This window comes from Carya illinoinensis, chromosome 8 (assembly GCF_018687715.1).
Source record: "Carya illinoinensis cultivar Pawnee chromosome 8, C.illinoinensisPawnee_v1, whole genome shotgun sequence".
Classification (NCBI taxonomy): domain Eukaryota; kingdom Viridiplantae; phylum Streptophyta; class Magnoliopsida; order Fagales; family Juglandaceae; genus Carya; species Carya illinoinensis.
Window position 1 is genome coordinate 15,471,563 of NC_056759.1, and position 72,089 is coordinate 15,543,651.

General features: G+C 34.7%; 3 protein-coding genes and 2 long non-coding RNA genes across 5 annotated transcripts; 2 read left to right on the top strand and 3 right to left on the bottom strand.

Moving 5' to 3' along the window:
* Nucleotides 1–9,642: 9,642 nt before the first annotated feature.
* Nucleotides 9,643–10,317, top strand: LOC122274452. Its single transcript, XM_043083487.1, has one exon. It carries the CDS (start codon nucleotides 9,643–9,645, stop codon nucleotides 10,315–10,317), a length of 675 nt encoding a protein of 224 aa, XP_042939421.1.
* A 12,523-nt stretch (nucleotides 10,318–22,840) lies between these two features.
* On the bottom strand, nucleotides 22,841–23,324 carry LOC122318573. Its single transcript, XR_006244871.1, has 3 exons — nucleotides 23,254–23,324; nucleotides 23,014–23,067; nucleotides 22,841–22,889 (listed from the first exon to the last, which is right to left on the bottom strand). It is a non-coding gene; the product is annotated as an uncharacterized LOC122318573 (long non-coding RNA).
* A 540-nt stretch (nucleotides 23,325–23,864) lies between these two features.
* Nucleotides 23,865–24,350, bottom strand: LOC122274453. The gene has a single exon (XM_043083488.1). It carries the CDS (start codon nucleotides 24,348–24,350, stop codon nucleotides 23,865–23,867), a length of 486 nt encoding a protein of 161 aa, XP_042939422.1.
* A 6,964-nt stretch (nucleotides 24,351–31,314) lies between these two features.
* Nucleotides 31,315–40,922, bottom strand: LOC122319185. The gene is made up of 5 exons (XM_043137136.1): nucleotides 40,414–40,922; nucleotides 34,015–34,056; nucleotides 33,094–33,126; nucleotides 32,266–32,316; nucleotides 31,315–31,687 (listed from the first exon to the last, which is right to left on the bottom strand). Exons 1-5 carry the CDS (start codon nucleotides 40,891–40,893, stop codon nucleotides 31,577–31,579), a joined length of 717 nt encoding a protein of 238 aa, XP_042993070.1. The 5' UTR covers nucleotides 40,894–40,922; the 3' UTR covers nucleotides 31,315–31,576.
* A 20,344-nt stretch (nucleotides 40,923–61,266) lies between these two features.
* LOC122274164 lies at nucleotides 61,267–61,982 on the top strand. The gene is made up of 2 exons (XR_006228238.1): nucleotides 61,267–61,551; nucleotides 61,719–61,982. It is a non-coding gene; the product is annotated as an uncharacterized LOC122274164 (long non-coding RNA).
* Nucleotides 61,983–72,089: the final 10,107 nt, after the last annotated feature.

A 72,089-nucleotide genomic window follows, 5' to 3' on the forward strand; every position in this document is an offset into this window, starting at 1 on the left:
AAAATAATTATTTAATTAAAACAAACGAAAATATAAGATATCACACTTCTCATAAACAGGGTGGATGCTCATTTGAATGAGATAAAGTTGATCGTTAGGAGTTTGGGCATGGACTAAATTAATGGTTTTTTTACTTTAAATTTTGTTTTGTGGCATGTTATTTATTTACTTTAATATAGTTTTTTGTATCTACTTACTGGTTTTACACAATGCCATCATTTAAAAATGTTTACACTATCTGTTTTTATATTTAATGAAACTAAAATGCTGTAAGTTCTAATAGGCACTGAGAGGTTTGATCAACATGTTTTCATTCGAACAACATTGTCTACATTCGAACAAAATTTTTTCAGTTCCAACATCCAATACTGCATGCCAAAACTATATACAATTTCCTTGCCAAATGTCCATTTGAACTACAATTATATGTTCGAATAGAAATTTATGTTCATTCGAATGATGAACCATCAATTCAAACAATAACTCTATTTGTGGATGATATATTTTCATCTCAAATCCTTCCATTCGGATGCCAAGTGTCTTGTTAGATCAATAATCAGATTGCAGGGACTTTCTAAGACGAACGAATGATTTCGTCTCTAAAAGTGACCTTTTGGAACCAAAATTTTTTTCATCCCAAAAGATGAGATTTGTTGTAGTGATGGTTAACCAACTTTTTAAGAGTCTTTCAATGGCCAAAGTATGTCCATGGAAAGTAGTACTAGACATGTATTTCTTAATTTGTAGACAATAGCAACCTAGGAAAAGATTAGTTTATTTATTTGAATTTTATATTTGGATAATTAGTATTTTGGTCCAATCATTTATGTTTTATGCCGTAACCCATATGGCAATTCAGGGCATGGAAAACCAAAACGTCGATTAGAATCATGTAGCTCCTATTTAGAACCATAATTAAGGAAATTATAAGCTATAATTAAGCTGTTCTTGAACTACTCCAACAAAGTTGTTTAGAAAATTCGAGATGTTCATATTTATTAATTGCATACTGGCAAGATGTTGTTTATTTATAGACAATGAAGGCAGAATGTGATTCAGTATCTAACTAGACTAATGCGTACTATGATACGATAGGGTACATAGTCAATTAATACACACATGCATGCACACATTAATGCTACAAATGATCAGTACTCATGAACGCGGAATAACATTTGACTTATTAACTTCTAATTTTAAAGCAATTGCCATATCTGTTTTACATGATAACCATCACAAGAGACTGCAATCGGAGCTGTCAGCAGTTGATGAGATGTGGCCTGATACTTTTGATGTGACATTTACTGTGTTTGGGTGTTGAGGTATCCTCAACACTTCTCAACTCTTCTCACTACTATTTATTACTTTATTATTATTTTTTACCTACTTTTTACTCCTAGTTTTGCAAGTCCCCTGAAGATTCGATCGCGTTTCTGAAATTAGAACGATTACAAATGTACGTAATGAGTGTCATGTTCTATAGAATATATACACAAAGAAACAGTAAATGGAGATCTTTAATTAGTTCCTGATCATTCTCTCCTAATTTGTTTTGTTCGTTGTTTTCTTTAATTTAATTTATCTTACATGCCCGAAAAGAAAATGTCCACAAAGAAACATGAGTAAATGGTGATCTATAAATTGGTTTCATGTAGAAGAACTGACTAAATAGTCATCATCACAGTTTGAATGTATTTATATATATATATATATATATCATCGACTCGACTAATTAATTACCCCAATAGTAAGAACATTTTCTTTATTCTTTTTGGTACTAAGTGTAGATTAATTGAACTAAAGTCTATCAATTTTCGACACAAACCATGCATCTTCTATTTAATTAGATTTCCCATGAGAATTTCATTAATAATTTGTAATGAGAAATATTCTCTCAACCCAAAGAAACCACAAATATTATATCAAAGAAAATAGAGTTTAACCAACTTTTTGAAAATACCATATCTAACAATGAATTCTAATATATATATAAGATTTGACTTTCATACCACAAGGAAGAAGTGAATGCGCGCAAGAATTACCCGGTTACGAGGCAGCATGTTTGCAGCATTTCGATTTTCAGTTTTTTCCTGAATCAAGAAGTTGCTTTTATAAGTAACAAGTCACGTACATGATATAATTGATAATTGTTATCATCCTTTTAACAATGGTAATAAGATTCAAATTGGCTGGTATGAAATATTGTGTAACCAAAGTATTGCTTTGATCCACACATATATATATCGGCCGGGATGAACGCGCAATGATTCTCTCCATTTGATCAAGAAAAATAGATAATGTCCATTGCAAGTAATTAAATTAAATAATATCTATTTAATGTAAAAATATAAGGTGTTTTGATCATCTGATCACTTGACAATAACTTGTGAAATAATAAATAAAAACAGTACTACTTAGTCATCATGTTTTCATTAAATAGACATTAATACTATATATCCATTCAAAGTGAAAAAAGAAAAAATGACAATTCTATTTTATTTGGGACCATGGTCGCCCCTACAAAACTAACATAGGGAAAAACTGAAAGAAAAGTCAAAAGATCATCAAAGTTGCTCGAACTGAAAATTGTTATTTTATTGTATGTTTTGAAATGAAGAATTGATAAAATTGCCTAAAACTCGGCTTCTTCGATTCATCATTGCATCGTTTTACTATGTTAATTTTATAATTAATTTCATTATATATATATATATATATATTTCTTATGGCTTCTAATAATTAAGGATAATCACGTTCAAATAGGCCTAAGTGTAAGGAAAACATGATGATCATGTAGTAGTACCTGAGACGTGAAAAAAGAAAGAAGTAAATTAAAGACAATTAAATGTTAATTATTATACTTAATTATCGGAGTTTTACCTGGTTAGATGCATTTGCAGCTCCTTCATTTTCCTACATCAAAAAATAAATATTGCTGGTCAGCAAGAATTTACGTACGCATGCATGGTTTATGCATACGTGTATATATAAGCTAAAAACTTTACGCAGTTGTAGATATATGCAAGTTTTTATGCCCCACTGCATGTTTTGAAAAAGCACAAATTAATGAGTCATGTCAAGTTTATATGTGTGTTGTCCATTAGGGTAATTCGAGCCAAGTCGAGAGAGTACGTGTATGCGAAAGACAGATGAATATGATGGAAAGATCAGATCGAGAGGGATATGACTGAATATTATATTAGGATTAGGAAAGAATCTTGGAGTATTCTCACACTTATCCTACAAAATAGGCATGCATGAGATGTTGTAAGGTTATATTGGAGGAATTGGGGGTCTCGAACATCCCAAGCCGTGATTATCCACCTTCTGCAATTTATGTTTTCCCAAGTCTTTGTATTGTTCCTGAGTCTCAATTCTAGTCTCTATTTTTACTGTTCTTTCAAGTGGGATCCATAACATCCTTCTCCACTATTATTATTATTTTATAAATTGGTTCGTAACAATTGCGTGGGAGACAGACTAGGCATTGTAATGAACATATAATTACGAGTGCAAAAATAAAACTAAAGGTCTTGTTCCATTGATCAAGGGAAAATATCCCCGTTCAGTCCCCCCATTAAGGATGACTAATGCTAGGTAGTAGGTACAAGTCTAAACTAGACAAACTTCATATTGCAAGGGACACCTTTTTTTTATAATTAATCTCGGAAGAGATCGATCGTCGATATAATATATTTAGTCAAATGTACTAGCATATATTATAAAGTAAAAGAACATCATTATATCATCGAGGAACACGATTGCCACACATATTTTAGAAGAAGTAAAAGATAATTATTAGTTGATGAGAGAATTACTTGCTCATATTCATGTACATCTTCATTGATTTCATCGCTTTCCTGCATCGATCATAAAATTGTTGCCATTAGCAAAGAATTAAAGGAAAAAAAAAAAGTTGTTATATACAGGCCGCATGGGACCAGAATATTTGCATCGAAGGATGAGCCAAATTAAGCATAAACATATATATACTAAATAATAATATTAAAATAATATATTAAAAATCAACTTATATGTATATATATAGTGTTAACAGAGTATATAAAACAAAACAAAACAAAATTATCTCATAATATTTAATGGAACTCCAATTTAATGTAATTCTAGATTTTTAAATCACATGTGAATGTTTGCTTAAATATTCAACAATTTTTCTTTTGATGTAGAACATAAAAAAATCAGTCAAAACTTATATCTTTGAAACGAATTATTAATAGAAAGAATTAAAAGTTCTTAAGGAAGATTATTGAATTCAAAAAGTCAAACATGTTTTGTTCTCTACAATAAACCTTTAACGATTTCCATCCATCAAGGAGTGAAAAAGAAAAAGAAAACAGAATAAAGACTACAATTTCAATTACCAAAAGAGGAATAATTCAATATTATTTCATTCCTATTTATTATTATTATCTAGATATTTCCTTAATTATTTGTCTTAGTTGTGAATTAGACAAAAAATAGACTTGGATCGATGTTTTGGACCCAATTAAACATAATTTTGATGGGGACCAAGCTTTATTTTTAAGCATATAGCGATATGTATATGTTCGTATGATATGTATGTGTTAAACAAGGAATATACAATTTATATTTTATATACATACACACACAAGCTTGAAATTTATACATTAATCCATCAAATATAAGTATGACTTCGGCCTCGTTTCGATATTGTTCACACATCATCTCATCTTATTTCTTTTTCAGACATCACTCAAATATATATTTACACACTTTTCTATTTTGATTTTTTAACATTTTCATCTGATTATTACTTAATCAGAGTAATAATTTCATGTTAAGATATTTAACATAAAATATATATTTAAAAAATTTCATGTTAAGAGTAGATTATAACGTTTCATAATTGCAGTTTGCGATCATAGAACTATTATATCTTGGTATATAATCGTACGTGGGATGACATTACAAGTAGAAGTATCTGTTTCATAATTCTTTTGCCACTTCAATCATTCTTTGAGATCAGCAATAAAACGAACTCGTTGTCAAATCTATTTTTGGATTTCCTCCAACTCTGACTTCCAACTCAGTCATTCAACCTCTAATTATTAGTCAATTTATATTATAAATAGATTAATAGTCTAATATATGGGGCTGTATTTTGAAACGCATCTAGGTGGATATCTGTCAGCTAAAACCAATCAAAACTCGGATGGATATCCCGATTTGAGCCAAGGATTTAAATCCAGATATTCAGACTATATTCGAACCCTACATACACTACAAAAAAAATGGACTTTTGCGATCAATTTATTGCAACGAAAAGATATTCACAACTTGCCTTTAGACACAATGACAGAAGAAGTAGGAGAAGAGCTAGGGGCCTCCATCGGGCATGTCATCAGAGTAGAGGTCGAGGCGGATGGTCATGCGTGGGGAAGATGTCTACGGGTTAGAGTTGCAGTAAACCTCCACAGACCTCTTTTAAGGGGAAAATGGTTGATTTTTAACGACCAAAATATTTGGATCTCCTTTAAGTATGAGAGGTTGCAGAGCTTCTGCTTCTAGTGTGGTACATTATTTCATAAGGGGAAGAACTACATAAGGCAGCGCTATGAACAACAAGGTATTGAACCAGAACACCAACAGTTTGGTGCATGGCTCAGAGCTCAACCTATGCACAATAGTATCTCCAATGGGCGCAGGTACGACGATACTAAGGGCGGTAACCAACATCAACAGTAGCAGGGAGTCTATGAGCACGATGTAGAGGAGAAGTCCAGGCCAGAAAGCCATGCTATCAAACAGGAAATTTTGGCGCCAAAACAAGATATGACTAAACAGGAAAGTTAGGAAAAAGTCCACGGAGTTAGTAGAAAGCAGGAAGATATGGGCGTGAAACTGACCAATGGGAAAGTAGCTGGACATACGGATGAACCTCACATCACGAGACAGCTAGATAGTCAAATTTTCAGGGATCAGAAACCAGAACACATACACGAGGTAACCTCTCTAAAAACTGAATCTGAGATGCAAAATTCTTCCTTCCTATCTAGCATGGAATTGGACCTTATCTCAACTGAAGAGCCTAATGATGGTCAGACTGTAGTAGAAAACAATTTAAATGAAAATAACAAGGAACTAACTACCATTGGAGGAACAGTAGAAGGTATCTTGAATGACAAAAGAACAAAAAAGGAGTTAGTTAAGGGAATTGAGAAAACACAAGGAAAGAAGTGGAAAAGGCTTGCTAGAGGGGGTCTAAACCAAGATGAAGGAGGAGGGGTGGTGGCTTTGGAAGATGTAACAAATTTTCCTCTCAAGTGTCGAACCAAAAGTAGTCTAAAAAGAAAAACTATAGTGAGTAATGTTAATCCAAGACGCCAAAAGAGGAAGAATGCTTCCATGGAGAACAACAACACAATAGCAGAGGCTGGTTTCCAGCCCTGCCAAAGACAATGAGCCTCTTAGTGTGGAACTACCGAGGGCTTGGGAACCCTCGGTCAGTTAGGATCCTTAGCAAACTTGTTAAGGAAAAGGGCCCACTCCTAGTTTTCCTGGTGGAAACTAAGTGTAGTAAACAAGGGATGGAGGTAGTCAGGAGATCTCTGAAGATGGATGGATGTTTTGATGTTGAAAGTGTTGGAATGAGTGGGGGTATTGCTTTGCTATGGAAGGAAGAATCGGAGGTCCAAGTGGTTAGCTATACCAGGTGGCATGTTAGTGCAGTGGTTAAGGAAGAGCTCTATGACAGAACATGGCATTTCACTGGGTTTTATGGCCATCCTGAGACAGCCAAAAGAACGAGTAGTTGGCAGCTACTTGAGATGTTAAAACCTCAATCATCTGTGGCTTGGTTATGTGCAGGAGATTTCAACGAAGTGTTGCATCAAAAAGAAAGGCAAGGAGCATCCAGCAGACCGTACAACCAAATTGAAGCATTTAGACAAGCTGTTGAGAGATGTGGGCTCTATGATGTGCATCACCTAGGACAACACTTTACCTGGTCAAACAACAGAAGGGGTAAGGAGTTTACCAAGGAAAGAATAAATAGGGCTATGGCTAACAAGGAGTGGAAAGAACTCTTTAGAGGTGCAACATGTACTGCACTAGCAGCAGTAAAATTAGACCACTCCCCCCTCTAGATAAACAAACAGTCCCCAAACCAAAGTAGGAAAATGTGGAGTCCAGGATTTAGGTATGAAGCTGCGTGGGATCTACATGAAGACTGTCATAATATAGTGGGAAATGGATGGAAGAGTACTAGACCAACTGGTCTTTCAGGCTGCACAATGAGGCACAGATTGGAAACATGCCAAAAGGCCCTACAGCAATGGAGGAAAAGAACAAAGCAGGATAACCATAAGCACAATGCAGAGACTCTACAAAGAATAAGCCACCTTCAAAACAATGGTACTGGCTCCCATATAATAGAAATGCAACAGCTCCAGAAGAGAGTAGAATCATCCCTGGCTGCAGAAGATGTGAAGTGGTGTTAGAGGGCAAAACAACACTAGCTAAGACTTGGTGATAGGAACACACACTAGTTCCATCAGCAGGCCTCTCAGAGAAGAAGAACCAACATAGTTAGAAGCATTAAGGACCAAAAAGGGAGAGTAATTGCTGACCAGGCAGGAATAGGTGGAGTGTTCACAGGTTATTTCTCTACATTATTTTCCACCTCTTGTCCCACTGGTTTTGATGAATGCTTGCATGCCATGGAGTCAAAATTAACAGGAGATATGAAGTCTTGGCTCTCTAAGCCATTCACTTGAGAGGAAGTCAGAGGTGCTGTGTTTCAGATGAATCCATTAGGGTCACCTAGACCTGATGGCTTCCCAGCTCATTTCTATCAAAAACATTGGGAAGTGGTGGGAGAGGAAGTATACTCTTATGCACTCGAAGTCCTAAACTATAGTAGGTCCCTCCAAGATGTTAATGACACTTACATATCCCTAATTCCCAAAGTGAAAAACCCCAAGAGAGTAGCTGAGTTTAGACCAATAAGTCTTTGTAATGTGCTGTATAAAATTGTGTCTAAAACCCTTGCTAATAGAATGAAAGGTATTCTCCACAACCTTATCTCACTAAACCAAAGTGCCTTTGTCCAGGGTAGGCTCATCTCAGACAATATATTAGTAGCTTATGAAGTTTTACACTCTATGAACTCTAGAATGAAAGGAAAAAGAGGATGTATGGCACTAAAAATTGACATGAGTAAGGCATATGACAGGATAGAGTGAAGTTTTGTTGAAGCTATAATGGTTAAGATGGAATTCCCACTGAGATGGATTAGGCTCATTCAGTCCTGCCTTAACTCAGTATCCTATTCTATTTTAGTTAATGGAGAGCCACAAAGGAAATTCATGCCATCAAGGGGACTTAGACAAGGAGATCCAATGTCTCCCTACTTTTTCATCATGTGTGCAGAAGCCCTCTCCTCACTATTGAAAAGAGCTAAACAAGCTGGACAGATCACTCCTGCACCTGTTGGAAGAGGCCCCATCACAGTTAATCATCTGTTTTTTTACAGATGATAGCATTCTCTTCTGTCAAGCAACAACCAAGGAACTATCATGTGTCCTCAAAGTCCATGAAGTCTATGGAAAGGCATTGGGTCAAGTCCTGAACAAAGATAAGTCTTCAATCCTTTTCAGCAAGAACACACAAACAGTATGTAGGACTCAGATTTTGTAGCAAGCTGGTGTTAAAGCAACAACCAACTTCAAGAAGTACTTGGGGACGTCTAGCTGTAGTAAGGAGGCAGAAAGTGGCAACCTTTCACACACTCATTGACAGAACCTGGGCTAGAATGGTCAACTGGAAGAATAAGTTTTTGTCAAATGCAGGGAAAGAAGCCCTCTTAAAATCAGTGTTACAAGCCATTCCATCTTATGCAATGGGGATTTTCCTGCTACCAACCTCGATTACAAACAGGCTTAACCAACTTATAAGAAAATTCTGGTGGGGATACAATGAGGATACCTCAAAGATACAATGGGTTAGGTGGAATCAACTCAGCTACAGCAAAGAGGCAGGTGGTCTTGGGTTCAGAGATTTCAAAAGCGTCAACCTTGCTTTACTTGCTAAACAAGGATGGAGGATTTTACAGAATCCATCCTCTTTAGCTGCTATGGTCCTAAAACAAAAATACTTTTCAAAAACTAGATTCCTAGATGCAACACTGGGGGCAAGACCTTCCTTTGCGTGGAGAGGAGTGTGTGCAGGTCTGGAAATTCTAAGAGAAGGACTAGTGTGGAGAGTGGGCAGTGGGCACAATATTAACATTTGGAAGGACTGGTGGCTAACCTCTTTTCCATCAAAAAGAGTAGTCTCTACTCGACCAGTGGGCTGTGAGTGTGAAAAGGTAAGTGATCTTATAGACAGTGATCTAAAAACCTAGAAGTACTCTCTCATTCAGGAGCTGTTAACTGCACAGGAGTATGAAGCTGTAAAAATAATTCCCATCAGTGTTGGGGGTAGGGAAGATAGGATGGTTTGGCACTTCACCACCAATGGCCAGTATTCAGTAAAAAGTGGGTACCATATTCATAGACAAATGGAGGCTGATTTTCAGGGGGAGTCATCTAGGAAACTCAAGTCAAGCATGTGTGGAAGAGTATATGGAAGCTAAAGAGCTCTCCAAGTGTCAAACAGTTCATGTGGAGAGCATGTAGTGAGGCCCTACCAACACTAGCAAACTTGAAGAGAAGGAAGGTTGTAGAGGACAGCAATTGCCTTATCTGTACTCAAGCCATTGAAACCTCAAGTCATGCCTTGTGGAGCTGTGTTGCTGCTCAAGATGTGTGGAAACAAAGCTGCAAAAAGGCCCAAAAAATGTCCTGCCATAGTGACCTCTTTTTTGATATCTGGTCCTTTCTAGTAGAGAATTTGGATGCTGCTGAACTAGAAGAGACTGTGGTTGTGCTGAAAAGGATTTGGACCAGGAGAAATGAGCTGTATCATGGGAAAGGATTCACCCATCCTACTAGTCTGTATCAACAGGCCATAGAAGAAGTATCCATTTTCAGAGAATCCCTTGTAACAGACCAAGAAACAAAGAAACAGGCTGGATCAGCAGGGCATAAGTGGTCCAAACCAATGCAGAACTCCTACAAGCTCAATTGGGATGCAGCTGTTAGAGCAAAGGAGGGAAGAGTTGGGATAGGTGTGATAGTCAGGGACTTCCAAGGACAGGTAGTTGGCACTGTAAGAGCTCAGAGACCTTTACGAGGGACTCCTTTCAATGCTGAGGCTTATGGACTATTGATTACAGCTGAGTTTAGCAAAGACCTGGGATTGCAACAGGTCTGTTTGGAGGGTGATGCTAAGTGAGTGGTGGATGTGTTGTAGAGCAAAGCACTGGATTGGAGCTTGGGGGGTGCCTGATTAAAGATGCGAAAAGTGTCAACTGGACAGCCTCCCATGTCCATAGAGAGGCAAACATGGCAGCACACCAACTTGCAAAAGTGGCTACAGAGATGGTAGAAGATGTCTATGAAGTTGAGAGCTGCCCGAGCTGTGTTTTCCATATTGTACATAGAGAGGTGATGTAGACGAGTAATTCTATGTCACTTTGGACCATAGAGAGTTGTATCCCTTTATTTCATGTTTAATGAGATCAGTATTTCAACAAAAAAAAAAAAAGGAAGGTGCCTTGGGATTGCGCAATTTGGATGTTATGCAAAGAGCCTTGCATATGCGGTTTGCATGGAATTCAATTCAAGGTAAGTCTCTATGGGCTAAATTCTTTAAGGCAAAATATGTGGGTTCGTCTCCTTGGTCTCTCATTGACATGACTAAAGGAATGAGGTTTTGGAAAATGATTGTTAAAAGTCTCCCTGGTGTCCTTAATAATTCTAAGTGGCATGTTAGAGATCTGACAATTCTTTTTGGTATGATAAATGGGGGGATATGGGTCCTTTAATTGATGATTTTCAACTAGTGGGAAGCCCGTTGCTTAAAGTTAAGGATTGCAAGATGTCTAATAGTTGGGATGGGGAGCTGTTGATAGATTTAGTGGGCCAGGAAAATGTGGATGACATTATTGAGGCTTTGGCTGGTTGTAAGGGGGTCTGATGTGTTGATCTAGACAAAGCACGAGAGTGGCAGTTTTACTACTAAATTAGGTTGGGACTGTACTCGCATACTAGGTTCTAGTATGAAATGGCACTCTTGGATGTGGCATAAGTTGCTTCCTCTAAAATCTTCTATGACGCACCTAACTCCCAAGTACGAAAACATAGGAATCGAAGTGTCAGAATGATGACAACATGGGTGGTCTTTTATCTAAATTACAATGGAAAAGATGGGGTTCAACAAAAGATGATTGATCTGATCATCAAATGTGTATCGACATTGTCATACTTATTGTGAATTAATCGAATACAACAACCAACTTTCATACCATCTAGAGGTATTAGACAGGGTGATCCTCTATCACCCTGTCTATTCATTATATGCTCAGAGACACTATCTCAAATGCTCAATAAAGCTAAAAGAACAAAGCTGCTAAATAGCCTCCCAATAAGCAAAAGAAAAATACATATCAGTCATCTGTTCGGCAGATGACTGCTTAATTTTTTATCAAGCTTCAAATCTGGAATGAAGGAGGATGGTGAAGCTTATAGGTTAATATGAGGTAGCAACTGGTTAGAAATTATACAAAGATAAGTCTGCTATATTTTTTAGTAAAAACACCAACTCATCAATGAGGGACATCATCACTAGCATAGTAGGGGTCCAAACAACAAATTCTTATGAGAAATACCTTGGGCTTCCATCATTGATTGGCAGATCAAGGAATAAAGAGTTCAAAGCAATTCTTGACAAAATTAATGCAAAAATGGGGAACTGGAAACAAAACTTCTATCGCAAGTAGGGAGAGAGGTCATGTTGAAAACTATTATTCAAGTCATTCCCTTTTATGCTATGGGAGTTTTGCTGAAACAAGTGAACAAGATGATGAGAGGATATTGGTGGGGTCAAGCAAACCAAAAGAGGAAAATGAATTGGTTAAGTTGGGGTCAAATGGGGAAATCCAAAGATAAAGGAGGGCTTGGTTTCAGAGAGTTTGAGAATTTTAATTTTGCTTTGTTAGCAAAGCAAGGTTGGGGATTCTTACATATCCAAACTCTCTTGCTTCTTGAGTTTTACAGCTCAAATATTTCCCTAGATCTGATTTTTTATCTGCTAAAATGGGAAGCAATCCTTCATTCCTATGGAGGAGTATACTAGCTGCTAGAGATTTACTTAAAGAGGGAATTAGTTGGAGAATAGGCTATGGGAAATCAGTAAGAATTTGGTATGACTCATGGCTACATCAACCTTCATCTTACAAACCCCAAAGTGGTAGAAACATATAGGGGACTGAGGCCATAGTGGAGCTACTCATTCAGCCATAAACTAGAGAATGGAACACTTCTTTAATTCAAGCAATGTTCAACAAAGAAGAAGAAGAGCTTATCAGACAAATTCAAATCAGTCCAAGTAATTAGCAAGATAAACTAATACAGAGGAGTAATGTATATGGGAACTTCATAGTAAGGAGTGCATACCATTTACTAGGGGCGATGCATGACAAAATTTCTTCAACAATGAATACAAAGAAGGCTGGACTAAAATATGGAAACTCGACATACCTCCAGCAACAAAGAATTTTCTTTGGAGAGCATACAGAAATATTTTGCCCACCAAACTCAATTTGCACAAAAGGAAGATCCTGGATGACCTCCACTGCCCTATGTGTCTCAAGGAGCTAGAAACCATTAAACATATCCTCTGGGAAAGTGTATTAGCCAATGACATCTTGAGCTAGTGTTCCAGGAAAATTTAGAAGAGTATGTGCTGTTATAAGAATGTAAAGGAGCTGGTGCAAGATATGTTCAACAAACTCGACATAGAAGAAATGAAAGAACTATCATTAACACTATAGAATCTATGGAGGAGAAGGAAAGAGTTTGTGTTCAAGAATATTGTCATAGATACTAAAACAGTTCTACATAGTATAAATCAAATGAGGTTGGATATAAATTTTGTACAATCGAAACAAGGGGAGAACAATGCAGTAGACAATAGAAGGTTAGTGACTTGGGAAACTCTTCCTTAAGGCTTTTGCAAAATCTACTAGGATGTAGCAGTTGATAAAAGACAATGTATAATAGGAATATGTGTTGTTGTGAGAAATGAAGAAGGCAACTTTTTGGCAACCATGAGGAATAAACAAGCATCATACCTGACCCTCTATTAGCAAAGGCAATTGCAGCCTATACAGTAGTCAACTTTGGCCATGAATTGGGTATGAGAAAGATGATACTAGAAGGAGACTAAAAAATAGTTGTTGATGATCTCAAGTTGAACACAAAGAAAGGGAGTTATTTTGGGATGCTTATTTTCGATACACAAGAGAAAATGGGCAACTTTCAAGCATGCACAATGTGTCATGTTCACCGAAAGGGTAATTCTGTAGCTCATGGTCTAGCAAAAGTTGCATTATATGTATCTGACTGTATTGTGGAATTGGAGGAAAATCCATTATTGTCTCAATCCATTTAACTTGATATGGTATCAATGAAGGAAGAGGATTATAAAAATAAAATAAAATAGTACTACAATATGTATACAAGGGGAATATTTAAAAAATTAAATATAATTCACATTTGAGCTAAGGTCCTGGCACTAGCAAGTGGCATCTTTGAGTTTGCCACATGGGTGACCCATGGCTGTCATGAATATTTAAAAAAAAAAAAAACTACAAATCCTAAATGAGGCTAATTCTTTATTTTAATGTTGAACTAAATTGAAATGAGTTGAGTTTTTTATGAATAGTAGTGAATTGAGATGGTATTGTGAGTTTTATGGGGCCCACTTAAGATGAGTTTAGATGTGTTTGGATGTTAAAATGAGTTTAGATGTGTTTATAGAAAGTTGAAAAAGGTTGTGGGTCTTGCGTGTAAAGAGGTGTTGAGTTGAAAAAAGTTGTGGATCGCACGTGTAAAGAGATTTTGAGTTAAGATGAGTTTAGTAATTTAAGAATTAGGTATTTGGATGTTAAACTCAAATTAAAATTATACTGGATTGAGTCCAAGTTCCAAACGGGACCATATCTAAAAATATTTCTAGAAGGAGTCTGTCTAAGTACAGTCCCCAAATGGGGACTTCCCACGCACTCTTGGACATTTTTGTCATTTGACTACAAATTTCTTTAAATTACAATAATGTCCCTACATCCATATTGCATCAAGAAAGCAAAATGTTTTCTAAAATGGAACAAAAAATTTCTAGGAATCCGTCTACCTCAATCTCATGCCCCAATTCAACCACATATTCATAGAAAATTCTCATGCCCCATTACTTTCTTTCAGAAACAAATAGCACATAATGAACTATATGCTAAATTAAGCAAAAATAAATAAACAAAAGTCAAAAGTAGTGGAATGGGAAGAAGTAGAATTTGTGGATGATAAAATAGCTCAAGAGGTAGGCAGGAAGGGAATTTCTCAGGAGGAAGGGGTCTCGAAGGGTGAAAGGGAGAAAGGGGAAATGATTGTCTCAGTGTTTCTTGTCTATAAGTAAAATGACTCGTTTCACTACATCTTTAGGTCATGTACAGCTACGCAGGAAGTCCCCAAAATGGGAAATGCAAATGGTTATTCTTCCAGCTTGGGTCAATTCATGTCGACCTAAATTGACCAATCAATAATCAAGTCATATTGGATTCTAATTTTTCTAAATGAAGGAGAGAGAGCATTTGGGTATTGTTATTTTCTTTTGCAGGTATAGAAATAGTTGAGGCTATTGTCTCTTTTGTAGTGAAAAGTTTTGGTGATCTACTCATTGAAAAAGAAAGATATTAATTGGCTAGAGCGAGCAACCAAGTCTGGCAATTGCAAACTGAAATCGAAAGAATCCAATGTTTACAGAAAGATGCAGATGTGAAACTAAATGAAAACAAGAGTGAGCATGCATAAACAACTTGGTTGAAAGCATCAGAGATATTGCTTATGATGTCAAAGATGTCACTGAGATATATGCCTTCAAAGATTCATCCATGAGGGGTTTCATAGGTAGGCATAGAGAATTTACTTACGAGTTGCATCTTAGGTAGGTCAAACAAGTCGCATGTGTTGTCCGGTCAACCTGATCCAATCCCTATGAATTAATAAATGGATTTCTGTGTTGTCTAAGGTTAACCCATTTAATAAACTATCGGATTCATGTCAAATGTGTCTAACCTATTTATTATTTCAAATTTCAATTGAGCCAAAATTGATACCAACCAATATAACACGACCCATTTGACATCCTTAATTAGATTATTCTCCTACTAGGAAGGCAAAATTACTTAATATTTATTTCACATATGAATTTAATCATTTGTCATGAGAAGCCTTTTCGTCCCAATTATTTTATCTAAGAAAATAGAGTTTTCTCAACATTTTCAAAATCACATATCTAAATATGAATTCTAATGTAAGATATTTGACTTTGATACCACATGGAAGAAGTGAATACGAGAATTACTCGATAACGATATATGTTTGTTACTTTTCAATTTGTAGTTTTTTTCGACGTCAAGAAATTGCTTTTACAAGTAACAACGTCTCACATGCAATTGAGAATTGTTTTCATCCTTTTAACAATGGTAATAATATTCAAATTGATTGGTATATATGAAATATATAGATTATGCGTGTCCAACAAAAGTACTGGCCGAGTCTGATTCAAATCCTCGCGCTCTCTCTCTCCTCGAATATTATCCTAATAACGCTCCCCCCACTTTTAGAGAAAGAGAGTCTACCTTCTCTCCGAAACTTCCTAAAACTTGACTGAACTCTGAGGGGGGAGGAGCTTTGGCTCCTTCTTCCTTCTTGCCTCCCTCATCTCTCCTCTCTCTTATCTCCTGTTTTTCTTCCTTTTTTCAAGTTTTGTGTTTCAAGCCAACGTATCGTGAAAGGTTGATCTGTTGCACACTGGTGTCCAGTGAACACCATGCACCCCACCGTAGGAATCTTAAGGCTAAGATCTTCTAGATAGGCAAAGAATTTTGCCAAAAAGAGCAGCGTGTGAGCCACAAGCGCGGTTTGAAGTTGGCGCGTGAGATGCACACGCCTCCGCCAGGGGTGATCTTGTTGGACCCTCTAAAAAAGTGGCCCCTAGCCAAGCCTTGACACACTCACTGACATGCCTAGTCGGCACCATTGATGAGCCACCAACATGCCATGACAAGCCCACGCAGCAGCCAGCCAACGCCCATGACTCATGCCATGGGCCATTTTCAACACAAGCCAGCACCAATCAAGTCGTGGCCCCCCATGGGCCCCGCGGCCAAAATAATAATATTATTTTATGTTATTTCCTTATTTTAGTATTACTAGGAGTTATTTCCTTATTCTAGTATTTATATAATTCCTTATTTCCTTGTTTTAGTAGTACTAGGAATTATTTCCTTATGCTAGTGTTACTAGGATTTATTTCCTTATTCAAGTACCATTAGGAGTCTCCCCTTGTAAGACTATATAAAGGCCACCCTAGTCTCATCATTATCTTTTGACAAATTCCCTTTGTGGCTAGCTTATTTGTTCTTGAGATCTCCTTCGATGCTTGGCACTTGGACTATTTGGGTGCAACCCGTGTGAATCCCAAATAGAGATTCAACACATTGACGTTTGTGGACGGGTGTTGTTTCATCTATCAATCTATGAGCAAGTTTGTTTCTCTTTTCCATTATTGAGTTTCATTCTTGTTATTATTGTTATTTGCATTACTCTTTTTACACTTAACATTATATATCACGCCCCATATCATCCCAACACACTAGATCTACTTTGCCAAGTAGATCTAGCCTTGTTGGACTATCCCCTTCGTATTTCCTTCACTTCCATATCATCTCATCACCATATTATCATCCATAATCCTAGATCTAAACCCCTTTTATCATAAAGCCCTAGATCTACACTAGATCTAGTCCCTCCATATTTACTACCATAAACCCTAGCCTCCATAAGAATTTCCTATATTTTAGAAAACCTAAAACACTAGCCTCACTTCCATATTTACCATAATACCACCCAAGGGGCGCCTACCATAGCCACATCATACCATTCGGCCATCATCATTCCATAATCATATCATCATCATCCCATACACCATACCATCCCACCAAGATCCAATTAACAAACCACAACACCAATCATCCATATTTACCAAATCCCATCACTCAAGTCTAGATTCAAGTAACAGGGCACGCAAGAAGGATAGGCTCATCGGTCATAGTTGGATGAAGTGGATCTAGAGAATCATAGTGTTTAGGGACTAGACCGAGGTCCCTAACAGATCTGTTGTAGTCACGCGCGTCTTTTCTGGTTCTAGGGCCAACAGATTCTTCAGTCCTGACTATCTGCCATACGTCCAAGGTGGCGTGTGTTCCTCACACGTCACCTCTACTGCTTTGTTTGGTATTTTGTTTTTCTTCGAAGGTGGAAGATGTGGATCTACAGCTTTTCAAGTTGTAAATCGTTACTTTCCCATATATTTTTAATTTCTGTAATGTTTTTTATTTTAGAAAAATAAAAATAAATAAAACACATTGCCTCTTGGACATATGTCCATAGATTGTGTCATCTGCTCCGTCTTAGATGGAGTGTGAGGTATGTTAACTTTGTCTTAGACAGAGTTATGTTGTCTCTTAATTAGACTTTGGATCTGTAGAGATATGTAGCATAGACTAGACTATGTCAGTACAATTGTGTATTGGGAAGCCATTAATGTTATAGTTGACTTGTAATGCATGTTTTGGGTCAGATTTATAATGTCCATTATTAATGAATGCAAGATGCTTTTATCCAAAAAAAAAAAAAACCATAATTACACGGGGACATAAGATAGAAGATCAAGTAGAAGATAAAATTTTTAAATTATATTTATTTCTATCTTGTTCATGTTTTGGATGGTTTTCCTACATCAATAATTTGGTCTTGGTAGCGATCGAGAAGTCTAACACAGTGCTAAAAAGCCTTTGGTCGGCTAGCATCAGCTTTATCCAACTGTTCGACTTATAGGAATCTTATATATAATACCCAAATTTCAATTTTGCCCATAATGAAATAATGAAATTACATAGATTTTTAATAGGTCTCTACACATAAATGCTATTTTGCCCATTATGATCGGACCAAAATCATACGCTTCTAGAAATGTGTCAATGACTTGGTTAGGTCACCTCATTGATCACATTTCAAACATTACTTAAACCTTATATTTGGCAATTATACAATGTATAATTTATGATTTATTAAGTCCATTAATTTAAAATATTTCCAACACAAAGGTTTTCTCCCCAATGTATACGGTTGTTCTCCTCCCAAAGTTTTGTGTTATCAATAAAATTGGGGTGTCATTTCTCTTTCATAGGAAATTGCTCATCCTTTATGCTTTATCAATAAAAGTTGGCTTCACATTCAGTTATATTAATATGTTGCTAATTTGGCTAGCTCATCCCATTTTAATGGTTAGCCAACTTTTTAAGACTCTTTAGACGGTAGATCAAGTATATATATATATATGTCCATAGAAAGCAGTAGTACTAGACATGCATCCCTAATTAATTTGTAGACAACATGAGCCAGCTAGGAAAAGAGTTTATTTATTTGTATTTTATATTTGGATAATTAGAATTCTGGTCCAATCTTTTATGTTTTATGCCTTAACCCATATGGTAATTTAGGGCATGGAAAACCAAAACGTCGATTAGAATCATGCAACTCCACCCTGTTTAAAACTATAAGGAAATTAGCCATAATCAATCTGTTCTTGAACTACTCCATTATTTATAAAATTCAAGATGCTGTTTATTTATAGACAATCATGAAGGCATAATATGATACAATATCTAACTAGACTAATGCGTACTCTGATACAATAAGATATATAGTCAATTTATTCGCATGATTGCACACATTAATGTTACAAATGATCAGTACTGAACACAGAATAACATTTCACTCATAATCAACTTCTAATTTTAAAGCAATTGCCAGATCTGTTTTACGTGATAGCCATCACATGACCTTGCAATCGGTACTGTCAGCAGCCGATGAGATTTTGCCTGTTACTTTTGTTGTGATGTTTGCTCCTAGTTTTGCAAATGCCTTGCCGATTCGCTCGCGTTTCTGAAATTTGAACGATTACAAATTATATAATGAGTCATGTGTAATTCTATAGAGCATATACACAAAGAAACAGTAAATGGAGATTGTTGGTTCATCATTCTAATTTATCTTGCATGCATGCCAAAGAAACAGTTCGATGAAGATCTATAAATTGGTTTCATGTAGAAGTACTGACTAAATAGTCATCACAATGCTTTAAATAATCATCGACTTGACTTACCGCATTAGTAATGGTTTCCCATGCATAGAAAACATCACCTTTATTCTTTTTGGTATGAAGTGTAGATTAATTAGATTTAGGGCTGTCAGTTTTTGACACAAACGAGACATGTAAAAACAGAATTAGGGTGAGAGTATTCCAGTTTGGGTTAATTCATGTCGACCCAAATTGACCAAATCAAGAATCAGGTCGTACCGGAATCTAGTTTCTCTAAATAAAGGGGAGAGAGTATTCGAGCTTATGGGTCAATCCATTTTCTTTTGGAGGGGTGAAAATTTTTGGTGATCTATTCATTAAAGAAGCAAGGTACTTGGCTGAAGCAAGCAACCAAGTCCGGCAGTTGCCAACTGAGCTGAAACGAATCCAATGTTTACAGAAAGATGCAGATGCGAAACTTAATTAATGAAAACGAGACCATGCATGCATAAACAACTAGCCGAGTTGAAAGCATAAGAGGTATTGCTTATGATGTCGAAGATGTCATTGAGACCATATGACTTTCAAAGATTCATCCATCAGTAGGTGGGAATAGAGAATTTACTCGAGAGGTTTGCTTAGATCTTAGTCAGGTCAAACAAGTCGTGTGTGGTGTCCAGTAGACCTGATCCAACTCGTATAAATAAATGGATTTATGTATTGTGCCAAGTTGACCTATATAATAAACTATTGGGTTCCGGTCAAACTTGTCTAACTTGTAATTTATTATTTATTTCAAATTTCGACACGCGCGAACCAACACGACATGACTTGTTTGGCATCTTTAATTAGATAAAGCAAAATTACTTAATATTTATTTTACATATATATAAATAGAGTTTTGCTACATACAAGTAAAATCGTGTACTAATCTGCGTACCAATACTGATTCTTTCATACTTAAAAGTTAAATTAGCACTGTTTTCAATACAATCTACTTTTTGACCAATCACAATAAATTGGTGCACATATTAGTACACAAGTATGCTTGCAACTATACTTTTTCATATAAATATATATGAATTTATTCATTGGTCATGAAAAGTCTATTCGCCCCAATTATTAATTTATCCAAGAAATTAGAGTGTTATCAACTTTTCTAAAATCACATATATATCTAACAATGAATTCTAATATATATATATATAAGATTTGACTTTGAGATCACTTGGAAGATCGAAGTGAAGGCGAGAATTACCCGGTAACGATGTATGTTTGCAGCTTTTAGATTTCCAGCTTTTTCCTGCACATATAATTGAGAATTGTTTTCATCCTTTAATTTTAGCAATGGTAATAAGATCCAAATTGACTGGCATCTTTGAAATCCGGGTGAATCCGGGCGGATAACCGCCCGGTTTTTAGAACCCGGATCCGGATCCGGATCCGGATCCGGTTGAACACCCCTAGTATGAATCATGTGGGTGCAACAAAAGTAATGGAAAATAAGATATATAGAAGAAGTAGAAGAGAGTACTATTAAATTAGAGCAATGCTAATTGTATTTAAGAAAAACTTGTAAAAAATCTACTTGTTCACGTGTCAGTTATTGATATGTTAAAAACTATAAAATTTGAAGTGGAAGATTTTAAATTTTAAAAGAAATCTCATAAAATGAGTCTTGTACGTTTTTTTAATTAATTTGTAACTAAAACCGTAAGTACATATATTACTACTCATTAAATTATAGGATTTTAAGTCTTCAATCCATATATATATATATATGTATGTATGTACGTGTGTGTGTGTGTGTATATATATATATGTTTCTGGGTGTATATAAGTATCGGAATGGACGATAATGATTCTTCCCATTTCAAGTAAAATGGATAAATATCCATCTCAAGTAAACTGAATAATATCCATTTAATATAAATATATATAAGGTATTTTTGATAATTTCACTTGACAATATTTTGTGAAAGAACAAAAAATACTTAAAATTTTGCATTAAAATAGCTATCCATTCAAAGTGAGTGAATGAGGATTCTTTTTATTTGCATCTTCTTAATTCATTAATGCATCGTTTTACTACGTTAATTTTTGTTTTATCATTAATTAGAAGTCACACGTAGGCTAATAAGTAATTTCATCATCTATACTTCATGTTGCTTATAATAGGGATGACATACCCGTACGTTATCTAGTGTGAGGAAAACATGTACCTGAGACGTGGAAATTAGGTTAGATGCATTTGCGAGTACTTCTAATTCATTTAATTCTTCTTTTTCCTACATCAAAAAATAGTATTTGCTGGTCAGCAAGAAGTACTACTCACGCATGCATGGTTGATACACAAATTTATACACACATACGTACGTACCCATATACATCCATATATACATGACGTGTGCATATGCTAAAACTTTACGCAATTGTTGATGTATGCAATTTTCTATATATGCATCATAATTGCATGTTTGGAAGAATAGAATATATAACTCAAGTAAGGAAAAATCTGAGCCAAGTCGAGTGTAAGCAAATGAAAGATGGATATGTTTGAATGAGAAAGTGATATGATTGAATATATTAGGATTAATTAGGAAAGAATTTTAGTGTAGAAGACAATATATATATATATACTAGTAGTTGGGCAACGTCCAAGGGACGTTCGTCCAGTGTATAGAAATATTATTTTTATTAAGGAAAAAATTTTAAATAATAATGTAATATTTTTAGAAAAAAAATATATAAATTCTAACATCAAATAGTAAGATAGACTTAAATCAGTTTTAAAGCATTTAGAATTTATAAAAAAATAAAAAAATAAAAAAATCTTGAAACAAACATGTGCAGCATAGGAGATAAACTGTTAACAGTAAAGGAACGTGCATAGCACGTTTTCTTAATTTAATAAAACGATTATTTTTAAAAAGTAACAAAATTTTTATAAAGAAATAAAATATTAAGGTTTTTATAAGATATTATTATTTGATTTTAATGTTTCATAATGAATTTAAATTGATAAATAAATAATATTTTATTAGGATAATTGTATTCGTAAATGTAGTTGGTAAATAGATTTAAACTTAATTATTCTACATTTCTCTTTGTTTATATAAGGAATGAATAAAAATTTTAAATCACATAAATAAATTGATATATAAATTATAATTTATATAAAAGATCATATATATATATAATAGAATATAGAATATATATTTATATAATTTACATAGATATATATATAATAGAATATATATATATATAGATATCTAATATACCTCATAAATAAATGATCATCAATGCATAGGTTACAGGATCATGCATGCTGCATGAATTTTAATAATTATGAATTTATTCATAAGTGATTGGAGAGAGAGAGATTAAAAAATTAAGAACTTTTAAGAAGAGAGAGCCACTTTAATTTATTCATGTAACTAACGGCGTTAATTTTAACGGTAAAACAACAAAAACCGTTAAACCAATAAAATTCCGTTAGATAGCCACTTTATATATATAAAGATATATATAGATATAAAAAAGAGAGAGATTACCTGGTGATTAAAGACTTCTAAATTTGCTTCGGTTGCAATATTGATTTCCTAAATCAAAAAACATATCGCTTTTATCATGCTAACAAGAGTACTGATCATATATAAGACTCAAATTTACTGGTATAAAATAAACAATAACGATACCGTTTAAGAAAATTAAAGACAATTATACCTGATGATCCGATAATTTAGAGACATATTGACTTTCATTTTCATCCTTTTTGACCTGCACCAACAATCAATTGCTTTATAAAAAAGTCATGCAAGATTGCCCACTACAAGAAAAACAGATTTTTGCTTCCAAAATTGCAAAAATCCGGTTTCTCTTGTAGTGACCATTCATATTATATAGATCTAAGAAGAATTAGTACAAGACACATATTATAATTAAGTCGATTAATGAGAGAATTACTTGGCCAGATTCATCAACATCTTGTTTCATTTTATTCTCGTACTTTTCCTGCATGAGAAAGTTGTTGCAGCTATTAGAAGGGGAATTCAACAAAATTAGTGTTATACATTATATACAGGCATGGAACCAGAATTACGTGATCTGAGGAGGATCCAATTAATTCAGCATAAAAATAAAAATATAATAAATATTAATTAATATTAAAATAATATATTAAAAATCAACTTATATTTTGCTAACAAAGGATATAAAAAGACAAAAAAAAAAAAAAAAGAAGGGATCTCATAATTATAGTTTATGGTTATAGTTTATATACATACATATATACATATACTACTGCATACATACACAAGCTAGATTGAAATTTACACAACGAAATATACGTTTTTATGTGTCACGCATGCTTTAGAAAAAGTTTAAATCAGTCGCGTCAAGCTTATGTGAATGAAGGAGGCTCTATATGATGGAATAAGAGAGGGATGTGATTAAATATATTAGGCGTAGGACAAAGTTTTCGAGTATCCTCACATTAATCCATCAAATATAAGCATGACTTAATGTGACCAAGCAGGAACAATTAATTTAAACAACTATGAAGTCAACAAAAATGTTTATACCTGAAATGGGTCTACTTCCGTTTCCGATGAACGTTTGATGTTCCGACGGAGTAAAGCGTAGTTGTCCAAGAAGACTGCATCTTTATGGTGTTGAAAGTTTTTCTTCCGGTAACAGATGGAGCAGAGGTCATAGCTATTACTGGTGGAATCAAAGCATTTGACGCAAGTGAAATACAGTCCAGTAAGAAACTTTTCGCAGCCATGACAATACAGTAGCCTCTTGCTTTGATGCAGATAGAACAAGGTGATAAACTCGTCGAAATCCAGGCTGCCATCACCATTTACGTCTAGCTCCTTGAGCAAAGAGCAAGCAACACTTTTGGGAAAACTGTCTGGCAGGAAGATATCCAAGAAATCAGTTAGGCTTATTGTCTTATTTTTTTCCAAATTCATCTTTTGGAAAGCATCCCGGGCTTCCTCCTGTTGCTGCTTTGTCGAGTTTGCGTAATAAGCTTTAGCAACCTCACGGATCTCCTCCATTTTCCCCTCAGAACAATTTTGCAATGTTATTGCATGGCCGGACAACTCCAGTATTTATGCAAAGGTTAGAGGAGGCACGGTTTCACTGCCACTTGCACAGAAATTGGCGTGACATGAAATACTAAATTCGAATATTCACGAGTCCCACTTGAATTTAGAAATAAGTACAGAACTTGTCCTCATATATCCAAAAAATAAATATAACAAGTCTCCAAGTTGGTTTTACATTACAACTACTCTTTTCCAGTATTATAATTGTAGGTCCTGCAAGCAGCACATCATCATCCTGCACAGATCGAGAAACATAGCCAAGTGGTTTTAAAAAAACTTATCTGTAATTGTGAGTCAATTCCAACTGTAACTAGAATCCAAAAAGCTTTGGTTTTGCTTCCAAGTTGTAATTTTCTATTGCAAATTTACACACTTCACGATTTGTTTTTAATGATCAGTTCTATAGATTGTTGCATTCCTTGAATCTTAGTACGTATATACGTAGATGGTCTGAATTTTTTCAGGGAATCCAGTCTCATGTATGTAAAGCATTGAATGGTTCCATTCCATGCAGGTTCATTGCACTTTGACTTGGTAATAAATTTTTTTTATTTTTTTATTTTTTTATTTTTTAAAGAAGAAACACTTTGTAATAAACTTACTACGTGGTGGCCAAGGGAAAGTTGCCACGAGAAGTGCAGTACGTACTCTTCATTGTACTCTTTTCGTCCGCTTTATACAGAGGACGACTTAACAACTTAATTGGACTTACAAAAAAAAAAAAAAAAATGAGATCGCTCTTTGTTATTCATATTTTTCAATTTTTTATTCATATTTTTTAATCATTTTAAAACAATTTTCAAAAATATAAAAAAATAGCAACCCACTAATAATCACTTCCTTCATCATTAAATAAAAAAAAATTAAAAATAAATATTAAAATGCATGAGTTTTCAAAATGAGGTGTTAAAGTGAGTGGGCAAAATAACATTTTTCTTATATGAATGATGCATTGAAATTAATTTTGTGAAGTCAAGTAAGGGAGAAGGCCAAGAAGGAATAGCACTCTAAATACGTACCCTAATACGTAACCTAGAAGGGAGAGTGCGTGGTCCTGAGCGTGGAATCAGAAGGAATGGTGGCATTGCCTCTAATCGGATGACAAGAAATTAGAAATATTAATGGACAACGACTCAATAGAACGCGGACAATATTCTGGTAAACGAGGAGGTCACTGTATTATAATACAGGGCCAAAGATATAAAAAGAAAAATTACGAGTTCCACTTGAGTTTATAAATTATAAGTACGAGTTCCACATGGCTAGGTTAATGTATTTTATCTTTTTTTATTACAACTGCACTCTTTATTATCTATATCTTTTCGATTCTTTCAACCACTTCTTAAGACTTTTCAACTTCGTACATAATTTAAAACGTGCGTCTTCTCAAAAGACATCTGTTCATCATGATCCACTTGTCGTAAAAAACTAGGTTTACCCGACAATAAAGTTATAAAAAGACTTGGAAAGGTTTTCTAAGCTGGAGCAATTCAACCAATTTGGACAAAGAACTTGCGAATTATATTGAATGGGAGAGCGGATTAAGTGGGTCATAATTAGTAATTTCTCTGCCAGCAAGTGGCATGGAGCTAGCTTGGCATTTGGTTCACGCCATTGACGGAATACAGGGCACTATCGAGGTGCGGGCGTCGCTAGTGACCCAGCTAAATAAACAAGTCTCACGTAAGCTCTTTGTAAAATATTTTCCCCATTGTTTTATGGTGAGAACTTATTTAATGGTAACTTTATGAAATGCGATAATTGGAAATGCAAATGGAGAATGTTGAATTTGAAGAGAGAAGAGGATTTTAGAAAAAATAATTGAATGTATGTATACTAATACAAACTCATAAAAATGTTGGGTTGGGGAAGGTCGTTGGAGGGTGGTGGAGCTGTTGGGCTGGGCTGGGCAGTGAGATTCGGTGGTGGCATATAGCGAGGCTGGGGGAGAGGGATGCATGGAGAGAAAATGAGGGGTGGTCGCGCGGGCTGGGGGAGAAAGAAAGAAGGTGAAAAAGAAAAAGAAGAAGGAAAAAAAAATGAGAAAGGAAAAAGGAAGGGAAAATAGATCCAAACCTTTCATCTTGGGATCTTAAAATTGATCAAACAAAAAGAATTTAAAACAAAAATTTAAATTAAAACACTACAACAAAAATAGGTTTTAGTGACAGATGAAACTGTCACAAGAAATGGAAAAAACATCACGAAATATATTTGGTGACGGTTTCTGACCGTCACCACCATTGTCACGTAATGTGCGTCACGAATTACATTTGGTGACAGTTTACTGTACAAGCGTCACAAAAAATATTTTTAGTAACGGTTGGAAGTCTTCCGTTTGATGTCACGTTCGAACGTGGGATTTTTTGTGACAGTTGAAATCTGTCACAAAATGTAACGTTCGAACGTCCAACAAAACATTCGAACGTTAACCCGACTGATTGACATTCGAATGAGAAAATTTGACGTTCGTTGGTTATAGTTCGAACGTATCATATTTACGTTGGAACGTCAAACAAAACGTTCGAACGTAAATCATTTAAACATTCGAACATTGTATTTATTTTGAAGGTGAACATGTTCGAATGTTGGGTCGTACATTCGAACGTTAGTTCTAATGTAAACCAACATTCGAACGTTTGTTATATACATTTGAATGTATAAATCAAAAATACTATTTTCATAAAATTAAAAAATATACAAATTGTATCATCATATTATACCATCAAATTAGCAACTAACAAAGTTTTATATAGTTGCAAAATTAGATATTAAAAGTTCTATACAATGAGAAAACTGAATTGATTTCATTTCTTCTTCTTTCCTCGCCCACCACGATTCTACTACAGTGACATAACACGCCTTATCTGGACTCTCATCTCCCTCTGCACTTGTTCTTAAACTTCACTGCACATTCTTTCCTCCTGGTCTCTATGTTGCTCCTGCAAACGCATTTCTAAATCAGACTATTCCAAGAGAGACTTCAACTCTTATTATCTTGATCTCATATACTCATTTGATAAAAAAAAAAAAAATGTTGCAAAATAAGTAACATTTTAAAAGAAATACAAATAAAAATTAAATTAATGACATGTTGCATAATTTAATAAATTATTCCCAACATATTCAATAAAAGTTCACAAATTTTTTCAAAATGATATCATATATTTCCACAATATATAAATATATTCACAACTAAATTTACAATATTTTACATATTTCCAACAATTTTAATAGATACTGTAATATACAAATTCACAATATATAAACATATTCCCTATAGAATAAACTAATTCACAAATCACATATACATATGCACAATAATAACTAATTCACAAATACCAAAACATAGTCACAAAAAAATAACCATAACATATGCTTCAAATTCCCATACACAATTATAAAATATATTCATTTTAATCTATAAATATACACAAATATTTATATTTTCATTTTAAGAATAAGCATACACACAACACAAATTTTTATTTTAATTCATCATATTACATAATCCATATCACAAATATTTTCTTCTAATTCATTAACATAAACAATTCAATTCCTTCTAATTCATTAATAATATTCAATTCAAAACATATTCACAATATATACAATCAAAATTCACTACTCAATTCACAACATTATATCCATATCTAATCCTTCAAAATTCACAATCAACTCACATTATACACATCAAAATATTCATCATTATCCACAACAAAAGCACAACAAAATATATAAACATATTAATAAAGTTTAGAAATATACCTATCACTCACAATATCCTCTTACAAATCACAAGTTTTAAACAAGTCATAACAACCAATCCTTCAAAAAAATCACAACTCTAGTTAGTTAAAGACATATATATAAAATGACACAAAATAAATATCATAAAATTGCAAAACATTTAAAGGAAAAAAGAGTTTTTCCTTACCAAAATCAATGGAGAGAGCAAAAATATTAATCATCTCTCACTCTACTCTCTCTCTCTCTAACCCTCTCTCACTCTAACACACACTCTCTCTCTAACCCACAACCCTCTCTCACCCTCACTCTCTCTTTCACACATGAGAGAAGCAGAAGAAATGACTCTACTTCCTCCCGTGCGTTTATTCATTAAAACTACTCTGATTTGATATGACGTTCGAACGTTTAAAAAATAACGTTCGAACGTTATTTAACTAACGTTCGAATGTTAAATTTTAACGTTCGAACGTTATTTTAAAAATGTGTGGGAAATTTCCTGCATTTTTTCACGTTCGAACGTATATGTATATACGTTCGAACGTTTAAAAAGTAACGTTCGAAGTTAAATTTTAACGTTCGAACTTTAGTTAAAAATGTGTGGAAAAATTCCCGCATTTTTTCACGTTCGAATGTTAAATTTTGACGTTCGAACGTTATTTAAAAATGAGTGGAAAATTTGAAGCATTTTTTCACGTTCGAACGTATATGCATATACGTTCGAACGTTTAAAAAGTAACGTTCGAAAGTTAAATTTTAACGTTCGAACGTTAGTTAAAAATGTGTGGGAAGATTCCTGCATTTTTTCACGTTCGAACGTATATGCATATACGTTCGAACGTTTAGAAAGTAACGTTCGAACGTTAAATTTTAACGTTCGAACGTTATTTAAAAATGAATGAGAAATTTTTCGCATTTTTTCACGTTCGAACGTATATGCATATACGTTCGAACGTTTAGAAAGTAACGTATATAGCACTAGACTATATATATAATATATATTATATACTTAACTAGTATATAATATAGTGTATTATATATTATATATATATAGTATATAATATACTGCAGTTAGCTTATCCAATTTTAATATTAAATCATTACGCTTCAAATTTCAATCTCTTTAAATTTGTAATAATTGTTCACAAATGATGCATTATTTTATTTAAAAATTACATAAAATTTAAATTATAGTCATATTTACCAAATACTCTATCTAACGTTAGAACTACACCCACTAACGTTCGAACGTATGTGAAAGAAATATACTCTATTATTATAAATAATATATAATAATATATATATAGTATATTAACTATATATAATATTAACTATATACTATAATATATACTATATATATTAACTATATAATATATTATATATTATAGATTATATGTAATGACTATATATATAATATATAATGAGTATATATATACTATATATATTATATAATATATACTAGACTATAATGAGTATAGTATATAGCACTAGACTATATATATAATATATATTATATACTTAACTAGTATATAATATAGTGTATTAAATATTATATATATATAGTATATAATATACTGCAGTTAGCTTATCCAATTTTAATATTAAATCATTGCGCTTCAAATTTTAATCTCTTTAAATTTGTAATAATTGTTCACAAATGATGCATTATTTTATTTAAAAATTACATAAAATTTAAATTATAGTCATATTTACCAAATACTCTATCTAACGTTAGAACTACACCCACTAATATTCGAACGTCACGAATTAACATTCAAACGTTGGCGCCAAAAAATATTACGTTTGCACGTAAAAATCTTTAACATTCGAACGTTCATGTAACGTTCGAACGTAAATTTGCTTACGTTCGAACGTCATACGAATTCTCATCTAGATTTAGTGACGCTTTAGAATTGGTGACAGTCCCCAATCAGTTTAGTGACGCTTTAGAATTGGGGACTGTCACCAATTCTAAAGCATCACTAAATCTCAATTTTGTTGTAGTGAAAACACAGTAGCTAAATAAAATAAAATAGTAAAATCCAACAATAAAATAATTTAAAATAAAGAACATTTTAAATAATAAATAATAATTAATAACAAGAAAAACACATTGAAATAAATTTCACACTTAGAAATCATGAAACAATACAGAAAACAAATCATATTAATTTTAAAACAAGAGAACTAATATTAATAATAAATAAAATAATTATTTAACTAAAACACACGAAAATATAAGATATCACACTTCTCATAAACAAGGTGGGTGCTCATTTGAATGAGATAAGTTGATTGTTAGGACTTCGGGCATGGACTAAATTAATGGTTTTTTTACTTTAAGTTTTGTTTTGTAGCATGTTATTTAGTTACTTTAATATAGTTTTTTGTATCTACTTACTGGTTTTACAAAATGCCATCATTTAAATATGTTTACACTATCTGTTTTTATATTTAATGAAACTAAAATGTTGTAAGTTCTAATAGGCACTGAGAGTTTGAACAACATGTTTTCATTCAAACAACATTGTCTACATTCGAATAAAAAATTTTCGGTTCCAACATCCAATACTGCGTGCCAAACTATATACAATTTCCTTGCCAAATGTCCATTTGAACTACAATTTTACGTTCGAATAGAAATTTATGTTCGTTCGAATGATGAACCATCAATTCAAACAATAACTCTGTTTGTGGACGATATATTTTCATCTCAAATCCTTTCGTTCGAATGTCAAGTGTCTTGTTAGATCAATAATCAGATTGCAAGGACTTTCTAAGACGAACGAATGATTTTGTCTCTAAAAGTCATGACCTTTTGGGACCAAAATTTTTTTCATCCCAAAAGATGAGATTTGTTGTAGTAATGGCTAACCAACTTTTTAAGAGTCCTTAAACGGCCGAAGTATGTCCATGGAAAGTAGTACTAGACATGTATTTCTTAATTTGTAGACAACATGAGCAACCTAGGAAAAGAGTTTATTTATTTGAATTTTATATTTGGATAATTAGTATTTTGGTCCAATCTTTTATGTTTTATGCCGTAACCCATATGGCAATTTAGGGCATGGAAAACCAAAACGTCGATTAGAATAATGTAGCTCCTATTTAGAACCATAATTAAGGAAATTATAAGCTATAATTAAGCTGTTCTTGAACTACTCCAACAAAGTTGTTTATAAAATTCAAGATGTTCATGTTTATTTATTGCATACTGGCAAGATGTTGTTTATTTATAGACAATGAAGCTGGCATAATATGATACAGTATCTAACTAGACTAATGCATACTATGATACGGTATGGTACATAGTCAATTAATACACACATGCATGCACACATTAATGCTACAAACGATCAGTACTCATGAACGCAGAATAACATTTGACTTATTAACTTCTAATTTTAAAACAATTGCCATATCTACCATCACATGAGACTGCAATCAGAACTGTCAGCAGTTGATGAGATGCGGCCTGATACTTTTGATGTGACATTTACTCCTAGTTTTGCAAGTCCCTTGAAGATTCGGTCGCGTTTCTGAAATTAGAACGATTACAAATGTACGTAATGAGTGTCATGTTCTATAGAATATATACACAAAGCAACAGTAAATGGAGATCTTTAATTGGTTACTGATCATTCTCTCCTAATTTTTTTTGTTCGTTGTTTTCTTTAATTGAATTTATCTTACATGCCCGAAAAGAAAATGTCCACAAAGAAACATGAGTAAATGGTGATCTAAATAGTCATCATCACACTTTAAATATATATATATATATACCATCGACTCGACTAATTAATTACCCCAATATATAGTAAGAACATTTTCTTATTCTTTTTGGTACTAACTGTAGATTAATTGAATTAAAGTCTATCAATTTCCGACACAAACCATGCATCTTCTATTTAATTAGATTTCCCATGTGAATTTAATTAATAATTTGTAATGAGAAATATTCTCTCAACCCAAAAAAACCCCAAATATTATATCAAAGAAAATAGAGTTTAACCAACTTTTTGAAAATACCATATCTAACAATGAATTCTAATATATATATATATATATATAAGATTTGACTTTCATACCACAAGGAAGAAGTGAATGCAAGAATTACCCGGTTACGAGGCAGCATGTTTGCAGCAATATTTCGATTTTCAGTTTTCTCCTGAATCAAGAAGTTGCTTTTATAAGTAACAAGTCACGTACATGATATAATTGATAATTGTTATCATCCTTTTAACAATGGTAATAAGATTCAAATTGGCTGGTATGAAATATTGTGTAGATCATGTGTACGTGTGCAACCAAAGTATTGCTTCGATCCGCACATATATCGGCAGGGATGAACGCGCGATGATTGATCTCTCCATTTCAAGAAAAATAGATAATGTCCATTGCAAGTAATTAAATTGAATAGTATCTATTTAATGTAAAAATATAATTAAGGTGTTTTGATCATCTGATCACTTGACAATAACTTGTGAAATAATAAATAAAAACAGTGCTACTTAGTCATCATGTTTTCATTAAATAGATATTAGTACTATAATAAATAAAAAGGAAAAAGAAAAGTCAAAAGATCATCAAACTGAAAATTGTTATTTTATTGTATGTTTTGAAATGAAGAATTGATAAAATTGCCTAAAACTCGGCTTCTTCGATTCTTCATTGCATCTTTTTACTATGTTAATTTTATAAGCAATTTCCTTTTATATATATATATATATATATATATATCTATATGTATATATATATATATGTATATATATATATATATTTCTTATGGCTTCTAATAATTAAGGATAATCATGTTCAAATAGGCCTAAGTGTAAGGAAAACATGATGATCATGTAGTACCTGAGACGTGAAAAAAGAAAGAAGTAAATTAAAGACAATTACTATACATGTTAATTATTATACTACTTCATCATCGGAGTTTTACCTGGTTAGATGCATTTGCAACTTCTTCATTTTCCTACATCAAAAAATAATTGTGTTGGTCAGCAAGAAGTTAAGAACGCATGCATGGTTGATACATACGTGCATATATAAGCTAAAAAATTTACGCAATTGTAGATATATGCAAGTTTTTATGCCCCACTTCATGTTTTGAAAAATTAAGCACAAATTAATGAGTCATGTCAAGTTTATGTGTGTTGTCCATTAGGGTAATTCGAACCAAGTCGAGAGTGTATGCGAAAGAAACATGAATATGATGGAAAGATCAGATCGAAAGGGATATGATTGAATATTATATTAGGATTAGGAAAGAATCTTGGAGTATTCTCACACTCATCCTACAAAATAGGCATGCATGAGATGTTGTAAGGTTATATTGGAGGAATTGGGAGCCTCGAACATCCCAAGCCATGATTATCCATCTTCTGCAATTTATGGTTTCCCAAGTCTTTGTATTGTTCCCGAGTCTCAATTCTAGTCTCTCTTTTTACTAGTCTTTCAAGTGGGATCCAAAACATCCTTCTCCACTATTATTATTATTTTATAAATTGCTCCGCAATAATTGCAAGGGAGACAGACTAGGCATTGTAATGAACATAATTACGAGTGCAAAAATAAAACTAAAGATCTTGTTCCATTGATCAAGGGAACATATCCTCGTTCAGTCCCCCATTAAGGATGACTAATGCTAGCAGTAGGTACAAATCTAGACAAACTTCATATTGCAAGGGACACCTTTTTTTTATAATTAATCTCGTGAGAGATCCATCGATATAATATATTTAGTCAAATGTACTAGCATATATTATAAAGTAAAAGAACATCATTATATCATCGAGGAACACGATTGCCACACATATTTTAGAAGAAGTAAAAGATAATTATTAGTTGATGAGAGAATTACTTGCTCATATTCATGTACATCTTCATTGATTTCATCGCTTTCCTGCATTGATCATAAAATTGTTTCCATTAGCAAAGAATTTAAAAAAAAAAAAAATGTTATATACAGGCCAGCCGCATGGGACCAGAATATTTGCATCGAAGGATGAGCCAAATTAAGTATAAACATATATATACAAAATATTAATATTAAAATAATATATTAAAAATCAACTTATATGTAAATATATGGTGTTAACAGAGTATAAGAAACAAAACAAAACAAAATTATCTCATAATATATGTATTTTTTAACTTAACTACCCACTCCAATTTAATGTAATTCTAGATTTTTAAATCACATGCGAATGTTTGCTTAAAAATTCAACAATTTTTCTTTTGATGTAGAACATAAAAAAATCAGTCAAAACTTATATCTTTGAAACGAATTATTAATATAAAGAATTAAAAGTTCTCAAGGAAGATTATTGAATTCAAAAAGTAGTGGATAAATCAAACATGTTTTGTTCTCTACAATAAACCTTTAACGATTTCCATCCATCAAGGAGTGAAAAAGAAAAAGAAAACAGAATAAAGACTACAATTCCAATTACCAAAAGAGGAATAATTCAATATTATTTCATTCATATTTATTATTATTACCTAGCTATTTCCTTAATTATTTGACTTAGTTGTGACTTAGACAAAAAATAGACTTTGATCGATGTTTTGGACCCAATTAAACATAATTTTTAAGCATATAGCGATATGTATACGTTCGTATGGTATGTATGTGTGTTAAACAAGGAATATACAATTTATATTTTATATACATACACACACAAGCTTGAAATTTATACATTAATCCATCAAATATAAGAATGACTTCGGCCTCGTTTGGATATTGTTCACACATCATCCCATCTTATTTCTTTTTTAGACATCACTCAAATATATATTTACTCACTTTTCAATTCAATATTATTTCATTCATATTTATTATTATTACCTAGCTATTTCCTTAATTATTTGACTTAGTTGTGACTTAGACAAAAAATAGACTTTGATCGATGTTTTGGACCCAATTAAACATAATTTTTAAGCATATAGCGATATGTATAAGTTCGTATGGTATGTATGTGTGTTAAACAAGGAATATACAATTTATATTTTATATACATACACACACAAGCTTGAAATTTATACATTAATCCATCAAATATAAGTATGACTTCGGCCTCGTTTGGATATTGTTCACACATCATCCCATCTTATTTCTTTTTCAGACATCACTCAAATATATATTTACTCACTTTTCAATTTTGATTTTTTAAAATTTTCATCTGATTATTACTTAATCATTATAATTTTCTCAAACATCCAAATAAAACATAAAAAATAATTAACTTTTTCAAATTTTAAAAACAAAAATAATATTAAGAGCCTGTTTGGGATTGCAATAGAAGTCTTAAAAAGTGTTTTAATAGCCTTAAAATATTTTTAATAAAAAATTATGTTATTTCGATTTTAGATATTTAAATCACTTTTTAATTTCAAATAAGTTAAAAAGTAAGTTTGAGGAATATTGATTATTTTTCTCAAACATATTTTTTTAGATAATGTGAAACGTAATTCAAGTTTTAAAAGTTAGTGGGCAAATATACCCATATAACTTTCAAACTTTCAATTAGAATAGGGTCATTATCTGTAAAAGTGCTTTAAATTTATGATTACTAAATAGCAAGTAACTTTTTAATAGTAAAACTTATTAGTTAAACTATAAGATATAAGCCATAAAATTATATACTATATTTTTTACCGCAATCTCAAACATAAACTTTGAAATCGATTCTTCACTGTCAAGGATACGTTACCATAATCATCTCCTTAATATTTGGCTTGACACATTATCCTTAATTCTAGTAGTTTACTTGTACAGTTTATTCTTTCCATTTATGTACATTGTAATTACCAATATATAAATGAATATACTCACCATGATAACTGGTGGTGATTTTGCAAACCCTTACATGGTATCAGCAGCCCTCTCGGATTAACCTCCACCGATCCACCTTGCTTCAATGGCTGCCGAAAACTCCTCACCCAACCTTCTCCCTTTCAACACCATGATTCACATGGTGACTATCAAACTATCCTCCTCAAACTATCTCCTCTGGAAAAGTCAGCTTATTCCTCTCCTTGACAGCCAAGAACTTCTCAGCCATGTGGATGGCACGCTTGTTCCTCCTCCACGTTTTGACCCTGTTGGCTCTCAGACACCAAGCATCAAGCACTTGGCGTGGAAGAACACAGACCAGCGTCTCTTAAGCCTCTTGCTCTCCTCTCTCACGGAGGAAGCCATGGCTGAAGTAGTCGGCCTCTCCACCTCACGTGAGGTCTGGTTAACTCTTGAAAACACATTCAGTCACAGATCCAAGGCTAGAGAAATTCGTCTCAAAGACGATTTGCAATTGATGAAACGTGGGACACGTTCGGTCACCGAGTATGCTCGGGCATTCAAGGCCCTTTGTGATCAACTCCATGCCATTGGACGACCGGTCGACGACACTGACAAAGCCCACTGGTTCCTCCGAGGACTAGGATCGGAGTTCACTTCTTTCTCCACAGCTCACATGGCGCAAACCCCTCTGCCCACTTTCATCGACTTAGTCTCCAAGGCCGAAAGCTTTGAGCTTTTCCAGAAATCTCTTGATTTTTCTGGACCATCCCCTGCTGCTTTCACAGCCTCAAATCGTGGCCATCAACGCTCCCATTCCAGAAATTTCAGTCGGCCACAACAGGGCCGAAATTCCTCTTCTCACCGTGGCAATGGTCGCTCGAGCAATGGGCAGGGACGCCGACCACCACGCTGCCAAATCTGTCGGCAAGAAGGACACTTTGCTGACCGGTGCAACCAGAGGTATGCACGGGGAGGAGAAGCTGTCGGCAACACAGCTCACCTAGCAGAGGCTTTCAACGCCTCCTGCTCTGTTACTGGGCCCGAGCCCAATGATTGGTACCTGCACACCGGGGCTTCGGCCCACATGACACCGGATCTCTCCACTTTGGATCATGCCAATAATTACACGGGTAAGGATAGTGTAATTGTCGGGAATGGTGCTTCCCTACAAATTACTCACACTGGTACAATCTCTCCTACCCCAACCCTTGATTTATTGGATGTTTTAGTTGTTCCCCGTCTCACAAAAAATCTTCTCTCCATTAGTAAGTTAACATCTAATTTTCCTTTCTCTGTTACATTTACTAATAATCTTTTCTCTATCCAGAATCGTCAAACGGGAAGGGTGGTGGCAACCGGTAAACGAGATGGCGGCTTATATGTGCTAGAACGCGGCCACTCTGCTTTTATTTCTGTTCTTAAAAATAAGGCTCTTCATGCCTCATATGATTTATGGCATGCTCGTCTTGGGCATGTGAGCCATTCTATTATTTCTTTTTTAAATAAAAATGGCCATCTCTATCTTACCTCTTTATTGCCTTCTCCTTCATTATGTGACACATGTCAACTTGCTAAGAGTCATCGTTTGCCTTATTCTCGTAATGAACGTCGCTCATCTCATGTATTAGATCTTATTCATTGCGATATTTGGGGTCCCTCCCCCGTTAAGTCAAATTTGGGATTTATTTATTATGTGATCTTTATTGATGATTATTCCCGGTTTACTTGGCTATATCCTTTGAAATTAAAATCTGAATTTTATGACGTTTTCATTCACTTTCAAAAATTTGTGGAAAACCAACATTCCACTCGCATCAAGATTTTTCAAAGTGATGGTGGTGCTGAGTTTACAAGCAATCGCTTCAAAGCACACCTTCGCACCTCGGGTATCCATCATCAACTTTCTTGCCCCTATACACCTGCTCAAAATGGTCGTGCCGAAAGAAAACACCGACATGTGACTGAAACAGGCCTGGCCCTCCTTTTCCATTCCCATCTTTCTCCTCGTTTTTGGGTTGACGCTTTCAGCACTGCCGCCTACATCATCAACCGCTTGCCCACACCGCTTCTTGGAGGTATGTCTCCCTTTGAGCTTCTCTATGGTTCCTTGCCTAATTATGAGAATTTTCATCCTTTTGGTTGTCGTGTTTATCCTTGTCTGCGTGATTATATGTCTCATAAATTTTCCCCTCGCAGCCTACCTTGCATATTTCTGGGCTATAGCCCTTCTCATAAAGGTTTTCGATGTCTTGATCCCACTACCTCCAGGCTTTATATCACTCGTCATGCTCAATTTGATGAAAACCACTTTCCTTCCAAAGATACCTCTCCAGGCCAGCCCTCTTCCTCTCTCCCTTTTTCGAATTTCCTTGAACCAAGCATGCCTTCTACTGATCCACCTCCATTGTCTCCTTTGCATCCATTCCCGCCTATTACTCCATCCGGATCTAACCCGTGTGTTATTTGTACTGATCCCGTGGACGAGTCTTTGCAGGTTACTGACTCTCTTGCAGGTCCCTCTTCTCCACCTCCGGAGTCTCAATCCCCTCCTATTTCTGATGCTGCTCCTCCTCCAGCTCCTCCGTTGGGTTCTCATCCGATGGTCACTCGTGCTAAAGCGGGCATTTTCAAGACCCGTCATCCGGCGAATCTCAGTGTTTTAGGCTCCTCTGGACTTCTCTCTGCTCTCCTTGCCTCCACTGAGCCCAAAGGATTCAAGTCTGCTACTAAGAATCCTGCCTGGCTCGCTGCTATGGATGAAGAAGTTCAAGCTCTGCAACATAATCGGACCTGGATTTTAGTCCCTCGCCCCGCCAACACCAATATTGTCGGCTCCAAATGGGTGTTTCGGACCAAATATCTGCCTGATGGATCCATTGAACGCCTCAAGGCTCGTCTTGTGGCCAAAGGCTATACTCAGGTACCTGGTCTTGATTACACTGACACTTTCAGTCCTGTTATTAAGGCTACTACTGTTCGTGTTGTGCTCTCTCTTGCTGTCACCAACAGATGGCCTCTCCGCCAACTTGATGTCAAAAATGCCTTCCTCAACGGCACTCTTACTGAAAATGTCTATATGGAACAGCCCCCTGGATACATTGATCCCCGGTATCCGACTCATGTTTGTCAGTTGAAGAAAGCTCTTTATGGCCTTAAACAAGCCCCTCGTGCCTGGTTTCAGCGCTTCAGTTCCTTTCTTCTCACCCTTGGGTTTTCTTGCAGCCGTGCCGACACCTCTCTTTTTGTCTTTCATCAGTCCTCTACTACTATTTATCTGCTCTTATATGTTGATGATATCATTATTACTAGCAACAACTCTTCTCTTCTTGACAGCTTTGCTTGCAAGCTCAATTCAGAGTTTGCCACAAAAGACTTGGGCTCTCTTAACTATTTTCTTGGTTTGGAAGCCACTTCCACTAGTGATGGTCTCTTTATCAGTCAGCTGAAATATGCCTGGGATATTCTGACTCGCGCCCAGTTACTTGACAGCAAGCCTGTTCACACTCCTATGGTTGTCTCTCAGCATCTGGCTAGCGATGGCACTGCTTTCTCCGACCCTACTCTCTACAGATCTCTAGTCGGTGCCCTCCAGTACTTAACCATCACTCGCCCTGACATTGCTCATGCTGTTAACTCTGTTAGTCAGTTTCTGCATGCTCCTACTACTGATCACTTTCTTGCAGTCAAGTGCATCTTACGTTATGTTAAGGGCACCCTTCACTTTGGGCTTACTTTTCGCCCTTCTCCTGCTTCTGGTGCTCTTGTTGCTTACTCAAACGCTGACTGGGCCGGTTGTCCTGATACTCGTCGTTCCACTTCTGGTTACTCTATTTATCTTGGCGATAATTTAGTTTCTTGGAGTGCTAAGAAGCAACCCACGGTTTCTCGTTCCAGTTGTGAATCTGAATATCGTGCTCTTGCCACTACTGCGGCTGAACTTTTTTGGCTCACTCATCTCCTTCATGATCTCAAGGTTCCCATTACTCACCCGCCTCTTCTCTTATGTGACAACAAGAGTGCCATCTTCTTGAGCTCCAACCCCGTTTCTCACAAACGAGCCAAGCATGTTGAGTTAGATTATCACTTTCTTCGGGAACTTGTTATTGCTGGCAAACTTCGCACTCAATATGTGCCCTCTCATCTTCAGGTGGCTGACCTCTTCACCAAGAGTGTTTCTAGACCTCTCTTTGAATTTTTTCGTACCAAGCTTCATGTCTGTTCCAATCCGACGCTCAGCTTGCGGGGGGGTGTCAAGGATACGTTACCATAATCATCTCCTTAATATTTGGCTTGACACATTATCCTTAATTCTAGTAGTTTACTTGTACAGTTTATTCTTTCCATTTATGTACATTGTAATTACCAATATATAAATGAATATACTCACCATGATAACTGGTGGTGATTTTGCAAACCCTTACATTCACCACACTAACTACAAAGTCAACAAAGATGTTATACCTGAATTGGGTCTACTGCCGTTTCCGACGAGGGTTTTTTCCGGCGGAGTAAAGCGTAGTTGTCCAAGAAGACTGCATCTGTGTGGTGTTGAAGGTTTTTGTTCTGGTAACAGAGGGAGCAGATGTCATAGCTATTACTGGTGGAATCAAAGCATTTGACGCAAGTGAAATACAGTCCAGTAAGAAACTTTTCGCAGCCATGACAATACAGTAGCCTCTTGCTTTGATGCAGATAGAACAAGGTGATAAACTCGTTGAAATCCAAGATGCCATCACGATTTACGTCTAGCTGATCCTCGAACAAAGAACAAGCAACACTTTTGGGAAAACTATCTGGCAGGAAGATGTCCAAGAAATCAGTTAGGCTTATTGTATTATTGTTTTCCGATTTCATCTTTTGGAAAGCATCCTGGGCTTCCTTCTTTTGCTGCTCTGTCGAGTTTTCGTAATAAGCTTTAGCAACCTCACGGATCTCCTTCATTTTCCTCTTACAATAATTTTGCAATTTTATTGCTGGGACAACTCTTGTATTTATAGAAGCAAGGGTCTCTGCTACAATGCCGAAGGCCAGCGGTTATGACCGAACAGTGCATTTGTCTATTTTGTTTTTCAAATATTAGAAAAAAAAAATGCAAATGTACTGTTCGTCACATGCTTAGGTTACCACACCGAGCATATAATTAGCATTTTCTTTATTTTTTAAATATTAAAAACATAATACTACTATGTTGCCCGAGAATTGTTAATATAGGTCGGAAAATAGAATAATGCTGTGTAATCATTTTATAAAAAGTAAATTTATATAAAAATTAATTTTTTAATGTTAAACTTTATTTTTTTTAAATATTATGAGGCATTTATATATTTTATAATTATATATAATATTACTGTTATTAATAAAAATTTTAATCGATAATACTTTTACTGTATTTTATAATTATTTATATTTAAAAAAACACAAAATACAGCAAAAAGCATCATCACAACTCTCGTTAACAATTCTCAATTCCGCATGACTTGAAAAAGAGAATTATTAGCATGTGACCAAACAGTATATTTTATTTTTAAAATAATTCAGTATATTTGTTTTTTTTTTAATATTTAAAAATACTTCGATCACCCATTCTCGCATAACTGCAGGGAGAAATACTTTTTACAGTCGGGAGATGTAGTTGGCATGCAGTCGGCTGTAAAAAAAATTAATATGGAACCTACATGAAAAAAAAAATTCTTTTTATAACCTTTTATAATTCATGTAAGTCCCCTTGAATATAAAAAAAATTTTTTATAATTTTTTTTTATTCATTCTATACAGCCGACTGCACGTCAACTGCGTGTGACGACTGTACTTAGCAAATCCCAACTGCAGGACCCTTATATGCAAAGGTTAGCGCTGGCATGGTCTTACTTTTACTGCCATTTGCACAGAAATTGGTGATGTTAACGTAGGCACATGTCGCGACGATGAGAGTCTCGACGTACCAGTATTTTGAAGAGAACCAAAAGTTAAAAAAAGGTTAAAAAAATAGAGAAAATGATAAATACACGTCATATTTAAAAAATTAACATCACTTAATAAAACATATTCTTATTTTATAATATATATTAAATACATTATTATAAAATATATTGTGTTTATATCATTTTTTAAAAAAGGTGGGTGGGAGCTCATAATTGATCTTAAAAAGACAAGTTTTCGGAAGAAAGTCATATTCTCGATTATTGTAACTTTTTCCTTAGAGATAAGGCCTCTGGTAGGTGTGGTAACACATATTGAAGGTACGTGATGATTAGATATCTACCCCCATCCTTCAGTCTTCTTTGTTTTTTGAAAAAATATAATTACAAGTATAATTATGTATTAATCTATATATTTATGTAATATAATTAATTAAAAAATAAATTTTATTAAAAATAATATTAATTTAAATTTTAAATATAAATAAATTAATATTAATATACAGATTAATATACGACTATACGTATATATAATAAAACTCTTATTTTTGTAAGTCCAAGAGTTAAAAGGAAATGCTTCAACAAATATTTAGTTTATGTGTTGCATAATAGTCAAACCATGCGCATGCAGGTGTCAATTGCTTTTCCTCTTTTGAAAAGAATATTTTGTATTATATTGTTCAAAACAAATAATATAGCGGTCCCACATGTTTCCCACCATTACATCTTTTATCAATAAAAATATCAATGTCTTCCATAACTCATAATTATTGCTTCTTCTTGCCAAAGTGCATAGCATATTTAATAGTCTCACGTGAATCTTGCTTTTTTAAGAAAAATAGACTTAATTTCATTTATTACAACCGAAATTAAATATGTGAATTTTACTTGAAATTTGAAAATATCAAAAATAAAATAAGAGACCATTATTTAAAAGTAGTAAAAATAAGTGAAACAAATAACACAAAGCAGTAATAAAAAAAAAATTACACTTACAAAGTAAAAACAAATAAAAAGGAAAAATAAATATTAAAAATATAATGTACATGTGAAGAAATATTACTTAATTAAATCATAAGTTATAAAATTAGGCACAAATCATGATATTAATTAATTAAAATCATAAACTTAGATTTATACTTATTAACTATTTTTTTATCTAAAATAAATAATAATATTAATGCAGTAATTAAAATATATTAATTATAGATATAAAATATGCAATAATTCAACTCAATCGAAACCGAATTGAGATTTATTAGATTATTTTGAACAGACCAAGGGTTCAAATTTTATTTAAGTAAATTATGGAATGTTCAGTAGGCTCAATAATTAAGTTCAAACCATTTAATATTTATAGATCAAGTGGGCCCCATATAATTGACATTAAGCCCAAGAATTATTTAATAAGCCTAAAAGTATTTATCAGACGAGTTGGACTTTGTTCACACCCAAATTTAGGCCAGTTAGGATTTATTAAATACTCAACCCATGAAAATATGGACAAGCTGAAGAAATTATTTGGATTGCTAAAATTGGCCCAACCCATTTATCAACTCAATACAATTGCCCAAGGGCTCAAATATTTGAAATGGACCCTACTTGATTACCCCCAAGCCCCATACACGCTTGCTCAAAATCCATTGGACCTGCATATATAATCCATGCTACCATACATGCACGTTTCTTCCTCCTCATTCACTGGGGCTTCCAGCAGCGTGTGTCTATATTAAAATATATATATATATATATATATAAACACGTTAGATCATGCTTCACACCCAATCGCCTTGCCCCCAAGCTAGGGTTACCATCAATCACATTCCACTAAAGAGCATACCCCAAAGCAAACCGGCCACAATGTTAAGATGTTAAGGGTTAAATGTTTAACCAAATTAATATCTAGCAGTCTTAGACCTTTTGAATGAATGGTTCGGTTTTTAATAGTTGGTATAAAAGAAGGGACCACATCACATGATCAAGTAATGGAGGATGCGACCTATAAGCTGATTAAAATGCATTGGTACTATGTATGAGCATAGTGTTAAGTCATTGAATACTGATAGATAAGTAAAGCCACCAAAAGAGAAAGGGTTACCACCGAGTCAGTATTGATAGAGTGGGTTCTCGTGGACATCGAATTCAGAAGCGTAGTAAAATGTTATGATGCTAAGGGTTAAAGATTTAACCAAATTAGTATCCAACAGTACTAGGACTTTTGGATCAATGATTGAGTCTTTAACACACAGCCGCACATCCATCACCAGCAATCAACATCAAAAGCCCCTATTGCGAGTGATAAAACCCCGATCAACAAACTGTCAAAGCTCTTCCACACCTCTACAACCTAGTAAGCTCAACCATAGCAAGACTACCCAGTCAATCCTCTTGGTTTCTTCTCCACAACCCAATGGTCAAAACAAAAGCACAACAGTAGAGCCCCATGCATAGAAGCCCCCTTCCTAGTTTTGAAAACCACACAGCTGCTGCACCACCATAAGATGGCCCCACTGCCCAACCCCATGCAAGACTAGCAACCACCTACATAAAGAACCGAACAAGCCTTTGTTTTAAGCAACCCAAAATAGGGTAGCAAGCACCACAGACATACACCACATCTACTCCATGCATCAACCCCACACAGTAAGCCCCTACTCTAGCCTCCTAAAAATATAGAAATGTTGCCCAAACCGAGAGCAACTAGAGCACCATTCCACACCAATCCAGCACTAGTGAACACACCATCACTTCTCTAGGTTGCCTCACTAGAAAGGCCGCCTGCGTCGTGAACCGTTGCCCTTGTTTGATTGATGTTGCACCATAAGCCTCCATTGCCTGAGCACCGCCATACGTACCACTCAAGCTCTCTTGAGTTAGTACCCTAGCCAACTCTCTTTTGGCAACTCTCTCTCCCTCCCTCTCTACTTCTCCCTCTCCCGTCAGTATACCTCAGCTATGAATTTATTAGTGCAAGAGTAGTGATAGGCTTACCACCTATTCACAATTTATAGTGTGAAATACAGAGACTCAAGTTTCAAGGAGAAATATGAAAATGTTTCTGAGCTCTTCCAAAGGTAAAGTCGCATTTCACTGTTTTGTTTATATATATTACAATAGAAGCTATAGAAAACAATATAAAAGTACACGTGCATACAAAGGACTAAATAACTAAGTGCTTAATAATAAGCACATGATTGACATAAATATAATACTCCCCTTCAAGATGGAAAATAAATGTTTAATATCCCATCTAGCGTAACGAAGTAGAAAAAGAATAAAACCCTAGTGGCCTGGTGAGAATGTCAGCTAACAAAGAAGCAAAAGAAACATGTGAATTAATCCAGCTTGAAGCTTTTCACGAATAAGATGGCAGTCAATTTCTACATGTTTTGTGCACTCATGGAAAATAGGATTTGCTACAACATGAACTGCAGCCAGATTATCATAGAAACTTAAAGAAGCTTGAGGGTGGGAAATTGAAAAATTAGCAAGTAAAGAACGAAGCCAAGTAAGTTCACAAACTATGGAGGCCATAGCATGATACTCATCCTCTACGAAAGATCTTGAGACAGTGGACTACTTCTTAGATTTCCTTAACAACAAAGACGTACCAAGAAATACACAATAACCTAGTTATGGATTTTCTTGTATTAGAACAAGCTACCCAGTTCGAATCAACAAAGGCTTTGAGGTGAAGTGGAAAATCTTATGGAAAAAATAAGACTTGACCAAGTGTGGATTTAATGCATCATAGAATACGATGTGCAACATGAAGGTGAGGAACATGAGGATGTGCCATAAACTGACTTAAGGTATGAATTGAAAACGTGAGATCTGGTCAAGTCAAACACAAGTATAATAGATGACCAATCAAACTTCGATAAACACCAGAATCAGATAATAATTCAGCCTCAAAATGATAAAGTTTCAAGCAATGTTGCATAGGAAAGTTACAGGTTTAGCTCTAAGAAAACCTATATATTTAAGAATGTCAATGGCATATTTCCGTTGGCAAACAAAAATTCCCTCACCTGATCAAGCAACTTCAAAGCCTAAAAACAATTTCAGAGGGCCCAAATCCTTGAGTTTAAATTGGCTATTGAGAAACTCTTTCAAAATAGAAACGGTATGGGCATTATTACTAATAATGACAATATTGTCAACATAGAGAAGGAGAGTAATGAAAAAACCTTGAACTCAAGTAAACAAAGAATAGTCATTATTAGATTGAACAAAACCATGTTGAACCAAGGTGGAGGAAAATTTAGCAAACCATGCTGAACCTCAAGTAAAGTAGAAATTTACGTAAGTTCTGTGTATTTTATAGCAAATCTATTGCGCCCATAAATACTAGATTAGCGCTATGAGTTAAGTAGCACGATCAGAATTGTATGTGTGCTATATCTATTATGTTTTGCATGACAACTATGATGTTTACCTATATTCAGTTCTGCTATGTACCCTCGGGAAATAACCCCGCCGCAGCCCCGGGGCTAACGTGGCAATTAAAATATTAATAAAAAATAATAATTATTTAAAAAAAAAAAAAAGAAATGGGACAGTAACGTAGAAAGGTAAACGGGAGGGGGGAAAATTGATTTCAGTACAGAAGCTCAAAACTCGAGCAGAACTGAGGAGGGAAACTCGCGCAGGAGCTCAAAACTGGAAGATGCAATCTCGTCGACCAGCTTGAACTGAGTTTTTATCTTGTTCTTCATCTGCATTTGTGGGTAAGAAAATTTTTTTAACTGGGTTTTTATGTTGTTCTTTCATCTGCATTTGTGGGTTCAGTATGTTGGTTTGTAACTGAGTTTTTAGTTGGGTTTTTAGCTCGGTTTTTAGCTTGTTCTTCATCTGCATTTGTGGGTAGAGCAGCGTCTTTTTAAATGGGTTTTTAGCTTGTTCTTCATCTGCATTTGTGGGTTCACTACGTTGGTTTGAACTGAGTTTTTAGCTGGGTTTTTAGCTCGGTTTTTAGCTTGTTCTTCATCTGCATTTGTGGGTAGAGCAGCGTGTTTTTAATTGAATTTTTATGTTGTTCTTTCATCTGCCAATGAAGATAAGAGAATGATTTTTGCAGTATTTTTTCTTTGTTCCGGGTTTGATCTGGGTTTCTCATTTGTTTGTTCGTTTTCCCTTTTTTTTTGTTTTTGGTATTTTCTATTGCTTTTGTTGTCATTTGATGACCAATTTCTCATGCCAATATACTTTCTTTGTACATGCAAATGTTGTCTTTCATTTCTGTGCTATGGAAAAGATGTATGAATATTAGCAATTTGTTTTGGAGGCACTCCCCTGATCTTTTTTAATTTTTAAAAGTGTTTAAAGATGTTTGAAAAATATTTAAAATAAATTAAAAACTCAAAAAGTGCATTTACACTTATCGGTAACGCCATCCCTTTTTGGATGCCCATCCATCATCTTGTTTTTGGAATGCCAGGAAGTCATGTTTGGCATTACTCCAGGCAAAGATTAATGGAGTTAAGGGACGGTAGAGGTTGGCCTTTAAGACCATTTGTTAGTTACCAAATGATGACTAATTAAAATCAATCCTCATTTCTATATTAATGATAATATTTAGTTCTTTGCAAAGTACTTTCAAAGACAGATTCTTTGTGAAAAAACATCTAGGTTGTGGGGATTTTGATTGTCTCTAGCGTATCTATGTGGTACACTCAAGCACCATATAAAGACGAACTCAAATCAATTGGAGATTTGTACGTTGGATTTACTTAGGGAATAACTACAAAATAATTTTTAGGAGATGTAACATTTATATAGGAGCTAGATTTGTTGTTCCTAGCAAGATAAAGTCTCTGTTTTGTTCATGATATAAGCATGCCTATTTTTTGTTGATGTGTATATTTATTGAAAGCTAGGCACTACTCATATTTCCGCTTATATTTATGCCCATGCATTTCAGCCTCTCTTTGTTGAGGAGAATGATATATCACCACGTTTGTTTTTTTACGTGTGATATTTCTGATCATGCTTATTTTTTCTAATTTCAATATTGTGTGTTAAAACTTGAGTACACGGCCTTTTAGATTTCAGGCAATTAATTTTTGGAGTTCCATATGTTTATGGTCATTTTAACATTGTCACATCTCTTTATGGTCAGTATTTATTTTTTGCTACTTCCATAAAAAAATATGAAAATATCGGATTATTGACTGAAAATAGTAATTGAGGTTGTTACTTGTAGTTGCAATAAAAAAGTATTTCAGATTTCAAATTTATGTTGAATTAATTAATTGGTGCTAGTTCTATTATATTTTACGGGCATGGGAAACGAGAATGAACAGCCAACTCCACAGACATTATCTAGCTCAAATCCCCCATCCGAGGTATGTATGTTATATAATAGAAAAAATCAATTACATTGGTACTGTTGATAAATTTTTTCCAAAATACACCTAAAACTTTATCTAATAACCCTGTTAGGTCATACCATCAACTAGTCAAAACATTCCAAATTACATGCCTGGTTTCTTTGGACCAGTGCCTACGTGGTCACCAACTTTTCTACCATATCCGGGTGGTAACCAATATCCAATCAACATATAGGTACTGATAACTGATTAATCTGGATTTATTCTTAATAAGTTGGCTTCTTTTCAACATATGAAAAAATAATTTGTCGCTTAATTGCAGCATTTTAATTAATGCATTTTATAATTTTTTACAGAATGCTGGTTACTCATTTCAACATATAATGGAACATCAAACTCCTATCAGCACAAGCTCTGCCACGAGCAAAATAGTTGGTTCAAATCCGGATAATAAAACTGATGGGGGGGAATCTAAAGCTCCATGTGGATCTGGTAGTGGTGAGAAATCTCAGAACGTCCAAGTGGTTGATTATGATTCAATTGAGGAGCCAAAAACGGGAATGGAGTTTAATTCCTTTGAAGAGCTATTAAGTTATTATAAGGAATATGGTAAAAAATGTGGCTTTGGGGTGATGACAAAATGGACTGAGAGGGAAGAAGATAACTCTGTTAGATACGTCACTCTTTCGTGTGCCAATGGTGGGAAGGCCCGGAATAGGACGTTAAATATTGCTAACCCACGTCCGACAGGAAAGACGGAATGTAAGGTGTGACGCCCCCAAATCCCTACGCACGGACACGGGGAATTGAGATGTCCGGGTGATAACATCACGGGTCACCACCCTATCGACGTGTGGCAAGTGTGTATAAGCAACGAATGTGCACGAGAAACAAGCAGCGAAAAGCAAAGTCATATAACTAAGTACCAGAATTTTTCTTGTTTAAATACAAATCTGTTCAAACATACATATTAAAATATTACAAAACACAAATATATTTTTAAACCAACAACAAAACTTTAACTTTAACTTCAGCACCCCGGTGGAGCCGCATCCTCGGGCTCGGCCTCCTCCTCTTCCTCGAACTTTGCATCAAAATCTACGGTACTAAAAATAGTATCGCAGGTAAGTAAAATCTAAACACCACTAGATAAAAATATATAAAACTCAAACAAAATGCATGGAAGAATGCAATACACATGTCCCATAAAACCATAATTTTTCCACACGCCAAAAGTCTCATTTGGCCTAAAAACATAACCTTTCCAAATATCACGCAAAAAGTCACATTTGTCCCATATCAAACTCAAACCATTAACCAATTAATCTGTATGCACCATGATCTCCCCTAGGGGTAATCCGCACATCCTGACTCCTGTGCCACACCGCAGGTAACGACTACGCGTGTGACACCTAAACGAGCGATACCTAGTTTGGCGCCCCAGGCGTTCGTAGCCAAGCATCCTCTAGCCTTCACCAGCGAAGGGCCATGGAGTCGGTGCGTAGAGCGATGCCCAGTTTCGCACCCGGCGCGTTCATAGCCAAGCATCCCCTAGCCCCCGCTCCCGTCGTCGTCCAGCGACAACTCAGGGGATGTCACTCAGTATATTATGCTCCCGAGTGCCCAGAGGAGCTCCACCGGGATAATAACCCATCCCGACTTGGGCTCGTGAGACACACGCACCCGAAAATCCACTTACGCCAATAAAACAGGATTTTCTCAAATTAAATAAAACACAAGTGCATGCACCATGTAAATGCAATTTCAATGCATAAAACAACCAACCAATCATAAATCAATAAATCAAGCAACTCTGTCCTCCATCCATCCGACCCTCGAACTCCTCAGACTCAGTCCGGAATCAGCCAACCAACAGCAAATATTTATTGTATGAGCAAATATATTTAAATCTAAAAGGAGAGTTTAGAAAATACTTACAGCGCTATATGATATTTTTTGAAAGTTCGCGGCGTTACAAACGGCGGAAGAAAAGCAACGTAACAGTGAAATTTCACTGTGGTCGTGGGTTGTAAAATACCCACTTTTGAATGGGGACAAACCAAAGCTCGGGATTGATAGGGAATGGTCTAAGGATATTTATGAAGCTAAGGGAAGTGGAGTTTGGTCATGAGTGGTGGCGAAAATGGTGGTTGAAGGGCTGAAATACCCAAATCGGAAACTAGCTCGTGGGAGCTGTTCCGACCATGGAATGAGGTCAGAAATGGGTGGGTTAGGACGGCAAGAAGTCGGTGATGAAGTGGTGAAGAGGTGGTGGCCGGAGGTGGAGCGACGGGGGCAAATCGGAGCAAAAGCCGCTCGGCTTGAAGGTGGTTTTCCGGCTAAACGGCAACTCCGTTGGCGGTGGAAATTTGTGGGGTGGTTCACCGGAGGGAGGGGAAGAGGTTGGTGGTGGTGGTGCAATGCACGGTGGCCGGCGGCAGTGGGTATGGGCGGTTGGAGTGTTCGGCGTGAAGGAGAGAGAGAGAGAGAGAGAGAGAGAGAGAGAGAGAGAGAGAGAGAGAGAGAGAGAGAGAGAGAGAGAGAGAGAGAGAGAGACGCACGAGGGAGGGGGGAAAAACGCACGAGAAAGGGGAGGGAAAAAGAAAGAAAAAGAAAAAGAAAAAGAAAGAAAAGAGAAAAAGAGAAAGAAGAAGAAAAAGAAAAGATGAGGGAAAAGAAATGAGGTCCAGTCCTTACTCCGAAAACCAAAACAGATCCGCCGAAAACGACATTAAAAACCGTAAAACGACTAAATAAATTAAACACAACCTCAAATAAATTAAAAGCCAATTAAAATAAAATAATTTAAAATAAATAAACCAATATATTAATTAAATTAAAAACAACTCTTCAGTGAAAATGCACGTAAAAGCGAGTCATCACATAAGGCAAAGATTAATGCCTTAAGGCAAGATTGAGTGCTTCGATTGACGACAGTACATAATATCCATAACCATGGCCTCAGTCTAAAGAAATCCCGCTTCTTTCGGTGTAATAGAGAAGTAAGTGATGCCCTAAAAAGGATCCTAAATACAAATGATCAGGCTGGCATCCGAGCGAATAAGAGTTACGGATCTCTCATTGTTGGCGCGGGTGGATTCGAGAATCTCCCATTTTTGGAAAAGGATTTTCATAATTATATAGACAAGGCAAGACATCTACGACTTGGCGCAAGTGGTGCTGGAGCGCTCCGACAGTATTTTTTACGAATGCAATACAAAAATTCTGGGTTCTTTTATATGATGGATATAGATGATGACGGGAGGTTAAAAAACGTCTTTTGGGCAGACCCCCGTAGTAGAGCAGCGTACCAATATTTTGGTGATGTGGTCACATTTGACACCACATACCTAACGAATCGATATGGGATGCCTTTTGCACTATTTTTTGGTGTAAACCATCATGGATAGTCAATTTTGTTGGGAGCAGGGTTGATTTCTAGCGAGGATACCGAGACTTTTGCATGGTTATTCGAGACATGGTTGCAATGCATGGATGGAAACGCTCTGAAGGCTATTATCACTGATCAGGATAGAGCGATGAAAAATGCAATCGCAATTGTCTTTCCAAATACCCGGCATCGATTTTGTCTTTGGCATATACTAAAGAAAGTTCCAGAAAAGCTTGGTTCATATGGTTCGTACAAAACAGGGATGAAAAATGCATTGATGAAATGTGTATATTACAACCAACAGCCAGATGAGTTTGAGAAATGTTGGGATGAGTTGCTTACCACTTACAACTTGCATGAGAATGCGTGGTTGCATAGCCTATACGTTGAGCGTCAACATTGGGTGCCGGCTTTTTTGAAGGACTGTTTTTGGGCTGGAATGAGTACCACGCAGCGAAGCGAGAGCATGAATGCATTCTTTGATGGTTATGTACATTCTAGGACAAACTTAAAGGAGTTGTTGACCAATTTGATAACGTGTTGAAAAAAAAGATTGAGAATGAAAATCTTGCGGACTTCCAGTCATTTAATGTTACTATCCCCTGCATATCTAGATCTCCGATTGAAAAGAGGTTCCAAGAGTTGTACACGATTGCTAAGTTTAAGGAAGTTCAGCAGCAAGTCAACGGTATCATTGACTTGAATTCGAAGTTACATAATCCTGTTGGTGCCGTAAAGATATATATGGTTGACGATGAAGTTTGTTTAGAAGAGTTCACTAAGTTGGTTAAATATTTTGTGGACTTTAGTGAGACTGATGCAGTTACAACGTGCTCTTGTGGATTATTTGAGATGAAGGGGATATTGTGTCGGCACATTTTGGTCGTATTCAGGTGTAACGATATTAAATATTTGCTGGAAATGTACATTTTAGATCGATGGAGAAAGGATATTAAAAGGCGATACACTTTACTTAAAAGTAGCTATGATGAAGGGGAACAACGGCCAGATTCTAATAGATATTCAAGTCTGTTAAGTATCTGTTATCAGATGATTACCCATGCAGCGGGTTCGAGTAAGCATACTGAGGATGCGAGAGCTAAGTTACTCACAATGATTGAGCTTTATCATGTGAATGAAGAACCCCCATCGATGACTCAAGTTGGTTCCAATGTTGATAGTACGGCAAATGCCACTACAGTCGGTGGTGTTGGGGAAGTACACAGTCCACGTGTGGTTAAAGGAAAAGGCAGACCTCCATCTCTGAGAAAAGCATCCAGGATGGAGATAGAAATGCGGAAAGTTAAAGCAAAGACAAAAAAAGCACCAGCAAAGGGGAAGCGTAAAGAGGTATTTGGATATATATATACTCCAATTAGAATTCTTTTTATAAATGAATTATCATGTTAAAATATTTTTTGCTGTCTCAACATTTTTAGCGAGGAGGAGGAGACACCCAAGTCACGGAAAGAGAAGATACGCCAGCTGTGGAAGTATGACGGAATTTGTTTGGCCCATCTCTTATGGATGTGTCTAACAAGCAGGTATGTTAACATTTTTAAGTATATGGGTTCGATATTAATTATTTGGCTTTAGCATAAAGAGTTTAAATATCAATAGCCAATTGGAGAAAACGAAAGCGGTGCAAATGCCATTATTGGAACTCATCCTCAAGAAATAATGATGCAGAGTTAGGAAAGCATAAGTGATCTTAACTCATTTGGATGTTTAATACTAATATATATTACCACATTAATATATTTGTTGTTTAATATTTACAAATGCAAATTGGCATGGATGGATCACAACCTTTGCAATGATAGGTTTATTGGTGTAATATTTTGATGTATTTGTGGTATTATTCTTTGTTGGGATGTATTGAAAAAATTTGTCAACAAATGAGAAATATTGTGTGTATTTCATTTTCGGAGTTGTTGGGTTGCACCAGCACAATTTGTAGGATTGTTAAAACATACAGGTATTTGGATGGGTTTTAGGTTGTGAAATTTGATAAAAATCCGAATATTGAGGTGCTGGAATGCATGTTACGTTATTATAAAATTAGAAATCTCAGGTGTTATGCCTTTGTGAGGTGCTGGAAATTACGCTTGAAGACAAATAGAAAAGTTTTTGTATTTCCCTGAAACATATTTGTGAAACAGAGTTGTAAAAGGGGAATATTGTTCTTCATTCAATACTGACTCTATTTTCGACCAATATTACACATTGTAAAATAATTATTTGATTAGGTAATAGAGATATAAAACTCCTAAATAGAGTCAGGAAAAGTAGTTGTGTATCATGTTCCCATTAGAATGAGTAGTATTATCATATCAATTTTCTTACTATTTACTTTGTAACAATGTATTATATGCTATGGGTAAACCCGACCCATATTAACTTCTACAACATGAATGGTTTATGTTGTGACATCATGCATTTGTAAGTCAATCAAAATACAACATTTGCTAATCCATTTATCACTTGAATAAAAATGGTAAATACATCATTTGCTAAATCTGATTACTTGAATAAGAGACAAGCTGCTCGAATAGAACATTTCATTCCCACAAAATAAATACACCTGGTTACAGCCGATTCAATCCATTTCTCACTTGTCAAAAAACAGTAAATACAACATTTGCTAATTCTCCAATACCAAAATAAGAGACAAGCTGCTAAATACCATTCCAATTCCATAAAATAAATACACCTAAACAACAAAATAATACCACAAAATAATACACATGTATAACTCCAATACCTAAACATAGAACTAGTAAGATGAAAGCTAAATTACTTATATAACACTCGGTAACATACATGTACAAAGGCAAAACAACAATAAATCCGAAGTAGGAAAGCTAAACGCCTTATTTTAGCTTCTTCTGCAGCATGCACCAACTCCCTTTTCATAACCTCCTCACGATTATTGGATAGTACCATGTCCACCCTCTCGAGGTGATCCACTATCTTACGTAGCTCCATCTCTCTCTTTTTGAGAAGCTCAAGTATTTTCTCAACCTCTTTCTCTTTCTTTAACAACCCGTTGGCCCTTTCTCGAACTTGTAGCTCAGTCACTTCATTACCATCCAATCACTTGAAAAACTTACAATATGGTAAGCTCTAATAAGTCAAAAAAAATATGAGTGAATTATGAACTGTTCATCATAAAGGAAATTATATATTGTGAAATTCTGTTAGGCATCTAATTAGTGTAGTTACCTGGGTATTGTATTTTGAACACTCTAAGAAAGGTCGTCTGGGATTTTTTACAGTGGTTGACCATTTCAAAGTGGCTTCAAGCTCGCAGAAGCACAATGTTTGACCCAAAGTACGTTTGGGAAAAGATGAAGAAGATATTGATGAAGATGATGATGACATTCTAAGATGAACCCCCATAAAATAATTGAATAACAGTTGAATAATGATGGAATAAAATTAAATAGCATTTTGGTTTGAATTAATTACTTTAATCGCCCTGCCCTAGGAGATAAAATAGAATGCAACATGCAATGTCATTCAATTAACCCCCCTAAGTTACAATCCCTAAGTTCTGACATTGTATTTTTTCTCATTTTCCCTATAATATCTGCATCTAATAAAAACTAAAGAAATCTAACGCAGTTGGTCAAGCCTAAAATCATATTGTAAGGTACTTTGATGAATCCACAACCAAAAGATTCATCAAACAAAATAAATAAATAAACCGAATCAAAATTCCACAAAATCTCCAAATCAAGTAATCAACATTTCAAATATCTCCATTTATTTAGAAAAGAAACCAAAAGTCAGTAAACTGGCATGCTAGCAGAATAATTTATGCAAATAATGTAGATAATAATAATTCATACAATGTATGCAAATACTGTATATAAAAAAATTTGGCCTATACATGGATACTAAGGTATTTCAAATGCCCTGCCCTGCCCTGCCCTGCCCTGACATAAGAGATATATGCTTGTTACAACTTGCGAGTTACAACATGGCAGGCCCATTTGAAATTGCAAATTATTGAAATAAACCAAAACATAAATATTCAAAATCTAATCTAAAAAGACCCAGATCAATTCAACATAGCAATATGATCCAAGCAATCCCCAACCAATCATACACGCACAAGCATTCATCAGTAAGCCAACCAATCCAGTTCTATTAAAAACAACCCCCCAACAGAAACCCACACACCCACAAACACATTTTACCCAAAGTTGCTTAAAACTTTATTCCTCTCAATCCAAATGTCCTAAAAAAAATTATCTCAACAATCCAAACATCAAAGAGGATATTATTTGTTCTTGTAATATATAAAGGTAACAAGTCAACGATATGTCTGTAAATAAAATAGAAAATTGGCAGCCATGATACACCTCCTTTCATTATAAAATTAACACCTATTTTGGGTAAAATGAAGATAGTCTAAAAGCACCCGAACAAAAAGAGAAATCTCAACCACTAATAAGTCAGTTCTTGTTAATAACTGCCCATCCATTTTTTCCTTCAAGTTTCCATCTCAACAAATTCCAAGAAAATATTTTCTCCCAAAAAAACATGGAAATTTCGATAGCGCAGATCTAAGAAAAAAAAAATACACAAAACTAGTGTACAAAGTCAGCAACCTAAAATCAGTGTACAAGATCTAACGGTGGTGCAGATCTAAGCATATAACTAGTACAATCAGGGTTTATTAGGAAACTTACCATGACGTGGCCGTAGATCTAGACGTAAGGAGACTCGCACTGTGCTATGGAGAAGACGAAGAGAAAGACCAGATCTGGGTTAGGGTTCGTTTCGTGGGTTGATGGAGACAGATCGATGGAGAAGACGAAGAGAAAGACCAGATATGGGTTAGGGTTTGTTTCGTGGGTTGATGGAGACAGATCGATGGAGAAGACGAAGAGAAAGACCAGATCTGGATTAGGCTTCGTTTCGTGGGTTGATGGAGACAGATCGATGGAGAAGACGATTTCTAGAAGAAGAAGAAGAAATGTTGGTGAAGATGATTTCTAGGGATGGAGAAGGAGGAGAAGAAGAAGAAGAAGAAGACGAAGAAGACGAAGAAGAAGAAGAGTGTTTCGGAGAAGAGATGAGAAAGGAGAGATGAGAGGGAGCTAAGAGGGAGCATTTGTGGGTTAGGGTTAGGGTTCGTGTGAGATGAGAGGGAAGAGAGAGATGGGGGGGGACGAGAGAGAAGCGAGAGATGAGAGTAAAACAAGCCTGGAAGGAGAAAGCCACCGAGCAAAATTCAATCAAAATGTAAACGGCGTCGTTTACATTATGACGCCACGTAGGACCCAAGGCCGCACCTGGGATATACCCCGGTTGCATATAGACTTTTCCACCTATATTACACCATGAGCCAATGCAAGGTTATCCCCTTTTTCATGAACCTCAGTAAATTATGACAATATGCTTGTGAATGAAATTACGTATGTTATGTTGATTGGGTTGTTGTTAAAATGGATGCTATGTCATAAAAAGCACACGTATGTCATGTAATGCTTATGTTATGCTATGAAATGCTTAGATTATGTTATGCAATACTTATGCCATATGGCTATATGTTATGCTATGAAATGCTTAGATTATGTTATGCAATACTTACGCTATATGTTATGCCATGCCTATGAGTATGACATGTCGTGACAGTCATGAAATCAACATGTTCACAAGCATTATGATAAGCATGTGAAAGATAAGTAAGTTAAGATTGGCTTTATATTATGGATGGATGTACAAGCCACGGACATAAGTGTGGTCCACCATAATTGTACTATGATGTACGTATTTGGTGACATGGACCTAAGCATGCTTCACCATATGCTATATTACAATGTATGCGGTGATACGTGATAAAGTGTTAGGATTACATAATTAAGTTGCTTAAGTGAGTGATTTATTTCATTAAAGAAGTGTTGAGCACTTAATTATGCATCAAATTCTAGTACTTGATATAAATTAATTGATGCCAATATTTTACACACAAAAGTCTCATATTTGCCCTTTAAATAATTAAACTCTGATATCATGCTTATATGTGTAGGGCATTTATTTTTTTGAAAAATAAGAGAAGGAAAATAGAATACGGTCTCGAGCTAAAAAGGAAAGAGCTTGAGCTTAATTGGCTCAAAGGAAACATGGGCTACCAAATGACAGAGCATGCTTACGGTCTAGGACGTGAAATGGAGAAGCAGCAGAGAGCAAGCTGAGAGGCGTGGGGCACAATCGTGGCCTCAAGTGCTAGCGCAGTCCAGCAGCAAATCACTTTTGGCTTCAAGCGCATGGAGAGAGAGAGAGAGAGAGAAGGAGCAGACACAAGGTATAAAGGGAAAGAGGAAAATCGCCAGCGGGGGGTTCCGTTTCCTTTTGGCTCTCAGCAGTTCTATTCTTGTTTTTATTTTCTTTTGAGAGATTTTTTTCTTGAAATTTTAGTTTTTCTTTTTGGGCAGCTTTGACTTTATTTTCTAGCTTGGTGTTCGTTCTCTTGGATCTTCCATATTTCTTGGACAACGTTGGCTTAGTTTTATTTTTTCCGTTGAGCAGCATTTTTCATTTTGGTTTTCATTCTTATTTTCTCTCTTTCGTTTCTTCTTTCAATTTTCTTTTATCTTTTCTACGTGCGGCTTCTTGTTTTGGTGTTTTGGCTCCAGTTTATTTTATTTTTGGCTTTCACCATTTTTTTCCTTAGTTTTATTTTATTTTATTTTATTTTCCTATGCTTTGGCATTCTTCTTCACTGGAGGTAGATTGGTATTTTTCTGTGTAGTGGCATCCCTCGCCATTTGGTAGAAGCACCTCATTTTTAGACTTTTCATTTTGGGGATATGAATGTTTTCGGCAGTGATGGCTTTACTTAGATTTATTTTTACTGCTAGAAATATTATGTGTAACTAATTTCTGAAGCTTGGGTTGTGGAATGAGATTTGATTTGTTTTGGGTTCTAGTCTAATTCAATATTTGGTTAATAAATGTTGATATCACTATGTTACTAGTCAGATTTGATTTGAAAATAGATTGCAACTCTTGTTTTTGATTTGTTGTTGACGTAAGGCACAACAAAAGTTTTTAAAAATTATCAAGGCTCCTCTCAGTTGATTGTTAATGTTTGTTTGGCTAGTAAAGTAGATAATCCCTTAGAGAAATATTGCAAAACCTAAGCATCACATTTTTTTTATCTTCTGTTTATCAATACCTTGACTGGATTATTAATTGAGAAAATTATCTAGGAACCGAAACAAAGAGAGTCTCAACCCAAGTGTTTGCTAATTTGCCTTTTAGACATAAACTTTGTTTTCCATCTCTGACTTAATTTTGGTTAATTAAATTCATACTATTTCTTAACTCACCTTCAAGAATTTTCACGTGTTAAGTTACTAAAAGTGAATTTCATCATTTCGATTTAGTTTAAGTTTAGTTTTGCATTTGCATAATTTTTTTTTCCTTACAACCATTAAAAGCATAAAAAGATTCCTCACATTGTATTCTATTTTATTTTTCATTTTTCATAGTCAATACATTTTTATTTACAACAAAATTTCACAAATATTTTGATAATCCTTTGTCTCAGTGAAATACGATTCTGGACTTAATCCTTGATACAACTTAACATTTCTACATTAGAAAGAACACATTTGAGACCGAGTCAATATGAACCTAAGTGTGCTTCACCACCATATACTATGTTATGATTTATGTGGTGCCATGGATCTAAGTGTAGTTCACCATATGTTATATTATGATTGACGTGGTCAATAACAATTGAACCGATGCACATATGTTTTGATGGCCACTAAATAAGTGAAAAACAAGATTAATAAGTTACACCTAATGTTGAGATAAGTTAAGTTCACAATATGATATGCTATTATTGAGTCTTCGACTTATTTGTTTGTTGTTGTTGTTTTTTTTTTTTTAATGTTTTAACCACTTCACGTGATGATTTTTATGAGGATGGAACTACTGGTAGGGACTTGGCAAGGGAGACGACATAGAGGCCTAGTCAGTTTATAACATGACAAGTTTCATGATTAATTATTTATTTTAATTATTTATGGAATCTTTTATATTTGGCAATTCATCAAGAAAGAAAAACTTTTAAGTCAAGGTTAGTAGCACACTAGTTTCCCAAGATGTTGAATTTGATATCTATCGTTTTTCCTGGCCATTTTTTTAGAGATTGAGTTTATTCATAACCTTACGGGAACGGGGCGTTACATATGTTTTTATGGGGGTAATAAATCAAGACAAATAAGCCAGGGATTAGGAAAAAAAAAATAAGACAAAACCATAGATCCAAATCCAAACAAATAGTCTAATATAATAACATGTAATTAGACATTAGTAAATTAATAATCAATACTAACAATTGTTAATTTGACAGGTGATTCGTATTTGAAAAATGCTAACTGTACTTAAGAAAAATTTAGAAAAAACTTATTTCTCCACGTGTCAACTATTGATAAGCTAAAAATTATGAAATTTAAAATTTAAAATTTGAATTTTAAAATAAAATTAACAAAATGAGTTTTGAAGGTAAATTTGTAAATATATATATATATAGCATTACTCTTTATATTTTTTATCCTACATATTTAGTTTCTATTTTGGTACAAATGGTAACCGAAAAAAAAAAAAAAACGGTATATATTTTGAGACTAGCATATGTTCACTCGCAGCCGAAATCTGTTCTAGATGATTTTTGCAAAACTCATCTCGTTTCCTATCTTGATAGCACTTAGTCCAAAGGAAGGTCTTTATAGAGCCCATTGAACGAGCCCAAAAGCAGGAGTTTAAAAACTACGTGGGTTTTTAAATATTTAAGATATTCTCAATGGTTCGGACCAAAATACGGACTTTGTATGAGCTCATTGTATATGCCCAAAATTTGAGATTAAAAAATGGGTTAGATCATAATTTAAAACAGAATCCATTAAAACGAGTCCAAAACATGTATGGTCCAATTTCGAAGCCCAAACTCGAAGTTCAATCCGACTTCATTCGGAGGCGGAGTATGGGTATCGGATTTCAAGATCAATTTAATTGGTGTTGGGAGTCGGAAAAAGCGAAACTCGACTTCGATATTTTAGTTTACCAGCGTAAAAAATAAATACCAGAAAAACTTTTTGATTACCGACCCATACATAACGTGTAAAAGTAACCGTAATAATCATCTAGAAACGCAAAATTAAAAGTATTGCATATAATGTCACAGTGATGAATTGCTGCCATGCACACTCTCTCAAGCGATCGAGATGCAGCACGGTTTCAATCTTAGCTAGCTAGCGTAGGTAGACACGTACAAGACATATATATGTATATTATATCGTTATAATAAGCTTCCTTAGTGAGAGAAATTAATTAATGTCAATTTACTTGTAAGATCGAACAATAACTTTTCAGTAAAGACTTAATTATCTACTTTTTCACTCAAGAAGATGACCAAAAGATCAGAAAATAAGAACCCCATAAATGGCTTGCATGGTGGATAGCAAACTCCATGCATATAGGTTAGTACACAGAGAATAATGTGGCTTGAGGCACAAGGTACTGATTTTTTCTTTGTTATATAAAAATATTAGAGAAAATAGACTTTATTTGAATGGTGAAGAGATCAAGTTTAATGGAAAGGTTTTTTGCTTTTGATCCTTCCATTAGGGAAGAGGGTAATGACAAAGACATAACACCAAGTGGGATTGTAATTTTATGTCCTGCATGATTGCCTCTAGCTAGCTGAAAGGTGATATTGGTAAGATACATGGAGGAATAGTGCGACACAAGCCAGTACCCTATTTCAAGCAATCCCTACGGTTTCTCTTAAATCTCCTCTATTTCTTTCCAACCTTTTTTACCAACCCCGGCCTGAACCAAATCTCAGTACTTCAACAAATGGGGTGGTTCAAGTCCCTCCTCTCCCCATTGAAGAAAATCTGGGATCGTCTGCACTCCAGCCATAGAAAGAGTTAGTAGTTCCTCTGCTCTTAATCTGTCCTCTCTAATTCATGATATATTTCTCTTGTTTTCTAGTTCGATTGAAGCATCTCATTCCAACTCCCCCTCTCCCATGCTATAAAGCTACAACCCGATCTCTCTCTTCTCTTTTTCTTCTTAGTCTGTGTTCATTTTCAGGGAATGGAATTTATATATTGTACAAGGACGTGATGTCCTGCCCATGCGAAGATGTGCAGGTTTTATGGTCAATACTGGTGGAGTCACGAACACCTTCTATGGCATGATCAATATATAGCCTGATCACATGATGTTTAGGTCTCTGATCTTGGCATAATCCAGCAAACCATATGTAAAACAGGTCGATCATGTACGAGATAGATTAATACTTCATGCATGTGTACATAAATATATGCTACATTATACTTACGGGTGATCCGAACACGTTGTCTTCCTACGTATATACTTTCCTCCTAGACTTCATCATCATGCACAGATCAGTTGCTGACAACTAAGAGTAGTACGTTTCCTCGGCAATATAGCTTTATTTCCTTCATGATCCTTTTTTGGCTTATGGAGTTAGTGTAAGTTTCAGCCATATATGTAATTTAAGTTGGTCTTGCTGATTATTATTTAAAAGAAAAATAAAATGATGTACAATTTTACTTTACATTTTCGAAAATAGAATAGTTGGTCTACACATAAATATTTTTACAAAAATAAACAAAAAATGAATTGTTTTATTATAAAATAGAGATATTGTCTTATATTAAATCACGTCAATTCATTATAAGTTCATCTTGGTAACATCTTTTTCTTGCCCAAGCACTTCTCCAAAATACAAGTAACTTGAGCAATGCTAATTTTTGTTTGTTGGTTTTTGGGCTCGGAGAGTGGGTGGTTTTGGTAATCCACGACCTAGTTATAAACTAATTAATATGAATTAATGGTACTCAGTAGGAAGCATCCACCTCTTTTTTCAGACCTTCTAACCACTTTCGGCCCTATTTTACCTATTTTCTTGTCCAGGGTCTTTTCAAACCTTCCTTTGGACCTTTTGTTTCGTTTTGTTTTAAATTATCCTTCTTTCTAGTTTTTTTCGTTTCTGGAAGGCAACGACGAATTAGTGAAGGGAAATCAATACCACGTTGGAATATGTGATGGCGATCGAGGTTGAGAAAATCTTGAACTTTTTCATGATCACACAACTCCATCGTTGAGTAAGAAACTCGATTATCCGAATTCGTAAAAATAAAAGTACAAAAATATTTCATAAAAGTAAACTCATAAACTGATATAGTTTCATATAATATATTAGATATATTTTATAATAAAAATAACTTTATAATTTAACATATCATATCATGTTAAGAATATAATACAAATAATTAAATCTACATCTTCCTATGAGCTTAAATTTTTAAAATAAGTAGTGATTTCACATGTTATCAGAATAGATATTCTAAGTCCGAACTCTAACTCTATACCATTAATTAAATATTTCACGTGTTGGACCTACTTATTAAGAAAAAGTCTGACCCACACGTGAGAGGTAGTGATAAGAATATAACACAAATAATTAAATTTACTTCTTCTCATCAGTTAAAACTTTTAAAACAAAAGGTGATCTCACACATCAAGCCATTTGTTTTTGTGAGAATTCTTTATCGCTTAAACATTTCGCATTGTATTAACAATCATAATTTGGCAAGAGATGAGATTGTCCATTTCTAATAAGAGTTATTTTATTTTTAAACCGATGTATATAACATAACATTCGCATAACTTAAATATTCAAGTTTGATTGATAAGATACAAATTTTAAAATTTCTCTTTCAAATCAAATTATGTATTTTAAGTACTTTATTCTATTCATTATCCACACCAACTTGAGAATAGGGCGAAAAAAAATAAATAAATAAAATAGAAGAAGAAGAAGAAGAAGAAGCTGATATTTGAATTATTTAAAAAATATACATTTTCCGCAAAATTGAAAGATCGATGCTCAATCGCAGGTGCAGCCTCAAATCGGATATTTATTTGATGGATCAACAATCAATCAATAATATTTGTTTTGTTAATTGGGTCGATAAATAAAAAACTGGTCCTTATAGATAGCCATAAAGTCAAATTTATCATGTACATTTTTATTCAACTTAATTTTTACATTTTGTAGTTCTAGTATTGACCAAATTAACTATGCTGACATGACCTACTACATGGCTCATTGGCATATCAGATGCTGAAAAGGGTTCAAAAAGCTTTAGAAATGTTACTGATATTTAAAACTTTAAAAACATATTAAAAATGAGAATAAACTATTTCAAAAAATAGAAAATGGGATACTTCAACCATCTAGAACGCATGAAAGTAAAACTTAATACAATCGTTTTTCTTTTAAAAAATAAGTGCTACAGCCATAAAAATATTTTATAAAAATAAATTTATAAATTGATATATTTTATATATGTATGATATGTTAAATATACTTTACATTAAAAATAATTTTATAATCTAACGTATTATATCAAAGCACGATATTTGGTGAATTTATTTTTGTGAAATAAATTTTTGACTAAAACATTTCTCATAAAAAAAAATATGGAAATATAATATATAAAAATATTAAATATTAATTGCTAGCCCATAATTAGGCTATCACAAAGTCGTTGAGGCGCACGCATGATGGCCCAATTTGAGCCTCTTTATATACATCCACTCTATGGTGGTCTGGTTCTGGGAAATACAACACTACGATCTGGGCCTCTTACACTGGGCCACTTCGCATGACCTATAAATAAAAAGAAGTCCATGCTATGTATAAGGCCTATAACTTTTTGTTAGAATTTTTTTTAGTTTATTTTCGGATCTTGATCTATTATTTTAGCTTTTTTTTTTTATTCCAGATTATATATTTTAATGTTATTCTTACTTAATACATGGCGTGTAACCATGCGGATGCCACAAAGGCATAGCTAATACGTCTAGTTTAATGAGAAATTTCAAACGGATGAGCAAATTTCATCAACCAGCTTAAACATGATGCATGGTAGGTAAAACATAAGTTTAATAAAAAGCATAAAAATAATTGTTTAACCAAAAAAAATATCGCTCCAATTGATTTTGCTCAACAATTTAGTCATAAACGAATCTCACCATTTTCATATTTTTTGGGGCATTTGCGACGAAAGAAAATTGCTGGTAATGAAGCATTTTTCTAACTAGTTTTGACTATTACTGAAATTGATCAGAAGTGAGGACTTAATTTCGTCGAAATTACAGAGAATTAAAAATTATCAAAAATGAACAAATACAACGATTATATCAAGTTTTTGCAACCATTTTGAACACTTAAAAAGACCTGATTTCTTTTTGTGATCAATCATTTTCTTAAACTACAAGAATTGTCCTTGTCTATATAGAATGATGACTTCATGATCAAAGGCATGCATGTAACGTTGTGGGTGTTATATATATGTTTGGGCCTCCACACGAAATGCCAGTACATCCTTTGCTCGAAGAAATGGCTGATCCACTCCTTTCCATTACCATTATCCCCACGTCAAATGACTCCAATCGACACTTAACTTATAAAACACACACAATCCACAATCAAACCACGTACACGTACGCATCCCATCCGGTCTTATCAGAACTGCATGTTTGTTTTGAGTATTGGGTACGTATAAACTTGCCTTACAAGATGATGCATGCAAAAGAGGGATAGACTAGTCGATATCGTATGAAACTCTTCAATGGATTCAGACAAAAAAAAAAAAAAAAAAAAAAACCAACTTTCTGAACAATCTGCTTTAAGCTTACAGTGTCCGGCCATTAATATGGATTAATAATACGTAGCTGCCGCCACTCGAGTACAGGAAATTAATGAGGACCGCATGCGTTATTGATTGTTACATCTTGATTGTTATATAGATGGCAGCCTAGCTAGTTATAATTAGCATGATTTGATCAATGACGCAAGCGTATTAAAATGCTTCCAAATGCAACTTAATTACAAGGCATGCGCAATCTAGGTATCATGCATGGGTTCTCCTTGGTGGAAAATTTATACCTACTCCCGAAATGTGGATGATTTGGTACTCTCATCTTATAATAATGTCATATAATTAGAATTATTTATATAAACACCAATTTTAATAGCATGAAATCTTATGATAAGACGATAGTATGTAATTTATACTTCGAGACTACCTAATTATTACTCATCCTTAATAGCTAAGATGTATAATATGGCGCCACCGACTTCCCCGCTTGTGATCAATTGATGGGTTGTCAAGATGTTGGGACATGTAACATTGGGTGACACACCCACATACGTTCATGACAGTAATATGTATGCTCCTAGCTAGCATGTTACTGAATGATATAATTGTTCAGAAGCCAAATAGAGGTTCTCTCCACAGGGAAAAATAAAACATAATATTGGGGTGGCTTAAATGATCAACAAGTAGAAAGTCAAGGTATCCTCTTCACTCGTACTGGTGCAATTGGTCATCCTACTCGAAGATTTCCACAATATCGCATCGGTCTGCAAAATCTACAATTATAAGGATTGGTACCGTATTTGGACGTACAACTATGATGATATTATAAAATCTTAGCAAGTTAATCCTATAAAAAGTCTCATGAAAGTATGCAATGACAGATAGATAAAAATGCATGATAATAAAATGCACCCAAAGAATTTTTTTCTCCAGGTTCCTCAACATCTCCACTTCCAAGATTTCCCTTTCATTCCATATTGGCTCCTGACCCCTTTGCTCTACGTACTTCTGTCCCATTTTACTAATTCAAGTCATTTCACTCAAGAAAGCTAAAGAATCTCGCTATTTTAAGGCAAAAGTCCCTTCTTGAACTAGACCGAGATTCTCAAAGGCTCTATCTCTTGCTTCTGAATCCTACCTTACTTGTTCATATCAACTAAACCTTATCTAACTATATGAATCACTACAAAAAAAATAACTTTTTACGTCACTTAAATTAAATGCAAAAAACACAAAATGGTACTTGCGATTTTTTTTTTTTTTTACAACCATTTTGTATTTTTCACATTCAATGTTTTGCACAAATATAAGATATGTATAATCAACGATAAACATGAGATGCATGTCAAATATGCAGAAAATCCGTATTTGTCTCCCATCAAGATTCCTCAACATCTTTTAAGAAAAACGTTAAGGTACATTTTCTTACAGTAAACACTTTGTACTTTATCATTTCAAAAACTTATCAATCTTATTTAATAGAGCCATTATTAATAGAATATATCATATGATATCATCATAGCTCCCCATTTTGCACTGTGAGTACCTACTAGTGACTGTAGTATAACTCATGTTGAAACTACATTATCAGCAAACTCATAACTCAATGCATTAATATCATAACATTTCATTATCATAATATATCATAATAACGTATCATTATAATATATGCACCCACCAGTATTAAGTGTCATTCACTCTGGTATTCTTTAAAATGAATCCATTCGAAACCCGTTGACGGTTCTTTGTCAAACCAAAAGTTTTCACTCCATTTTTACTTACCCTAGAGTAGACAGAAAAGTTTCACTAAGATAATTCTCCATCCTAGCATTTGGGGTCATGACAAAATTTATTTTTCATGTTATACTCAAAATGTATTTCATGACATGTGTATATGTAGTAAGTTTCACGTGAAAATGACATTTATATGTAATATGCTAAAACGGTAAGAGCTCACATGTCATGTAAGTGAGTAATCAAATACTTAATGATGTATCATAAGATATTTTATACGCAAAATGATATTTAATATGAATGTAGTGTTTATATAAGAATCATATAAATTATTTAAGAGTAAATTAGAAGTTAACTAACAAACTTTTCGAGTATTTTAGGAATTTGGTGTGACTGTAATAAGAGTTATTCTAAGTTAGAAATTTTAAAACCAAGTAATATGTTCATAATAAAAAAATGGGTTCAAAATAATATTTACAAAACTGTCCCTATAATTCTCGAAATTGCTACTTGGGCCCTAAACTTTCACTATTTACATTTTGGTCCCAAAATTCACCAAATTTTACAAATCTCATATTTTCCATGTTCTAAATCTATGCATGACCTTATAATTGCAAGAATCAAACACCTAATATGCCAAATCCATCCAACCTATGGCATGCTTTGTGACTAGTTAGGTATTTCGAGCCTATAAGTTTTATGGATGCATGTGTGACCAAATTTTATTAAGTAATAACCAATAAATCTGCTCTTAATGGATATCCTAACAACTAAGATTTAGGTCACATGAGTTCTTATTATCATTCAAGCATCAATTTGCACCAAAATGTCGTGAAACCTTCAAACCAGGTATAAGCATGATGCTTTCAGCTTCTTGTTATCATATAAACCCCTAAGGCCTAAATAAATCATGAATTTCAACTCCTAACATGATGATAATAGGTGTCTAAAGGTATACAATACAAACTTTACTAAAATCATTCATGATAGCACAAGATCATCTTCATGCAAGTGGAAACCGAATGTTCTTAGATGATGAATACAAGATATTGACTTATAAACCTAACACAACATGTATTTTTTCTTTAAATTTAAACATTCAATCAATTTTTCAAGATGTTACCTAAGCTTGGGATAACATATCAAGGCATGTCATGTCTAAAATTTCATACCAAAATAATTTATAAATGCAAAACTCTAAATCTGAACCATATGTGCTTTCCCAAGTTCAACCTTACATAACTCAATCAAATATTCATTTTCATACCATAATTTAAAGTCTAATATGTAAAAAAGTCACCCAACAAAAGATAGGTTAGGATTACTCACCAAATCGAGGCTTTTGTTGCTTCAAAAATAACTCACTCTCACACCACTCGGTTTCATCCTTCCCTTATTTTATGAGTATTTTGCTCTCAAGAACACTATGAGAAAGCTTGAAGAAGTTGTGCAAGGAAGTAAGAGGTGAATAGGGGGTGTTTATAGGACTCAATGGAGAGTGAAGGGTGATGGAGTGCACGGTTTGGCTAAAAGGTAAGGGATGTGAGTGATGGCTATGGGTGGTGGAGGTGTTGAGTACACTTTCAGATGTACCATTAAATTATTTAGCTAAATAGTAGCCTAAAAAACTTGATTACCACTTGGATAAGAGGTAGGTGAATGCTATAGGTGCAGGTTTTGAAAGGTTTCAGAAGTGAGTACCAAATTAAAATGATTTTCACATTAGAAACCATGGTGAGGCTAACGGTTTTGTCTTAAGTTTTATCCTTTTTTGTCCCATCCTTCTGACTTGTTTTGCTAAATAGTGAACACTATTAGGTAGCTATTAGCGAACACACGTGTGTGAAGGTAGGAATGATTGCTCTTTTGTTTAGTTTGAGCAGAAAATGAAAGTGTTGAATGTGCAAAGGTTTGTTGCTCATGGAAGGGGATTGACCAAGCACGTGATTGAGTGAATTGAAGCACTTTCTTAGGGTAAAATGGCAAAGGTGGTGGAATGTGGGGGTGGCTAATTTTGGCGCAAAAGAATTTTGAAGAAGCTTTGGTATTCGGTTTGGTCAATTCTTCAATTCTTAGGTGAATGGTTGAGTTTTTTGCTTGGCTCTTGGAACTGTTTTTGGCTCCTCCTAGGTCTGATTTTAGGTGATATAATGGAGGTTGAATGGTGCAAAAAACCCCTTTGAAAGCTTGTTGAAGAGTCATGGTTTTGGTGGCTTATTTAATGGTTACTCGGTTTGCACTAGATGTGTTGATTGGTGAGTTCACTTGGAATTGTCATGCCTTGTTTGCAAGTGACGTGGGTAGTGTTTGTTATACTATTCTAGGGTTTCCTAAGAGTGATGTAAAACAAGTGGAAAAGACAAAGATTGCAGTTCAAAAATCATGAAGAAAACAATTTGAAGAAGCTACACAATTCATTATGTTTGGGTTACTATTTGTGGGTACGATGATGGTTTTGGTAATGGTAACCTAAAATCAAGTTGGAGATCTTACCATGGTTGAAAATAAAATCCTAAGAGCGTGTGGGATAGGCTTTGGAAGAGACAAAACCAATGGTATAATGTATGTGGAGTCCAATTGGAAGAGTGATATGAATACTAAGTTTGAGCTTCAAGTGTTAAAGTCTCATTGGGCAACTATTAAATCCTTTTGTGTGGGCTTAGAAGTGGACCTTTCTTTGGGCTCCATGTCCAGACTTTTATTGAGCCCTTCCTTGGCCTCAATAATTCATTGGATTGGATCTAGGTCTTGGGTTTTCTTACTTTGGGCCTATAGTCTTGGATCTTACTAAGTTGGACTCAATAGTCTTATATCTACAAAGTTGGGTCTAATATCCTGTGTCCATCAAGTGGGGCCTAATAGTCTTATCTCTACTAAGTAAGTTGGGCCTAAGGTATTGTGTTTATTCTTTGCCCTCTTTTCTTAGTAAGCTCAGGCTCATATCAAACCAACTATTTGGCCTTCTCCAATCAATCTAGTATTTTAACCAAGTCACTTAGCCCACCAAAGTGGCAAGTTTTATACATGCCACTTGTCATTCTACCATTGGCCTCTTGACAATTTTTTCTTAAAATTAATATAGCACAAGAAATTTCTAATAATTCTACTAACCCAATAGTGTAAGCTTCTATGCCAACTTAAAAAGTTTCATTTTTCTCAAGGATCACAACCTCTACTTGTCTAGGGTCTTGGTTACTATGGCTAAGTCTTAAGATGCTTTTAAGTGTGGTATTACATCATCCAATCAAATCCAAGTTAAATAAACTAGGGTCCACTAAGGGTCAAAAGGAAATTAGTCCAACCCACTGACCCAACTTAAATAAAACTTAAGAAATGCCAACAATTTTCGTTGCACTGGTAGCTCTTAAAGGTGAAGTGGGAGACTAGCACCTCTTTCTTTGCCTCTTCCAAGAATCTAACCTTTGATAAAATAGTGTGTCCCCTTTCACCCTCAGAAGCAGAAGTAGCTCCCTCCCTACAAGGTGCTAAGGTGACATTCTTCCTTTCGATGTTAAGGAAATAGGTGTTTTTAAGTCCATCGTGAATCGTGCTTCGATCATACTGCCATGTCTTACCTAGCAATAGATGGAAAGCATCCATGGATACCACGTCACATCATACATTGTCAAAATACTTCCTACCAATCGAAAATGAGACCAAACATCATTGGTCAACAGTGACCTCACTGCCCTTCTTCAGCCATGACAATTTGTATGGCTTCAGGTTCTGGTTTATCTTGAGTTGCAACTTTTGAACTGCTTCCTCCATGACCATGGTCTCATAACTATCACTATCTATGATTAGTTTGCACAACTTCTCGAAAATAATGCAGGTAGTGTGAAATATATCAATCCTCAACTAGCCTTCGCCTCAATCACCCTTGGGAGATAGTAAATTCTTTCTAACGACAAGGGTCTCGTTACCATCTTTGTGCAAGACATCCCCTTCCTCGTCATCTTCATCATAGATCGGTTATCCCATGCTTTCAAAATTCTCTGTTTCATCTTCATTGATCATGAGGTTTTTCCCCTTCTAATTGGTAGACTTTCTGCATTACATTATCCTATGACTAGGCTCCCCGCATCTAAAGCACCGAATATTAATGTTCAAACTTTGACCTTGAGTGGACTACGGAGTAAGCCGAGTCTCTTGCCGACAGGGTCCCCCCCCCCCCTCTCCTTCAGTGTGTTGTGATTGCCCATTGGCACAAGTTGCCTAGTTTGCTATTTCTCCATGATTAGAGCATGTTGATAGGTTTCGGAAATAGTCCATAGAGAGTGGAAGCTGAGGACATCCTGTAAAGGCTGTCGCAAGCCACCCAAATAACATGCTACCAATTTCTCTTTAGTTTCAGAAAGATCATTCTAGTCCACCAACTAATAGAAATCTTTGATGTACTCTTCAACTGATTTCATTCCCTACCTCAATGTGTGAAGTCGCTTAAACAAAGTTTGAGTATATCCAAAGGGCAATAAGTGACCCTTTATCTTTTTCTTTAACTTCTCCCAGTCGCCAATCTTGGCTTTACCTTGTTGCTCCCAAGACTGTTTTAGCTACTCCCATCAGACAAACGCTTGGCCCTTCAATTTTATAGAAACTAGTTTCACCTTCATATGATATGGGACATTCTTGTATTTAAAGATACGTTCTGCTTCATGCAACCAATCGATGAAGCCCTCTCCCTGCAAAGTATCGAAAAATTCTAGTAGATCAACTATGAAGCCTAGGTCTCCACCTCCCTACCACAATACTCCTGAAAAGGAGCATGATTGTAATATGGATCCTTAAAACTAGAGTCAAAATACTGATCATAAGTCTAACCCTTCAGGTTTTGCCCTGGATAATTATGTTATTTGCCTATGCAAATCTATCGTGTCCTATACATTACGATTGCTAGGAAGGACTTCCTCATTTGAAACCTGTCCACATTAACCACAACCTCTATCACCAGTCATGAAAACAAATGATAATCCAAAATAAAATTGTTCTTAAAAAATAAACATTACCATAAAAAAAAAAAAAAAAAACTAAT

Excerpts from the sequence above, each read along its gene's own strand:
- LOC122274453 (XM_043083488.1), bottom strand. The coding sequence starts at position 24,350 with ATGGAGGAGATCCGTGAGGTTGCTAAAGCTTATTACGCAAACTCGACA.
- LOC122274452 (XM_043083487.1), top strand. The coding sequence starts at position 9,643 with ATGTGGAGAGCATGTAGTGAGGCCCTACCAACACTAGCAAACTTGAAG.
- LOC122319185 (XM_043137136.1), bottom strand. The coding sequence starts at position 40,893 with ATGAAGGAGATCCGTGAGGTTGCTAAAGCTTATTACGAAAACTCGACA. Across the intron at positions 33,127-34,014 it reads ATGTACATGAATATGAGCAA|GAAAATGAAGAAGTTGCAAA; the intron begins GTAATTCTCTCA and ends TTTTTGATGTAG. Across the intron at positions 32,317-33,093 it reads TTGCAAATGCATCTAACCAG|GAGAAAACTGAAAATCGAAA; the intron begins GTAAAACTCCGA and ends TTCTTGATTCAG.